The 70,635-nt window shown below is 39.1% G+C and overlaps 8 protein-coding genes across 10 annotated transcripts in view; 3 read left to right on the plus strand and 5 right to left on the minus strand.

Annotated features, from left to right (window-relative positions):
- Positions 1–845, minus strand: part of SFR6 (sensitive to freezing 6) — a 9,214-nt gene extending 8,369 nt beyond the window's left edge. For both annotated transcript variants that reach the window (XR_013580656.1, XM_078571312.1), the window contains exon 1: positions 244–845. Coding sequence is in view for 1 of the 2 variants with exons in the window: in XM_078571312.1 (XP_078427438.1) it covers positions 244–557 (314 nt within the window). In the remaining variant the exon portion in view is untranslated. The remainder of the gene's footprint in view (positions 1–243) is intronic.
- Positions 846–30,048: 29,203 nt separating this feature from the next.
- On the minus strand, positions 30,049–32,927 carry LOC144699964 (defensin-like protein). The gene is made up of 5 exons (XM_078571315.1): positions 32,618–32,927; positions 31,983–32,036; positions 31,544–31,647; positions 30,705–30,743; positions 30,049–30,356 (listed from the first exon to the last, which is right to left on the minus strand). Exons 1-5 carry the CDS (start codon positions 32,691–32,693, stop codon positions 30,219–30,221), a joined length of 411 nt encoding a protein of 136 aa, XP_078427441.1. The 5' UTR covers positions 32,694–32,927; the 3' UTR covers positions 30,049–30,218.
- A 407-nt stretch (positions 32,928–33,334) lies between these two features.
- Positions 33,335–44,878, plus strand: LOC144699963 (MLO-like protein 14). Its single transcript, XM_078571313.1, has 15 exons — positions 33,335–34,140; positions 34,613–34,670; positions 34,770–35,014; positions 35,643–35,759; positions 37,102–37,162; positions 37,368–37,462; positions 37,749–37,823; positions 38,068–38,153; positions 42,657–42,706; positions 42,920–42,960; positions 43,076–43,240; positions 43,327–43,362; positions 43,588–43,655; positions 43,741–43,801; positions 44,320–44,878. The coding sequence occupies exons 1-15, from the start codon at positions 34,015–34,017 to the stop codon at positions 44,800–44,802; spliced, it is 1,767 nt and encodes a 588-aa protein (XP_078427439.1). The 5' UTR covers positions 33,335–34,014; the 3' UTR covers positions 44,803–44,878.
- A 4,997-nt stretch (positions 44,879–49,875) lies between these two features.
- Positions 49,876–57,958, plus strand: SDE5 (silencing defective 5). Its single transcript, XM_078571316.1, has 11 exons — positions 49,876–50,541; positions 51,148–51,173; positions 54,506–54,577; positions 55,424–55,494; positions 55,684–55,907; positions 56,903–56,985; positions 57,086–57,142; positions 57,221–57,288; positions 57,369–57,469; positions 57,558–57,628; positions 57,754–57,958. Exons 1-11 carry the CDS (start codon positions 49,995–49,997, stop codon positions 57,868–57,870), a joined length of 1,437 nt encoding a protein of 478 aa, XP_078427442.1. The 5' UTR covers positions 49,876–49,994; the 3' UTR covers positions 57,871–57,958.
- Positions 57,959–58,464: 506 nt separating this feature from the next.
- On the minus strand, positions 58,465–62,987 carry LOC144699966 (Plasma-membrane choline transporter family protein). Its single transcript, XM_078571317.1, has 10 exons — positions 62,751–62,987; positions 62,225–62,583; positions 61,741–61,886; positions 60,990–61,173; positions 60,809–60,882; positions 60,605–60,718; positions 60,177–60,533; positions 59,259–59,516; positions 58,955–59,182; positions 58,465–58,843 (listed from the first exon to the last, which is right to left on the minus strand). The coding sequence occupies exons 1-10, from the start codon at positions 62,939–62,941 to the stop codon at positions 58,652–58,654; spliced, it is 2,103 nt and encodes a 700-aa protein (XP_078427443.1). The 5' UTR covers positions 62,942–62,987; the 3' UTR covers positions 58,465–58,651.
- A 223-nt stretch (positions 62,988–63,210) lies between these two features.
- Positions 63,211–64,803, plus strand: LOC144699967 (Thioredoxin superfamily protein). The gene is made up of 3 exons (XM_078571318.1): positions 63,211–63,486; positions 63,882–63,956; positions 64,275–64,803. Exons 1-3 carry the CDS (start codon positions 63,226–63,228, stop codon positions 64,506–64,508), a joined length of 570 nt encoding a protein of 189 aa, XP_078427444.1. The 5' UTR covers positions 63,211–63,225; the 3' UTR covers positions 64,509–64,803.
- A 3,277-nt stretch (positions 64,804–68,080) lies between these two features.
- Positions 68,081–70,364, minus strand: LOC144699969 (E3 ubiquitin-protein ligase RMA3-like). 2 transcript variants are annotated; one of them, XM_078571321.1, is made up of 2 exons: positions 70,247–70,364; positions 68,081–68,861 (listed from the first exon to the last, which is right to left on the minus strand). In XM_078571321.1, the coding sequence occupies exon 2, from the start codon at positions 68,803–68,805 to the stop codon at positions 68,248–68,250; it is 558 nt and encodes a 185-aa protein (XP_078427447.1). In that variant the 5' UTR covers positions 68,806–68,861; positions 70,247–70,364; the 3' UTR covers positions 68,081–68,247. The 2 variants fall into 2 exon arrangements, with proteins under 2 accessions (XP_078427447.1, XP_078427446.1); XM_078571320.1 differs by lacking the exon at positions 70,247–70,364 and adding an exon at positions 69,320–70,211.
- Positions 70,358–70,635, minus strand: part of TRX-M4 (thioredoxin M-type 4) — a 2,027-nt gene continuing 1,749 nt past the window's right edge. The window contains exon 2 of the mRNA XM_078571319.1: positions 70,358–70,635. This exon is cut by the window's right edge and continues 249 nt beyond it. Within this exon, the coding sequence (XP_078427445.1) occupies positions 70,571–70,635 (65 nt within the window). The 3' untranslated portion in view covers positions 70,358–70,570.

The following is a 70,635-nucleotide window of genomic DNA, read 5'->3' on the forward strand; positions in this document are numbered from 1 at the left end:
AATAGTAGGGAATACGAAAGCATAAATATTCAGACATCACGTTCCCCTTACGACCAAACTTCGGTATAATTGGAGTGAGCTTCAGCACAGAAACAGGAGACGCCATAAAACTTCAACCCGTCAGTTCACGACGAGAATTCCACCAGCGATGGAAAATACTTCCGGAATTGGGCGACTATAGCGTAAGGATCATGCGCAGGAACGATTAAAACGCCGACGCAAGAAAGTGGAAGAGCAGCACACCTGAATTTCCCACAGAGCTCGGGAACCCTCATCCTATGCCGAACATTAGATGGAGGTTGCATGAGTCGGATCTGGAAAACAGTGGCCGGAGGGACGGAAGAACACGAAGACCCATCTCCATCCTCCATCGATTGATCAAGCGGCTCCTGCTTCAGAGCATCTCTGCCAGCTCCCGCGCTTGCCCCATCGACGGAACCATCAGAAGACTTTACGTGTTCTTCTTCGGCAACGATGGTCGTTCGGTCCAAGTCAGCATCTTGTGGGGGCACAGGAGCGTCGGTGGTGGAGGCCACCGCGCCCTGGGCGCTGCTCATTAGCCGACGAGGGCGGTGACGGGAACCCTCAAATCATTTAGAGGCGGCGTAGCGCAAGGATGCTGTTGCTGTACAGTGATTACGACGGGAACCTTGAAGAGGACACTAGGGTTTGAGGATCAAGACTTGTTGGATCACTGAATGCACTCCGCGTGGAGATCAAAGATCGAAGATCGCAGGAAATGATAAAAGATTGACGGAGCAGACGAAGCTCGAGCTTTTCACCTTCGATTGGGCGCCTCCCGTCGCTGTCCAACCAAACCCCTCTCCGAAGAAAATCGCTCGCAAATGGGTAGAAACGGAAGCTTTTACCGTTCTTTAAATCGAGTTATCTGCTTCTCTTCTCTGGTAAAAAATATAGTCCTTGTTTCTATTCCATCTCTTCAACGATTTAGAAGATAATTTCCATCATCCGTTATTTCGAAAATTTCCAAAGTAAATGTTTCAATTTCTTATTTCACTATGTTCAACCCGAGTAAATTGGAGAGTTTCAATTTGGGGGAGTTATCCAGTATTTTTCACCTCGAGTGTAGTTCCAGAAAAAAATAATTAAGAAAGAAAGTGTTGACCTATTGCCTAAACCAAATCATATCAACCACCATCACATCATAGTAATATAATATATATTTATGTCCACCAAGGTCCAAATCTAAAAAAAATAAAAGAACTCTAGTTTGAAGTCTTTGAAGAGTTTCCCTAGTCCATTGCGCGATCTTTGACAGTAGTACATGAACTAGATTTGTGGTGGTTAAGTATTTTTACCTCCTTTATCATGGAAAATAAAAGAGAAAAGTTTCAGACGCTCTCTCGCACTATGTGGTAAATAACAATAAAGGAGTTATTATCTCCTTGCATGGAATTATTCCACAGCTTTGGAAATTTTCCATCTAAATTGTTTTAAATCTTCTGTACCCTCTTTGTAAGACTGATTGTCCCGTCATTTGCTGAATCAAAAGATTAAGAGGAATTATGACCACCTCCCCATCTCAATCTTGGAAAACTCTAAATGTATTATGAAATAAATGGAATAAACTACTTGTTGCACGTTCCTTCACACATCTACACCATGTTTTGTTGAATTTAACTAGCATACTGCACCAAGTATATATACTGAAGAATAACGTGTTATTTATCGTGTAGTTCTAGTATATGACCTGTATTTCAAAAACCCATTATGTGATATAAAAAGTGTCACATATATATCTTTGGTTACAATAGTATTTCAGTGAGGAAAAATCCCATTAAGTGTAGTGAGTTATTCACTCATTGATTCAGGTCCTTTTTACAAAGACCTGCCCCCAGTAAAAGGGGCATTGAGACGCCATGGTGGTATGTACATATATATATACATATATATATATATATATCATAGTTGCATGGATTTTGCATGGACTTTGATTTCCCCTTATTGGGTATACTGCCTATGTATCCATTTATTTTAGATTTTCTTAACTCACAGGAAAAAATCTAGAATAATAAATTCAAATATAAGTGGATTAAATAATACTCGATTAATAGGTGACAAAAGTTTGAGAAAGCTGACTAGATTGAAATTATAAAAGATTAATATGCATATGTTACATAATCCAACGTTTAAGTATGATGATCTATATTCAAGCACTTAATCAAATGTTTTTGTATTTATACACATATTAAAAAAATCAAGTAATGAAAATTAGATTCTTAAAGATATTATTTTAGTGGTTGTGGTGTTAATTAGACAAACACTCCAACGTAAAATTTTCTGTGTGTCAAATCACTGAAGTTCGTAAAGAATGCAGATGCATAGACATTATATTGAGATTCATTTCAATATAAAATTACAGTTTTGTTTTATTTTATTTCTATAATCATATGTAACATGATTTTCTTGATCACTAGTTGTATGATTTGCTGTGTTACTAATCAATGACATCCACATTAATTTTAGTGCGCCTTATGGATAATAAATCTAAATAAACTACATTTAAATTGTATTAATAAATAATATAAATGGCCATAAAATATAATGGTATTCATGCAGAATGGAAGATATCCAAATGAATAGACAAGCATGCATATTATGACTATAAACCAAAATCATACACTAACTGGGTGGTGATTCTTGATAAGGTCTTAATCTTTTAGAGTATATCAGCGAGAAATGATAGGGAGGGAAGAATGTTCTCTTCATCTGAAAGCTCTTATAATATCAGACAACACAGATTATTGATGTTTTTGTGAAGGTGTGTCTCTCATGGTCTTCTTAATGCATGCACATGACACACTCTCATTAAAATAAAGTCAAACTGTCTATGCTTTGTAAGCATAATTCCAAGCTGAATCTCATTCAAAGAATAATGATTCCAAGTTGAATTAGGCCCAACTCAGACATGTCAACTCTTGTACACTGTTGTATGACTATTAATCCGAATCCCACAATATGATAGTCTGCTTTCTTGATGTGCAATTGGCTAACCTAACTTGTCAGCCTAATTCAACAATATGATAATCACACAATTTATTAAAATACCTTTAAAAATTACTAATTTTTATACATGAAATATCTAATTAAAATTCTTGAAAATTTACAAAAAATTAATAATCATGATTCAGAAACATTAAAAATAAATTTGAACTTTATTTCATGGACAATTATCATTATTATTATACCTATATAAATAATGTAATTATATGATAAATATATTTATGCATGAGTAAATAATTGAGGATAAAACAGATGATAATATGCACAGTTTATGTTAATTATAATCGTAAATGTATAATATCAATGCATGTTATCATAACCAGTAACTAAACAATTTATTCTCCCTCAAAAGGGGAATAAGTTATAGCAAGTATAAAATCTAAATTTGCCTCAATGATGGTCATCAACTGAGCGTCTATGAAAAGTCACATGAATATCCATAATGAGTTATTTTAGGATCTATTTTGGGTAATGACTAGCATATTTGAAATTCCGGGCATAGCGACATTGCCCAAAATATGTAATTCAGTTCATTTCATGAATCTAAACATTCGTTGTCATGTTCTACATAACAGTCAGCACAATAATAGGAAGTAGTGATATCTTACCCGAACAAAGATACACATGAATAAGAACTTTCCAATATAAAGAGTGTCGCAATTTTAGACTTTTTTAGTTTTAAATTTGTTCCCTTCACACATTTAAAATAAACTATATTGCATTAAACTTAGTGTATCCCTCATGGTCTTCCGTTTTGAATCATTCTATGTATTTCGTCCAGATGAGGTCTCTAGAACCCAACATTTCCAACATAATAAAATTTTTTCAAAAATATAACTTTTATTTCTTCCCAAGAATGAAAAATCATAGATAGGGAAGTAAACCGTCCACAAGCTTACCTTGAAGACTAAACGGAAATAACCTCATTTTATTAACTTGTTTAGTAACATTAGAAAAAATGAAAGGATTGAGAAATAAGAGTGAATTCTTCTATATGTTTATAAGGTTCTTCTCGAGATAAACCATGAAAATTTTGAAGGGATTGATTCATAACATGATATCTCTTAAAATTTGACCCTTCCACGATCAGAGCATTTACTTTAGTGATTCATAACCTTGAGGAGCCAAGTATTCATTTAATTTTTATCTTAAATTTATCGGCCTGGTATTTTTGTGTATCTTATAATCTTCAACATCATTGTTAGTTTCTCGATCATTAGAGAAACAAACGATGACATCATTAGATGATGTCATCAGCCCTATATGTTCCTCCCATTCAGCCTCATTTCATAATTCATGATGTCTAAATGGCCTTTCACCGTTCATTTTTCTAAGAATATGAACAATGATAATTCTATGTAAAAAATAATATTAATGGGAAATAAAAACATATCTGCTCATAGAGTGTCCCTAAGATTTCATTAGCTGATAACCTCTCAAAATATGTAAGTTAAATAAAAGAAAATCATCAAATAAAGACAGTAAAAATCCCTAATGGCAACTTCTCCGTGACAACAACGCAAATTGATAAAGTCAATTTTGGGTAACAATTATAAAGTTGTTTATCAGAGTTTAATCAATAAAATTTACAACCAATATTATTAAAGATTCTTGCTAGTGAATGAGTACGTGTCATCTCTACATGGAACATAAATTATGTATTTAACTATCTTTTGATAGTGATTCGGATAGGATGAGAAGGGCTACGTAGACGGTGAGAGGTAGTGATTGGATGGAAATAGTGAGATGAGTTGAGAAATGATATGTGTTGAATGAAGATGTGGATGTCTATGGGAGAGTACTCAGGGTAGTATAAATAGAGTAGATGGAAATGAGGGAGTAAGATGGGAGAACACATAAGGTGAAGATGGTGGATGTAGGAGATGAGTGAGGAATGAGGTGGAGGAAGATATTGGTTTAGAGTTAAGGAGGTAGAGGAAAGTATGGGATGAGATCATGATAATGTGGGTGATATATAAAGTAGGTAGTAAATAGTGATGGATGGTGATGGATCATGGTGGATGGTGATGGATTATCTAGCTTATGTATGTGTTGGAGAAAAACAAATGGAAGGCAAAAGGCTAAACTTAGATCCATATGTTCTGCTTGGATTAGGGCAATTTCCTAATGCATATCAACCTCTCCTCTTCTCTATTGAGCTTGTCCATGCACTCTAGATACCAAGAAAACCTTTGACGGACCTTCAAAACCTCACTCTCTTTCAATCTATCTCCATAGGAGGAAGTGATTTTAAAGATGTTTTTTTCCAAATGTTGAGGTCTCAATTATAGAATCAAATGTATGTATGGATAGAGGAGGGAAATATGAAGATGGTCTCAAAAGTTAAACTTGATCAGCATTCTAAATTGTCTGATATCAAGCCTTGAAGTTAGATGATTTCTAGTCTTTCATATAATCCAATGATTTCTCGCTCTACGTCTTCATCTGCATTGTCACTTTACTTTTAGGGTTTTCTCTTGATCATTGTATTAAATCCAATGTTTGGCTTATATTCACCCGCATCATCCTTGATCGACATTTACCATCGTGCCACTTGTCACTTCTTGAGAATACCAAATAAAGGAATAAGTATATAATAATATAATATTATTATTAAAAAAGGGGGTGTGTGAAACGGCGGCACGGTAATGTCTGCCACATCAACACACATTTTAAATTGGTCCAATGATTTTCAAACACACCAGCACCACGTGTATATGTGGCGGCATGTGTCCCGTGACACATCATCAACAACACAATGTTTCGCCGTTCAAATTATATTTAAAAAACACAACTCTGCTGGCCTTATTCCATGCACACATTTATCCAAAAAATATTTTTTTTTATTGGGCCACTTCGTCATTTATAGTAAAATAAAAAATACTGATAGTAGTTAATGCCATAAAGGTTTCCTTTTAATGATTGGCTGAAAACCAATCATTAATAAGGTTTAATGATTTGTTGTTGCCAAACATTAGTTGTAATCATCTATTGGTCATCATTTGACAAATCAAATAATGTCGCTTGGTATGAAAAAAATAAAACCCAGAATTATATTAATAATCATATAAGATAAAAAATAAATCCCAAAAAGACAAATATATTTTGACTTAGAAAATTCATATTTTTATAAATATAATGCTGAAAATTTCAGGAAAATTCATATTTTGACTCAAGAAGTTATTTTCTTTCAGAGTATGACATTCGGAAAATATCTATATTACTTAAAATTTTACCAAATTCAGAACATTGTTCTAAAAAAATTAAAATCATTTAAAGCTTCATAGCACGTGCATATAGCTACTTTAATGCAAAAAATTAAACAATTTCATAGTAATCTATTAATAATGTGTGTTATCCGCATCCATCCAATTCATTCCTTATTTTTTCATTGTGTCTCTCTATCTCTTAATTCCTCCTAGCTTTTCTCTCGTCAAATCTTAAACCTTTAATAATAGACTATACGTAGTTCTAACTACCTTTGTGACCATTGCTGATATTTTTTTGATATTATCCAAAAAGAATATAGTTGTATTGTCCCATTCGTATGATAAGTGTGGTTGCTCTCATAGCCATTAGACTGGAGAGATTAAAGATAGATAGTAGGTGATTTTTGAAGAAAGAGTTAAATAATTAATCCATATGAATCCCTAAAGGATATGATACCTAGTGTGAATCAAGTTGATTCATGAAACACCAAATATGCCTTGTGGATGGACAAAAGTGATTTCAAAGTGATCTACGAGACTTAACTCAAGGGATTCCAAACCGTCCTAGTTCAGATGTAGCTACAAGTCCATGAAGGTGATTGGGTGGTCAAGATCGGGTGGTCAAGATCGGATCGTCCGCCCTTAATATCAAAAGATATTTTGTTGAGATCTGGGGCATGATTGGATTCTTGGAAAACCATTTTCCGTGTTGTGGAAGATCAAATGAATTCAACATATATCTATGAAATGTAGGAAACACATAGTACCTTGTGGGGAGCGTGTTCCACCCTTGACTTAATCCATGGGAGAGTATTCTCAAGCCATTCACATACCCAGTCTCTTGACGTATTTGATAAACTCAAAATTAGGGTTTTAATTTGTTGTTGGTGCTTTTGATTTTTATCAACTAAAATATAAACCTAGAATCACACAATAATGCTAGTCAGCGATGAGTATGGATCGTCTTCCCAAGAAATGGTAAGTAATAATTTAATATTCTTTAAATAGTGATTACTATGATGAGGGGAGAAACATATATAAATAGGGGGCTTAGAGTTGAGGACATGTAAGGCATGAAGATTATAGATACTAATAATATTAAGATAAGAGCAAGTGAGGATAAGGGAGTGACAATAATGAGATGAGAAACTACGTAGATAATAAACATGTGATAAAAAGAGTGATTTGTGTAAGGAGGATGACGACTGCATGGTGAGATGATGACGGCATGGTGACGAGAAAGGTGCTACACATGATTGGTAGGTGTAGAGATGTGATATAATGGAATAAAAGAATGATCAATTAAATATAAGTTAACACTGATGACGAAAATAGCCAATGTAAGGCATTGATGCTTACTGTAAATCCTCATGTTCATTAGGATCATGGAAATTCTCTAGTGCATGTAAACTCCACCTATTCTATTTTGCCTATTCTCACACCCTAAACACCGAGGAAGAATTTGAATGGATCTTAGAAAACTCATTATCTTTCAATCAACCCACCCATGTAGGGAGCAAGTTTAAAGATATTTTTATAATGATATGCGCCTCAATTTACATATCAGAGGGCATGGATGGAGAGAGGGGCTCAAGATAAAGCTACCCTCAAAATTTAAGCTCAATTGGCCTTTTGGATCATCAATCATTAAGCTCTGAAGTTGGACAAATTCTTGTTGTACATTATTTTCTCTCCTTGTAAACATCATTGTCACTTCCTCATTTTCTATTGGCACTTTAAAATCCCAAAATGTTCCTCAATGATTGGTGTGATCTCCTCGGCTTCCACGATGGGAAAATCTAAAGAACATCATTTTTCCTACACAAAAGACAAAGACAGAAGATATACTTTTAATCAATTAATCCTTATGAGTCTGGGTAGCGTGTCGCTATGTGCCACATCAACATAGATTTATTTTATTTAATGACACAATGATGCATGTCATTGATAACAAACATTTTTAGTAACTTAATCTGGCCATATTTATATGTTTATGTTTATTAAATTGATTATATATGTTTTTTAACAAGCTTAAAATGATTAAATTTATTTTTATAATGACAGTTTGAGATTTATGTATTTTTACGTATTTTTCTGACTACATACTCTTAAAAAAGTAATTTTTTGAGTCAAAATAAGACTTTTCCTGAGTTGTTATATATAGGGCCTTTATTTAACTTAATGTGAAATTGTAGAGATTGTTTTAAGTTTTTGCGTAATGCCACACGTTGCCGTTTGATTTGTCAAACGGTGACCAACCATGGTTAAGGATAAGGATTGGCGATATCCAAACATTTAACCTTTGCAATGATTGGCGTCAGCCAATAATTAACATATACCATTATGGCATTAAATTTTTAATCATTTTCTTTTAGCATTTTCAATGTAAAGCGACGTGGCCCAATAAGAAAATAACAATTTTTTTCTATAAATGACACAGGGTGCCCACGTGTACACATGGCGTGCATGTGCCATTTTTTTAGTTGATGTTAAAGGAAGCATGCTGATGTGCCGCCACGTCACCCGCACTTTCAATTGTTTACTTATTTTATCCTCTTTTGTCATTTTCTTTAGGGACATGTGGCATGACGACAACCATGGATAGAGAAGACATGGAACAATCTGGGACACTCATCATCTTCAATTGTCAGCATCGAATGCCAACAACCCGAGACACAACGAGGATGAGGAGAGAGAATATTTAGATTAACTCGACAGTTGAGAATCATCCAACTTCTAGGCTTGATATATATCGATCTAGAACTCTGATTGAACAGAAATTTTCAGGGTAAATTTGTATTTATGTCTTCTATCCATCCATATGTTGAATCTATAAATTGAGCCCCCTATCTTTGTAAAAAACATCGTTAAGCTCGCTTCCTCCTAGAGAGGCAGATTGAAAGAAAGTTTTGAAGGTCCAACAAGATTGTTCTTGGTGTCTCTCGTGCTTGGAGGGGATCAACAAAGAAGTGGGGAGGTTGATCTGCATCAAAAATATGCCTTGATCTTGGTAGGGCATAGGAATCTAAGGTTTGCCTCTCGCATTACACTGATTACTCTTCAACACATTTAGGTAGCGTGTCCATCATCAACATCCATCACTTCAATCCATCATCATCCATCAATATCATCCTCTATCATCCATTTCATGTCTCACCTATTCCACCATGATCCCATAATGTGTATCCTCCCTTGTTGTCTAAGAAAACCTAAATCACAATTCTCCCATTTCACTCCTCATTGTACCTTATTCTCACTACTCCTATCACCACGTGTCACGTGGTCAAATCTCAAGCTATGACTCTTGCTCAAATCTGACGTGTGCCGGCCTCAGTGCTTGGAGCAGAACACTGAGCAGCTTTGATCTCTTATAGCGGAAGTCTTTGCAATAGCTTATGTTTGCATAGAAGGGGTTAGAGGAAAGGGAGGGGACGCAGCCCCGTCAAGGAATAGGGTCATTGCATTAATATCATAAGAGGTTACATCGTGGCTGGGACAATTACATGGGGGAAGATGAGGGGTGATACAAACAAACGAGACGAGGCGCATTGCACCAGGGTAGTGTCACCTCTCCGCCTTGAGGCCGCCGCTTCGCGCACACGCGCCCGCTCTGCCGCTACACATGTTCCCTAGGGCCAGGTGTTGTGTGCCCGTGGGCGTGGCGATCACACATGCCACCCCTGCCTTGATGATCACACATGCCACCAGCACCCGCGTTGACACCTAACGCGCGTAGTCTGCACAACGCTGTTGCATTCGGTGCCTTGAGCTGCGCAATGCGCACTTGACACTACCCGCGGGGACGCCGCGCGCCCCCATACTGCCTCGGCGCTTTCTGTGCGCCACTAGCCTTAGTCTCCTGGTGGGATGTCTTCCGGCCCCACGCCTCACACATTCAATGCGCGCGCTGCCCGCGCGGCCGCTGCGCAGCACCCTACACAACTCCGCGCACTGCACCCGCGGCATGCTGCCCGGCTTGTGCATCCCGCGCCCACGCGTAGTACTTCCCGCTCCCCCTCGGCGCTTCGCGCTCGCGCAAACCATTGGCGCCCGCGCGTGGCACTGGGCGCTGGCGCGCGGCACTTGGCGCGTGCACTCTCACACCTGTCGTCCCGCGCACCCAACACGCGTGGACTTTACCTGATCCATTCCGCCTAGGTGCAAATGGGCACACGCACCGTCCGGAGTGTATCACCACATACAGGGACGATGGCCTGAAAGATCAGGTTGGGCATCCCTACTCTTAATGCATGTAGCACCAAATATGACTTGGTCCTTAAATGTCATGAGTCTCACGCGAACATGCCCTCCAATAAGCTCGCAAGCCTCTGGGCAGGGAATGCCGCCTAGTTAGGGGCCTAACACTGCGTCTTAGACCATTATCTTTTTCCCTTCTCATCTTCACATCCTCTTATATTCTCTTAACCACAAATTATTAAACCCTAAAGTAGCTACTTATTATCGTTAATTCTAATCTCGTCTCTCTGCGACCAGTCATGTCTTCCTTCACCCTAAGCTCTAATTCTACTTGCTTGATAATGATCCATTACTAGTATGATACTCGACCATCTTTTTAAATTAAAACTACTTCTATCATTTTTACTATCTTCACCCATTCACTATCATTACGTTACATGTATTCCTTCTCCTCTTTTGCGAGTTCACCCTATCAAGGGGAGATCTTTCCCAAATATTCATTCTATGTGGACACAACTCTTACTCATCACTAAATAATATAATTATTTTATGATTAGAGGTTTATAAATATCATTACTTAAACTCAAGTTCAGAATGATGTAAACTTTGCCTAAATTTTGACTTTATCAGTCATTTTTGTCAAAAAATATAAAAAATCAAAATGATTGTGTTATGTTGCAGCACGGACTGTGACGACACATCTACACCACATCAATATTTTCTTTTTTTCACCAATCATATGATGCACGTTGCCATGTCGTTTTCTTCGGTTTGAACTTCAAAAAACACATCAAAAGTAATTATTGCTTTTCTCTATCTCAGAATGAATTTATTGAAAATTTTAATGCTATTTTTTCCTATCGATCCACATCACCCCTACAGATTTAAAAATAAAAAAAAAGTAAGTCAATAATTGACCATTATGGCATCATGCTTTGTGATGCCATAATGACACCTTTTCACAATGATTAGCTACACTAATCATTGCCGAAAGTCATGAGTGGTCACCATTCAATCAAATCGAACGGTGCACAGGTGATTGGTTTGATGTTTTTTTGATGTCGTAACGACTCCACTATAAGTCTTCAAGTGCATGGAATCCTTATGTTTATCCAGATCAAGGCATGTAGAATCCAACATGTTACTCAATAGGAAAAGTTATGGGGAATAATGGTGGAGGAAATAATTGAGTTGGGGAACAATATGAGTAAGGAGGGGCTATAGGTGGAGAAGGCCAAAATCAAAATGATCAAGAGCTTGCCACTCTCTAACACCATTAAACAACTTAAATGATTCCTAGGACATGTTGGTTTCTAATGCATATATTCCTTAAAGATTTTCCCATAATATCAAAACCTTTGAGACATTAACTTTGCAAAGACCCTATCCGCATATCCTAAAAACCCTATGCGCATATCAAGGAAGCTCTTAATTAGAGCCTTCCTTTGAACTAACGTGTGGTTCTTTTGGTTTTTTTATCTTAATGGAAGATGTTTTAGATCAAAGTGATGACTATAAGCTAGTTCCCAAACACACGGCTAGGAAAACCTTAGGATAAGCTTATGTTAATTATTCCAATACCAAAAAGAAAATTCTAGATATCATTTTTTCTTTGGAAAATTTTTCTTATTTTTAGGTAGTAAAGTAGAAGCGTCTTATGATCATTATGCTTGACAATTTTTTCTTCCAAAAAAAACCAGACTATGGCACATGAAGTTGACTTTATTGGTGTAATAGTTTGATATGAAAATCAAGCATTGCATGGGCTAGACAATGAATATTTGTTTCTAGATTTGAGATAGGGCAGTTAGAAACCATAGTTATACACTCTTAGAGCATAGCAAAAAACACGATTATCAATCAACTAGGTGTGTTTGGCGCCTCAAATTTAAAGATTGGTTACACAATCATGATATGAATCATCTTGAGTGATGATGCGTATAATTCCAAGAAGGGGATCATAAAAATCAACATATTAAATCCACATGTATAATAAAGCTCAATTCATGATTAACGATATGTATAATTCTAATACACAAAATTGATTTCACAGGTGTAATACATATCATCAATTGCTCTGTATCATACATATGGATTTGATCTATATGAAGGAGTTCGTACAGATCTTTTATTTGAATCGTACGTATTTACATACTATAATTTGGTGCTAGTATTTTGGGGCCTTGATTGATAGAATATCAAAGTGAAGACAGATTTGAAAACCAAAACCATATTAAACCATAAACAACACTTTCGCACAGATCAAATCCATGATTTATTGGTTCATTGAGTGAGTGTCTTCAAGCCATTCAGATATCAAACTATTAATAATACTGGATCTCCTCTTCTTTTCCCTCAAACTAGGCTTCAAGAAATCCAATTTTCTCTCCATCTAGTCTCCACTAGAAGTAACACTCACGGAAGAGGAAGAGAAGAAAGAGGGAGGGCACACATGGGTATTGAGGGTGCCCCCTATTTATAATGTTTCGAGAAATTTTCATAAAAGTTATTGGAATTTTTTTATAAAAGTTCCCATCTCCGGGAACATCTACTTAAATTCCCCCAATGTAATATATATATATATATACTACACTCCAAAATTCGTATTTGTGTGACTCTCTAATCCCATATATTGGTCTAGATGAAAACTTCAATGACCCAAATGTTTTTATTGCACTGCCCTTATTAATTAAATATATCACACATAGATTAATAATGATTGATTTAACCCAATCATTTTATTAAGTTGTTGGCCAGTGGGGGGCTAGGGTATACCTCATGTCCTAGAAGATACCAAGGATTATGTCAACTCTTTCATGTAACATTTTTCAATCATCGATTAATGTATATATATAATCCTTCATCCATACGAGACTCGGGAATGAATGAGTATCCTATTAAACATCAAACCGTAATCATACATTTTGGTTAGTACTAATACATGACAAAATCACTAGAGAACACCTTGTTAAATATTTACACGACTAGGGCCAGGGATTTAACAATATCATCTTCCTTAAGTAAATTATGTGACCGCCCAGCCAATCACACTTCCATGATTTATTTAAATCCATTAAAATAAATATTTATTCATGTAATGATGTCCCTAAATGCATGCAATGACTTCGTGAATTATGATGAGATCATAATACAGTGATGACTAGTCTTCAAGCATCTAAAGATTATTATTCATTAGATACTCAAGACAAACATTGAGCCATCAAGATATGATAGTACCATCTGGTCCTACTTATATGATAAGTATTGCTGATCATGTGGCCATAAGTGTGGAGACCTAACGGTTGAAATTAAACAGTTAATAAACTTCTAAAATTAGTTTGAATAAAATGTATGACATCAGAAGTGCCTCTTCCTTACTCGCAAGATGTTGTTGGGATGATCTCCCAAGGCTAGGAAGATGGAGAAATAAAATTACCTTTAATAGTGAGGGATTTCTATGTTTAAATCAACCTTTTTTTCTTCCTTAAATTTCAAAGAAAGCCCTTGGGCCTATCTTCCAGCTTAATTATCATCCGGGAGGCCACCTTCATGCTCTCTCCATCTCTCTCTAGGCCCTCTAGTCCATCTGGAAGCTACTTTCCCACTTTTGTGGGTGTTCTCCCTTGGATCTACTTTTTGGCCCTTGGATCATTTTTTTGTCTCAAGATGGAGGGATAAGACGAAGCACTCCTAGGGACATTTTTTCAGGTTTGGAAAATGTGATTTCTTGTGTATTGGTCTTCCACATGTCTAAACTTGCCTCATTTACCCCTACCCATTTGGTCCATGAGCTTGAACCCAACGGCTGGCATTCAACCCAGCAACAAACACCCAATTTGAGTCATGATAACTGGCCCTCCTCCTGCCTGAAACCCCTGATAAATTTAAATTTGAGGTGTTTTTTCTATTTATTTTAATTTATAAATAATAAAAAATAGATCACATGCCTCACACATACATTCATTTAGTGATTATACTCCTTTCTCTTCTACCCAAAAAATTGGTTGGTACTGATTTTTATCACTGGAATTGGCACTGTTCATATTCCAAATGTTGGGTCCTTTAAAAGAAACCTCTATGTACTGTGTTTATCAGCGAATCTTGTTTCCCCAAGTTGGCTCAGAATGTCCATCATGCATGACTTGATTATTACTAAAAATGTTGTGTTCTTCTAAATAAGGCTATTGCACAGAGGATTAGACTCTCTAAAGAATGTCACAACCTATGTAGTATCTTGAGGAGCAGCCTGAACCACACAAATTAATTATGTCTCAAAGGCCTTTTGAAGTACAATGTAAATGGATGCATTATTGCTTCAAAAAAAACTGGGACATCCATTCATTATGTAAGGGGATGCATTTATTATTTCCCCAAGTCTTTACTCTTTTAAATCTTAGGAATTTTATTTATGAAACTTGCCAGCTGGCTAAGCACACACATTCTCACTATCCTCTTTCTCCTCTTATTAATTTAAAATTGTTTGAATTACTCCACATTGATATATGGGGACCCTCTCTCGGTGTGAAATTATCATTTTATCACCTTTCATAGATGACTGTGCTAGAATGACGTATATTAGTAATGCCTCAAAATTTTTGTTACGCTCAAACAATCATTATATACTTTGAAATGGTAGGATTAAAATTTGAAAAGAGAATTAAAGGATTATGTAAACTGTGAGTTACATGGTTTCTCATATGAATAAGGTGTAGTGCATGATATGTCTTGTGTCAATATTTCTTAGTAGAATAGAGTTGCTGAGCAAAAGAATATGCACCTCTTAGATGTCACCAGGGTTCTCCTTGCCTCTAATTGTTGAATATATGGGCTTAAATAGTTATGGTTGTATACCGTCTGTAAACCCATTACCTGATCTATTTAAATGGCAGATTGGGTGCGTAATGGCTAGTCAAACTAGCCATTACCACTAGCCATTAGAAGCGGCCCCATATATGTACATATGTTTGTTGATGAAATTAGCCTTTCCATTCTATTATCTTGCGCACTTATATTCTCTCTCTCTTTCTCCAAGGATCGACATAGATCCACATGGTATCAGAGAAGGAGTGATTTATGATTGGCATGGAGTTCCTTTGAAGCTAAAAATATCCTCTAGGAGGATTCTTATTCATCCTACGGGATTCCTGTTCATCACTTGAGCTGAAGGTCATCCTACGGGAGGATATCCTTTGTATTTTGCTACATGGCTATCGCAGAAGATTTGGCAAAACTTCCCAGAGAATTCTCTAAGCATGTGGGTCCATCATCATCAGGAAATCAAGTAATTTTTGCCGACATATGGCTTACCCATCTTCCAATAATCGCCAGATGCAATATCTTCAATGGAAATAATCTTCTATTGTTGGGAGAGAAATATCCAAGCAGCGTTGAAGCCTCGAAACATCATCTTACAGAAGACTCTCCAAGTGAAGCTCATCCAAATTACCATAAATGGATAATGGAGGAAGAGTTTGTGTTTGCATGGCTACTAGACTCCATTACACCAGAGCAAATAGCCAGATATTCATCTTATGAAACATCAAGGGCATTGTGGGAGGCAATCCATCGGAGTCATTCTAAAAACAATGATAAAACAAATTCATCGATCTTATTGATAAATCCTACACTCCCAAAAAAGGTGATATGGATGTCCTAACCTACTCAAACAAATTGAGGGACATCCACAATGACTTGGATCATTGCCGACCACCATCTACAGATCCTGTTCCTAGAGCCCATGAAGCCACTAACAAACTATGTCGATTCCTACAAGGGCTCCGACCTGAATTTGAGATGATCAAGAGCCTGCTATACAACTGGGAGGAAGAACCAACCTTTTATCAAGCAGTGACCAAAGTGATGCAAGAATAAACCCGTTTAAATGTTGCTCGAGGAATGATTGAAAGCACGACCTATGTTACTAAAGGTCAGAATCAACAGAGAACCGATTCTGAAAAGGTGAGCAAAGAAGAAGTAGTTTGCAACTATCGTAAGAAAAAAGGGGCATATCAAGAATAAATGTTGGAAACTCCATGAAAAGCCTCATCATATTTTTCGAGCACACCTAGCCCAACAAGGATCATCTAATACTGGTAACCATCTTCCCTCCGATGGAAATATATGCGGCCAACAAGCCAATCACACATTCCACATCTTGTTCCATGTTCATTAATACAACATATTCATTATAGTGCATGTGTGATGCTTATAATGAATTCCATGAATACATGTTCGAACTTAGTGAATTATGATGATATCGTAATACGGAGATCACTAGTCTTTAAGCATGTGTTCTAAACATTCCTATTCGAAGGATACGCGAGAAGAATAACACTATCTAGCCTCACTCATATGATGAGTATGGCCAGTCCCCTAGCCATTAGTGTGGAGACACTAAGGATAGATAGTGGGTGTTCTTTAGTGGAGAGAGTTCACTGAATTGATCCGTACGAATTCATGAATGGTATTATACCGAACTGTCAATCAGGCCAATTCACGTCATAATTGTGTAAGTGATCCTTAGACCTGAGACACCAAAGACGTCTTGTGGAGGGATGGTTGTACTTTGGCAATGGCCTATGAGTCTCTAATCATGGGATTCTAAATGGTCTTAGTTCAAGTACATCAACAAGTTCACGAAGACGATTGAGTGGTGAAGATGGGATCGTCCACTCTTGGTATACGAGGTGATAGCTCAAGGAAGATGATGCGATGAAGTATCAGTACTAACTCGGATGACCGATTAGGATTTGACAGTTGGCCATACCCTAAGTCGTCCAAGAAGTGTCCAATGGATGGGGGATTATACATGCACAATAATAAATGATGAACATTTTTCATGAGTGAGTTGATACACACTACTTTGTATCTTCTAGAATACGAGGCATAGCTTGGCACCCACGTGTTGGAAACTCGACCTATCGATTGGGTTAAATCGATCCGACATTAATTAATCTATATGATGATATAGTTAATTAATTTATAAGGCCAATAAGGTTATTGGGCCACTAGAGTCGTTAACTAGGCTGATACATGGGCCTACAGGGTCAAACGCAAATGTTCTTTTGGACGTTGGAAGATATATAGGTAATTTTTGGGGGTTTTTATGAAAAATACCCACTTAGTATAAATAGGGAAATGCCTTGAACGAAATTCACCCAGGCTAGAAATGTTCAGGGACCTTTCCCCTTCTTCTCCCTTCTCCCCATACACCCTGTCCATGCTCGATGCGATCACGATGGCGTAATGACAACAATGGAGGTAGAACGATGCTTGTCAACGAGAAGGAGGAGATCCAATGAGCCGAGGATCGCGTGGATACATCTAGAGGCTTCACATTTAAGTAGCTCGACTCAACTCGTTCTAGGATCCAAGAATCACAGATGTGATCGGTGTAAAGGCACTTCATTTCATGATTTCAATGATGTCGTTATGATTCCGTTCAAGTCTTCCACTACGAAATGTTTTGATTTTTTCATCCATGTCAAGGCCTCTAGAACCCAACAATGGTATCAGATCCAGGTTGTGTCTTTATTTACATGAAGAACAACATCAAAATTGTTCAAAACGGAGTGCAAAAGATAGCTTTTGCACTATTTTTCTTCATTCGCATTTGGATGCCCATCCTATTCTGTTCTGGGCTCTCTAGAGCTTGAATGGACCCCATTCAATGGTTGAACGGGGTCTATTAAGATCAGAACAGGCCTCTTCGTTCATCCTGAACGAGGCCTGTGATTTCCTAAGGGCGGAAAGGGCCCCGTTCAGCAGAATGAGGCCTCCACAGGTCAGAACAGGGCCTGTTCAATCTGAACAAGGCTTGTTCAATGGCAGCGGCCTCTGGTGGCTCATCGGCGACCCAAACTGTCATGACCTGGGTGGAGGGCTCACGATTTGTGGATCGGGTTTTGACCCCTTCCATGAACGACAAGGCCCGCCCGGGGCGCCACCTACTGCAGACGAGATCAAACCCGATTCGCAACAAGCTGGCCCGCTCGCGTGGCGGGTGCCACCTAGGCAGGCCGCCCACGTGCCAAGCACAAGCTAGGCTGGCTGCTCGCGGTGCTCGTGCTTTGTGGGAATTAAATAAATAAATAAATATATATATATATTAAAGATTGTTCCCATGGAGATTCAAACTCAGGTCTCTCCTCTCACAAAGGAAGCCCATAACCACTAGGACAATCCTGATTTCTTAAAATGGAGTATAGTTAAAATATATGTGTTGCATAAAAATCGGAACATTTATTTGACCATAAATAATTTAGAAATAAATTATTTTAGGTTTGAAATAAATTCTGAAAAGTTATGAGAAAATCATAAAAATTATATTATATATTTCTTGATACGAAAAAATTTAAATGTTAAATTTTAATGTAAAATAAATCATAGATATGAATTGGGAAGGTTGATTTCCCTTTATTTGAGTTGAATAATTTAAAAGTTAAATTATTTAATGTCAAATAAATTCTATAAAAATCAGGAATAATATGTATTTGATTTTATTCATCAAAATAAATTAAGAGTTAATTTATTTGATGTCAATAAAATTCCTTAACTTAGGGAATACATATATATTTGAATAATTGAATGGAATAATTTAAGAGTTGAATGGAATTATTGGCACACTACTCTTTGTAGTTGGCATTGGCAGTATGAACATTCAACCCATTGGGGAATTGATAAATGTGTTATATGTTCCCAAGTTATTCATAAGTTTAATTTAAGTACAACAACTTGCAAACCTAAATGAATACAGTGTTCTGTTTGATAACCCTGATGCTTATTTATGTCATAAGGGGTTCGGGTGAAGGGCTGGACTAGCTAAGGTTCAACAGGGTCTTTACTACCTACCTTGGTAGAACTCAAGACATACAATAAACAATGAACCCAAGGTGCCAGCTGTAAAGATATCACCCCGAGAGTCTATTATGGGGATCCTTAAAAAAATGGGTCATCCATCCTATCATCTCCTAAAACATATGTACCCACATCTGTTTAAGGACATTTTAGTGGAAAACTTAATGTGTAAGGCTTGCCGATTAGGAAAATTTAAACATGTTACTTACTCACCTAGCCACACCAGAATGACTAAACCATTTCAAATGAGGACCATCTCCCCAATCAGACATACTAGGACACTGATATTTCCTAGTATGTACAGAAGATTATAGTAGGTATAGTTGGATATTTTTACAAAAAAAAAACACGTGGTTACCAATAATATAACAGGGTTATGTAACTTGATTAAGAGACAGTTATGTGGTCAAGTCCAAGGACTAAGAACAGACAATGCCAAGGATTTCCTTAACAATGAGTTAATGGAATTCCTTATAACTGAGGGAATAAGGCATGAGATTTCATGTCCTTACACCACAACAAAATGGAGTGGATGAAAGAAAACTAGGTGATATTGTAATAAGGGGGAGAACTCTCTTGATACATGGAAATGTATCAACAAATCTATGGGGTTTTACAGTAATGACAGCCACACACCTTATTAATAGACTCCCGTCAAAGGTTTTAGATTTTAAGAGCCCCCTCGAATTAATTGAGACCTATTATCCGAATGTAAGACTAAAAACTGGTTTACCTGTCAAAGTATTTGGTTGTGTTGGATATGTATATAATCACGCATATAAACAGAATAATTGGTCTACAAAGGGACTAAAATGTGTCTTTGTTGGCTATTTTGTTACTCAAAAAAATACAAGTTATATCACCCTATCACTCGTAAATATATGGTATCCAAGGATGTAGTATTTGATGAAAAATTATTTTACTATAAGCCAAAAGGTATTGTGACCCATAGAGAGATATCTCACTTACTAGTGAGAATACAAATATGGAACCCCACGAAACTCTCTCTGAGAAGTATAAAGTGTCTGACCATGGAACAGATATAATACCTATTATTCAAGTCACACCACATACAGTTGAACAGATAATAGAGCATGGAATATCAGGGAAAGATCCATGTCAATTAAGTGTAATGGGAGATGAGACAGAAAAACCAGAAGAATCCCATCAAATAGCCTCATACCCAAAATATTACTAGAGAAGAAAAAGGAGAAAATAACATAAATTACAGATTTGGCTTAAGGGGGAGTAACTTCTAATAAGGGGGAGCGATATCTGGTGATGATGAAACATGCTCTAGAGGTGGAAGAGATGATTGGCCAATTGCTTTAAGGAAGGGAACTAGAGCATGTGTGAAATATGTACCTTACCCTATGGTAAATTATCTAAATTACCAAAATGTATCACCTAGTTACCAGGCATTTCTTACTAAGATCCAAGAAATCGCTATTCCAAAATCTCCCCAAGAAGCTATGAAGAATATCAGGTGGAAGGAAGCAATGGATGAAGAGATGAGGGCTTTACTAGAAAATAACATCTGGGAGATAGTTGAACAGCCTACGGAAAAAAAATCCAAAGGTTGTAGATGGGTATACTATAAAATGCAAATCAAATGGCGGTCTAGATAGATACAAGGCACGACTTGTAGCCCGAGGATATACTTATACAAATGGAATTGACTATCAGGAGACGTTTGGCCCAGTGGCAAAGATCAATACTATTAGAATCTTAATTTTCTTAGCAGTAAATTTAGATTTACCACTAAATCAATATGATATTAAAAATACTTTTGATGTTGGACGTTTTCTAGGACGTCATCCAGTCGACACCGAGTATGATGGTTCGGTGTTGATAAAGGATGATGGTATCGAACATCGACAGTGTCGTCGTCCGATCGGTAACCCTAACGGGTTGATGTAACTACGATGCGCAAAATGAGTACCCTACGTGCCGTATGTGGAGGCTAAGAATCGAGGGAGGCGCCGAGCTATGAGCTGGGACGTGGTCACTAGGTGACGGTGATGGTGGCCTCTCAAACCTCGTCAAAGTGACATAGGCTTCTACGGCCGAACGAAATTTATCCATTGGGCTCGCACATAACAGACGTACTCGTCCGTACCAGTAAGACACTCAAAGAGTTGTAGTTTTCTCTCAATTTGCCTCTCTCACCTACCTAGCCCGAGGGCGGTGGAGTCGAGACGAAAGTATATTGCAAAAGGTAATTAAACAAGCTTCGGGAGAGGATGGCGTACCTCGTTGGCATGGCTCGCAGTGCAAAATTTTGTCGACGTCGGCGGTGATTCAGAGCGGGTGGAGCGGAGAGACACTGGAGAGCAGACGACGGCTCAACGAGCAAGATGATGCTGGAGCTATACGTAAAGGTCAGAGGAAAGGGAGATGAAAAAGAGAGAGCAATGCACAGGCAAGGTGGCTCGAGCGTTGACCGAGTCATGTGTGGTGACCTTAAGGCAGGTCGATAATTCGGGTAGAGTAGGTGGACGCGAGCTACACACTAGAGGAACTTCGGCCGGTGAATGGTGCAAGGTACGAGTTAGTATGACTTTGTAGTAGAGCACGATGTCGCTTGCATCAGCATTTGCGACGGCGAGGGCTCGATGGCGATCCAGTTCATGGGTCAGCGTGACCAGGGGGAGTCGGGGACGTCTCCTATAACTGGGCACTGAGTCCCGCCGTGAACCGTATGTTGCTGCAACCGTGGCACCCATGATGGAGGGGGGGGGGGTAGGGCTGCACTGTTCAGTTTGCCGGCCAATGTGCTGAGGGCGCTCACACTACGGGAGTGACTGAAGGCTTCCAAGGGGTAGTGGTGGACAATTGGAGATGAGCTGAGCACTATTGACGGTCAGGCAGCTCCGTTGAGGTGAGACGGGTAATCAGAGTGAACACCACCTCTGAAAATTCAGGAGTCCTGGCGGGGACCAAACATCCATGGAGACCCCGTCAGAGGCGCGTCGAACAGGAGATCAGAACAGCTATGCTTCCGCGTTGGTGATCGGAGTTGGCCGACATTCACTGTGGGATTGGTTCTGATCGACGGTATTCCCATTGGCTTGTTGGAAGGTGGGAGTTCCACGCTGGGGAAGAGCCCCCACGATCACACAACCAGGCGGAACCCAAGGCCCACGGAGATCTCGTTGTAGTAACGGGCGGGAACTAATGAGGTGGAGAGTTCCACGTAGGTGATTTGATCGGCGAGCATTCCCCGTCAAACCAATTTTGATCAACAAGTTTGCTGCACCCTCACTGGGAGCGAGGATTTCACGCTGGTGCACAGTCTCCCCTGTCCGAACGAACCTTGGTATCTTGGGAGGGCGTCAGTAAGCCAGAGCCGCTCCTGATCGACCCCTTCGTTGGTGTATGATCTTGCAACTAGGGGAAAGGGGCGTGCAATCAGGATGATTGCAGCCTGAATGCATCAAATGGATGCCCAATTCAGGATTACGAATCCGTTCTTCCCTGGATTTCACTCTCTTCTTCTTCTCCCTTCTCCTCCTCCCTCTCTTTTCTTCTCTAATCGAGGGAGGGAGACCAGAAAAAAAACACAATTCCCTTTTCCTTTGTTCTTCCTGGTCTGCCTGTTTAGGGCGCCCCCTCTTCCCTTATAAAGGGGAGAGGTCAAATGGGCCCCCTAAATGGGACAACAAGGGGGGAAATAGGTCCATTAGGGGGCCCTTATAAAAATGGGCTCCCCCATTACAAAGTCAAAAGAAAAGGGAAAACATAAAAGAAACAAGGGGGAGGCGAAGACTAGGGGCCCCTCCCCGTGACAACGATGACGGATGTACGTGATATGTCGCCAACGCGACAAAAACACAACGACGAGATGGGAAAAACACAAAAACACGAGGAAGAACGACGAAAATGAAAACATGATAATCGAGCATTTATCACCCAATCTTCGGCGATAGTGGCGGGCAGCGCGGATGATGTCGTCGATGATCCTTGATGGCGTGCACCATCAACTTTTCTTCATGGAGATCTAAAGGAAGAGATCTACATGGATATCCCTCCAGGATATGAAGATAAAGTAAATCAGGGTAGGGTATGTAGTCTTCGAAAGGATTAAAGCAATCAACCAGAGCATGGTTTGGGAGATTTACCCAAGCTATGAAAAGTCTCGAGTAAAATCAACGCAATGGGAAACATACTATGTTCTTTAAACATCAGCCCCAAAAGCTGATTACTATTTTGATAGTATATGCGGATGATATTATAATCACTAGAAACAATCTAGGAGAAATACTACTTCTTGAAGAGCACTCGAATAAAAATTTTCGAGTCAAGTAGGGCCACTAAAGTATTGTTTAGGTATAGAGTTTGCACGATCAAGTGAGGGGATCTTAACGACCCAGAAACAGTATATACTGACCTTCTTGATGAAATGAAACACATGAATTATCATGTAAATGAGACATCAATTGAAGTTAATCATAAGTTAACTATCAATGATGATGAACCTAGGGTAGAAATTAGCTGATATCAAAGCATTGTAGGAAAATTGGTATATCTTTCACATACTCGACCGGAGCATATGCAGTAAATGTCTTAAGTCAGTTTATGCATTCACCTAGAAACTCTCATTTTAAAGCTGTGAACAAGATCCTCAGGTACTTAAAAAGGAACATCAGGACTGGGCATCGTGTATAGTAAAATAGTTAAACTTGATGTTAGTCTCTATACGGATTCTGACTTTGCTGGTTCTCATCTTGACTATAAGTCAACTACTGGATACATCACAATACTTGGAGGAAATTTAGTAACTTGGATAAGCAAGAAACAGAGTGTTGTCTCAAAATCAAGTACTGAAGTTGAATTTCGAGCTATGTCAAAGGGAATTGATGAAGTAATGTGGATAAAAAAATTATTGGACGACTTAAGGATTACATATCTAAAACCAATTATCATCCGCTGCGATAATAAATCTGCTATCAGCATAGCCCACGATCCAGTTGAACATGACAGGATGAAGCATGTGAATATTGAAAGATTTTATGCGCAAGATCACTTGGAGCAAGGAGTCTTGAAGACTGAGTATGTAAACTCTGAAGAGCAATGTGCAGACATTTTCACTAAGGGTTTACCTGCGAAGAGCATGCAATATCTACTGTTCAAGCTTGGAATGACTAATATACATTCCTGCATTTCAGCGGGAGTGTTGAATATATGGGCTTAAATAAAAATGTAAAGCCTGTTATTAACATGCTTAAATAGTTATGTTTGTATCCTGCCCATAAACCCATTCATGGATATTATGTGGCCGTCAAGCCAATCACACTACCATGATTATTTAAGTTCATTGAATAAATTATTTGCATTCATTATTATTCTGTGTGATGTTTATAATGAAGTCCATGAATACGTGCAATGACAAAGTGAATTATGATGGGATCATAATACAGTGATTACTAGTCTTTAAACATGTATTCTAAATATTCCTATTCGAGGATAGTCGAGACGGACATCGAATTATCCGGGTAGAATAGCACTAGATGATCCTACTTATTCGATAAGTATAGCTGATCCTACGGCTATTAGTGTGGAGACACTAAGGACAGATAGTGGGTGCTCTTTAGAGAAAGAGCTCACTGAATTGATCCGTATGAATCCCTGAATGGTATTATACCTAAACGTCAATCAGGTTGATTCAAGTCACGGTTGTATAAGTGATCCACTAACTTGAGACACCAAGGACATCTCGTAAGCGGACGACTACATTTTGACTGTGATATATGAGTCTCTAATCATGGGATTCAAATAAGTTATAGATTGGATGTAGTAAGAAGCTTACGGAGATAATTGAGTGGTCAAGACGGGATCATCCGCCCTCGGTATAAGAGGAGATTGACTCGAGGAAGACGATGCAAGAAAAATCCCTGGCCAGGGTAGTGAGGATATTGGAGAAGGCGTTCTCCAATGATCCCCGTTACGCATCAGTACTAATCGAATGACGGATTAGAGTTTGACGATAAACCATGCTCTAAGTCGTTCGAGAGTCTCGCGCGGATGATAGATTATACATATACGGAAACCAATGACGGTAAAGGCTCCATGAGAGAGTTCGAGACTACTCGGTATCTTCTAGAGCACGAGGTGTAGCTTGGCACCCCACGGGCTGGAAACTTAACCTATCGATTGGGTTAAATCGATCCTTATTTAGTTAATCTATATGTTGATATAGTTAATTAATAAGGTTGGTCAATAAATGTTATTGGGCCATTTAAGTTATTAACTAGAACGATACATGGGCCTAGAGGGTCACATGCACAAGGTCATAAGGGCATTGGTGGATATATTTTTCTTTGGAGGGTTTTTGAGAAAAACCTTAAGTGAAATATAAAGGGGGAAAGGGGTCTCATTTTAGAGACCCATGCAAGTTTAATTTGAGAGCCCCTCCCCTCTCCACTCTCTTCTGCACTTCCAAGGAAGAGTGTCTTCATGGTGAGGAGATCTTCAAGGTTCTCAAGAAGAACTAAAGAAGAAGAGGTGGAGATCCAAGCTCCGAGTGATCGCGTGGATACTTCTAGAGGCCGGACGCGTGAACGGCTTCAGAACGATCTCTGAACGACAAAGTCAAGGGTGGAACGTGTTCCCCAAAAGGTACTACAATGTTTTGTTTTATAGATCGATTGAGAATCGATCGACCATGCTTCCGCATCCATGGAATGTGTTTTTCATGGATGAACCAAACTACATAACCCAACAGTTATGTGTTCAAGCTTGGAATGACTAATATACATTCCTGCATTTGAGCGGGAGTGTTGAATATATGGGCTTAAATAAAAATGTAAAGCCTGTTATTAACATGCTTAAATAGTTATGTTTGTATCCTGCCCATAAACCCATTACCCAATCTGTTTAAATGACAGATCGGGTACGTAACGGCTAGTCAAACTAGCTGTTACAACTAGACGTTAGAAGCGGCCCTATATATGTACATATGTTTGTTAATGAAATTAGCATTTCCATTCTATTCTCTTGCGCACTTATATTCTCTCTCTCTCTCTCTCTCTCTCTCTCTTTTTCCAAGGATAAACATAGATCCACACTAATCATTAACCTACATTCCTCTGTTATGATGCCTTGCTGACTGCCATGCATTTTTTGAATATGTGACCTACAATAGTACTAAGGGAAAATTCCCAATAACAAACATTATAACACCTACTCGGTGTTTGATTGTGATATCAACCTCAATTAAGTGTTTGGATGCTTAGCATATGCACATTGCTATACCATTAGTAAATTAGACCCTCACACACTCTGATATCTCCTTATTTGTTAGTTCATGATCCAAAAGGGGTAACGGTTTTATGAACCCAAAGATAAAAAATAATATGTTACGTTCAACGTTAACTTTCACGAGCATGTTCCATTCAATGCCGGTGTGTCATAAAAATTATGACTTATATATATAACACTAATGTCAGCTGAAGAGGACACTGATTCAGAGTTTTGTGAAATTCATCATCAGAGTGATACTGACATAGTGCCATAAAAATGGCACATAAACTGCAACCCCATACAAATTATCCCAGTTGAGGAACGCACAAGTGAAAAAGTTCCTACAAACATCATTGAATCTAGTGAGCACATGATTCCCCCAATACAAAGGTTTGGTAAGTATATATCTTGTCATAATTCTCATACAGTTCCGTTCACTTTACTCACCTAAATGGGTGGTGAGAAAGAGGACAGCGAATACCCTATTCAGGTATTAATCTCCCCCATATTACTTACATAAACATAAAATCCTTATCTTCAAAGTTGGATCCATAGTATCTTAACAGGAGCCTTGTGAGGTCGCAATTGGAAGACAACCATGGAAGAAATGCAAGCATTACACAAGAGTAAAACTTGGTCCTTCATTCCGTTACCACGAGGAAAAAAGAATGGTACAATGAAAATGGGTCTTTATCAATAAATATCTTCTAAACGGTGACATTGACATGTATAAATCCTGAAATGTAGCCAAAGGCTGCACACACCTTCGACATTGACAATCTGGAGATGTTTTTCCTAGTGGAAAAATGAACATATGAACGAGTATTCCTCCAAGATTCAATATGTATGGAAATCTCAATATGGTACCCATACTGAATAAAACTCCGTATGCTCTCAAGCAATCACACGAGCATGGTTTGGGAGATCAACCAAATCAATGAATTGCAGGGGCTACATAAAAAATTAATGTTGATTATATGTATTTCATAAATCATACATTAAATGGCATAGTTATTTTACTTGTATACCTAGAGGGCATGATTCTCAAAGGAGATGATCAAACAGAAATGGAGAGGCTAAATGATCAATTAGCAAAAAGACTTGGAGATAAAGGTCTTATGTAAGCTTCAATATTTTTTGGGTATAGAATTAACACAGAGAGAAATATCGTAATATCACAGTTTAGATATACTTTGGATCTGTTATTTGAGACAAATATGATTGGGTGAAAACATGTGCCTACACTTGTGGATCTTGACCATAAGTTGGTATAAGGAAAAAATAACTCACAAACTGACATGGGAAGGTATAAACAGCTAGTAGGAAAACTCATTTACATTTCACACAACTGGCCTGACATTTCATATGTTGTTGCCTTGTCAGCCAATTCATGAAAGATCCTAGAGAAGTACATGAAAAGGCAAGCCTCCAGATTCTTAGATGCTTGTAGGAGACACCCGGTTATAGGATTACGTCTCAGAAAAATAATCATTTACTAATCTCAAAGTTTTTACTAATGCCGATTAACAGGGAACCACATGTCTTGGCGGAGTAAAAAAACAGTGGGTTGTGTCGCATTCCATTGCAGAGATAGAATTTCGTGCTATGACACATGCCATTTATAAAGCACTCTAGCTCAAATCCATCATGGAAGATCTCAATATCCCATTTAAGACTCCTATCCATCTCTTATGCAAAAAAGATCTGAAATCAAGATTTATTGAAACCTAGTTCAACATGATCGAACCAAGCATATGATTGGATCAACACTTAATCAAAGAGAAATTAGAGAGTGGTTTAATTGGTACTCCATATGTAAAGTCATAAGATCAATGTGGTGATGTGTTCAGAAAAGGTCTTCACAACCATGTACTACAATGCCTCATCAGTCAGCTGGGATGCAATAACATATACTATCCAGCTTGAGGGAGAGAGTTGGTGGAGATAATTTTTTAATATTATTTTACCTTAGAAGCTAGTACAATTATTTATGTCATTTTTTACCATTGTGCCATCTAGGGTCTCACTCACGTTTTGGACCCTATCTAGTACACAATTCTTCGCCTCCTGCTATGTGATCTTCTCGAAGCTATTCTCACATGGCAGTTTTAAGCTTATTGGTGCCCCACTTGCTTCATGAAACATCTCTCTCTCTTCTATGTGAGCTATACACTCACTAAAAAAATATTTTTAGTTCTCATCTTTTTCGAAGCACCCTATCTGAGAGCGAATATGCAAGCAGATATTTGATGCTCCACAAAGTGATGTGTGAAAGTGATAAGATTGTATGGTTTGAAGAATATGAGAGGCGTGGTACAGTGTCAGGGTACATCCTAATTTAGAGCTAAAATTACAACACTCAGCATTCCAATTCACCAGTCATAGATAGGCAAATAGGCTTACAGAATTACACAAGCGTCCTACTTCTAATTATTATAATATGATTTTTTTAATCGAAGACATCAAACCTCCTTGTAACGATAAAACTATGATTTCTATATTCCAATACTATTCCAGTGCTCTCCTTAAAGAGCATGCTTACTACAGTTTGATTATTTCCCTCTCTTTTCTTTTTGTTGTCACTAAGATTCTGTTTTCTACAAGTTTTCATGATTTAAATTAAACATTTCTTCACTAGACAAACACTGTACATTTCACTGACTTTGAAGACTTTAAGCTGAGAACTTCTGTATGAAATCTAGGCTTTAGGCCATCCTTCTTTCGAGTTGACTCGTTTCCTTCCATAATTTCCCCCAATTCTTCCTAATCACGTGAATTTTTTCCAGACTTTCAATGTTAACAGATGAGTGTTTGAAAGAAATACAAAGCACACGGAATAATCGTTTCACAGAAAATGCTCAGATCGATTGGAACAAAAAAATGATAATTGGAACGTGGAAGGCATACAAATGCCTGTTCTCTCAATTCATCGCACTCTGGCTAACTTGTATGTAAAGAAGAAAAAAAATGATGTTTACTTGAAAAATGAGGAAAAAAGAATGATTCCATAGAGAAATAATAAAGGCACTCTATTTAATGGATGTTTTTTTTTTTGAGGAAATCTATTTAATGGATGTTGTCGCAACTTTGAAAAGAGGATAGATTACAGGACTACTTTAATAACAGCAAAACACTGTTTTATCTTGCTGCCATCTATTTCCTGTACAGTGAATGATAACTATCCTTTCCCCACGCAAAACGTGAAAGAACTTGACGAAGATTCAACGGCAAATTGATGCAAAATTATCCCAACATATTCACAAGAAAATTTATGTGAAGCGAGACAAGAAAAACCATGGGGTTCTACTCTCTAGGGATTTTTTAATCTAATCAATCAATTTGTCCACAAGAAGATTAGGTTCCCTCACGGAAACTCTTTCTACCCGTTTTTCTCAAACTTTTAATGGGTTATGATCAAACTTCACAAAAAATTTGACTATACCTTAAGAGTATCATGCGTGTTTGGAGGGAAAAAAGACACAAGACGGCAACAGGAAACCCCTTTTTTTGTTAGAGAAAATTATCAGACATGGATCATGCATTCAAATCAAGCTGTGACAATATGGCATACCAATCGAATAGTGGCAGTGGCGGTGGCCAGATAAGAAAAAACAAAAGCCACATCGGGGATGAAATAATGATGTAACAAATCCACCCCCCAATTGCCAGAGAAAGGATTCTCTAGGAAGCCTAAGCAGATGTAGAAGGCATGTCATCTACTACCAGTTTCGGATCAACTGGCGGTGAAGCTGCTGAAGATTTCTCATTAGCAGCCTTGGAAGGTCTGTTTGGCTTAACCTGATCAGCTTTCTCGGGAGGAATATCAAACTGCGCCAACGTAAAATTAAGCAAGTAAATTTCATTTGGCACATTGGAAAAAACAAAACGAAATGTGCTCCAACTGCAACGATTTTCTTAGCTTTGCAAGCTCACGACAGGTAGTCTCAGAGAAAACTTCAAGGAAAAGACCTAAAGGACTTGATGATGCATAAATTGCAAGGTTTATTTTTTTTTTAGGAAATAACATCACATGTTTTCTGCCTCCTAAAAAGGCAAAGGTCTCTAGAACTATGTCATTGGTAGAGTTTCGACGGAGGGAGTGTTGAATATTGTGGAAATACTGGGCAAACTACAGAATGAACCAGAACAAAATTATTAAACAGAGCATCCAAGTACCTTAAACCCACAGCCAGAAACGCATGCTTGAAAACATTGCTGCATTAAGATGAGAGATACAAATTAAAAATAGTCTCATAAGATAAATAAGAATTTACCGGTATTCCAATTTCCGTACATTCAGTTACCGAATCTTTTTTCAGAGTTCCTACCACCTACAAATCATTGAGCAGCTAAAATAATCGCAATCTAATCGATCATCTTTCCGAAATTTTTTCCTGTGGAGGATGAAAGGAGGGAGCATATTCAGGCTGTTTGTCCAGGGAATGCAAAAATCATGCCATCATTCTAATTAACTCTACAAATTCTCTCTTTTTTCAACACCAAATTTAGTAGTCCTAATAATGTCATCCTAATTCAGTTAAGAGAAAAAGTCCAATCAAGTATAAAACTCCCCGACGTTTAGCTTTCCCCAATTGATAGAAAACCATATGGAGCACTGCCTCTAACAGAGAAGCGGAGACGTCCATATAAGCCCCTCCCCCCTTTGCCAGAATAAATACCCTGGACTCTGTCAAAAGTTTATACAGAGCTGCAGAAAATACGAAGTAGAGGATAGAGATAAGACCATAATGGGGAATCGACGTTTTTCTTCAGAATCCAACTCTGAATAAAATTAACTTGCCTAATTTTCCTGCACTTGTCAACAAGCCAAACTGACAGGTATTTGCTTATGTATGTTACCATGATTGCACATGTACTATCCGGCCCAAGTATAATTCATGAAAATGTGATGTATGGCATGAAAACGCGAAGTTATTGCCATTTCACCCATTCATTCTTAAGATTAACGGATGAACACTATACTGGAAGAAAATCACGAGGGATTGTTCACTAACAATTGAGTAGCTCTCTGCTCCAGGAGAGCGGTCAAAGTAAGCACTCCACTGATAATCCTTCAAAACCGGATCTTTGTAGCATAGCTCATTGCAGTCAGAAACGCCTAAATTAAGCAAAGGACATTAGAAAAGAAAAAAGAAACTTAAACGTACCATTCAATAATTGGTTTTTATGTGTACCTGAAACTGGAATGTGTAAAATCAAGCGGGGCCATAAACGTTTTTCATAGACATTTTTTGGGCCAGAAACTTTATATACTAGTAAAGTAATCCAAGAAAGAAAAAAGAACGCGTTCTCAAATTAAACTTCTAGCAAAACTTCGAATTTACGAATGAATGTTCAAACGTAATCTATAGATAGACTTAGAGACAGAATATAATTTCACATCATTTATGAAGAGACAAGAGAACGAGAGCACTTTAAGTGGCTGGACCTTACATTCTTCCCATGTTTCTCCATCACTATCACAACCTTTCTTACAGAAAACTCTCCCTGAAACGGCATGAGAGGGGAAAGTTAATAGTGCCAAAAATTCATCAAAATTATGAACTAGCTTTAAAGGGAATTACAGGAATCTCAAACCAAAACACATCTCAAATTTAGAGAAATTTCATAAATTCGGATTAGGAAACACGCCTCTCGTTTCGAGAACCCCAAACCGTTAGATGCTCGTGACGACTATTTTGATGCCGCCGAATGATAACGGACTTGCTTGTTACTACAGCCGATTCTTAACTCCTACGAAGAAGTTCAAATACAAAAAAATAAAGAATGATTCTTAAACGCGGTCACACAAACTTTCTCCTTTAATAGTCACTAATGTGCTCGGTATCCCAACATACGAGTCCAACGAAAACTGAGATTTGAGCCAAAAATGCGTTCTTTCAAGATCAGCCCCAAGTAACGGAAAATTAACGTGTGACAAATTAAATCAAGAACAATTTCCCATGTGCGCAGGCCGACTCTAATGGACCTCTTGCCGGTCTTTCTTAAAGAACGTTTAACGGTCGGCATCTTCTTCGAAAAGAAGTTCAAAGCTAAACGGAAACGTAAGAAAGAACATCAAAGCGTACACGGAATCTGCGTGAGAGCGGCGTATTTCTTGGTGCAGAGATTCCCGCAGCGCGGGCTCCACTCCCCCGGCAACATTCTCTTCCGCGTCTTCCTCTCCCTTGATCAATTCTTCCAGAGATCCTCCTCAGTCCTCAAGAACACGACCGCGAAATTCCAAACAAGTATATTCTACCTTCTATCGAACTTTTCAATTCCCAATATATAAACATTTACTTTCTGACCCCTGTAAAATTTCCAACTTTTCCATGCTCAACGATTTACCACGCAGAGGGTGGCGAACCATGGTTATCCTCACCATTACAGTCGGAAATAATCCATTCCTGCAATACAAAAGTTTAACTTGGATTTATCTGTAAATTCACCCTATGATAATAAATTTGCAGTTCTTTTATAATTCATAATATTAGTCTTAAAACTGGGCCGAAATGGGTCAACGTCGAGGACTCTGGCCCGCCTTAAAAGCCCATAAACCATTTAATGCTACATTCGACGGCTGACGGCTATTCGGTGGGCCCGATAATGTTGACTGCTCAAAGACTTCGAGAAGATTCTACAGCGGTTTTTGTGGAGAAAGAACTTAGAAAGCGAAACCGCTGATTGATGAACGCGGATTGGAAGAATTTCTCTTTGCCAGATGTTTGATTGCTGAATTCGACGTGAGGTAACGTCCATCGCTTTCAGATCTTTGTTCCGATCGGAAAACCAGCTATGCATGCGAGTTTTTCCCGGTGAACGAGTTCATCTATGAACTCTACGTCTCTCGCGGTTTCTTTTTTTGTCGTGGCATTATCTCGGAAGATCCCAAGGCTGCGGAGAACATGGCTGGACTTCAGTATTGCCAAGCATGACAGTGACATTCCGCGGACGGCGACCGAAAGGAATCGACGTTATTGTTCTTTGAGGAAACGTAAATTAAATGGCGAGCTGTAATGCAATTAATTACTACGGCGCAGAGGAACGTACAAACAGAGGAGATAAGATCGACTCAAGAGACAGAAAGATGGAGATTAGATTTAATACCGGCTTGCTCCCGAGCTCAATGTGACTTAGCGCAGTCAGAAGAAGAAACGGGCAACCTGACCTTCGTCGGTTGCCTTTGAGTGTGGGAGGCTGCTAACATTCGAAGCGGATCTCTTCTCCGTGTGACGCGGATTTGAATGGGGGTGTTTAATAATCGAATGCCAGCTGTTTCAGACAAGAAGAAGGTTAACTCACTTGTTTCTATGTTTTGATCGCTTGATAATCAGCTAGGGCAGCTCTACTGGTTGAATGCTCGTTGTGCTGAGAAGATGGGATTGTTCATCATCCACTGAAGCTGGAAGAGAGAAGAATGGTCTTGTTCTGCTGATGAATGCGGTCTCAAAGCTAAGTTCTTCGTGAAGGTATAGTGGACGATATGACGGAAGGTTCTAGAGAACCGCGGTCTTTAGCTAGCACACCAACATGGTCTGTGGCCACTGTGCTTACAATACTGGTGGCTGTCGGCCTTTTGGTGGAGCGCTCTATTTTCCGCCTGAGCTCTGTAAGCTCTTCCCCCTGTCTCTGCCATCATCGCCTACCTCCGTTATTCTTTTCTCTGCCGACATTGAATGCGTTTGTTCCGTCCTTTGAGTGTATTAATTTTTTTTTAATTAGTTTTTGATTCTCTTTCGGAAAGTGGTATGCTCAATAAGAAGCCGCTTTGATATCGCCTGAGTTCGTTAATGCCGTATTCAGCCGCAATGCCTATTTGCGTGTTTCTAGTACCGGAAGTCAATTTTTGACGACTCTTCGATCATTTCCACAATGCACTAAATAATCTGAATTTTTCTTTTTTCCGAGTTAGTATCTAAACATGAATATAACAAGTTATCCAAACATTGGGTTCTTGAATCGCGGAGAAAATGGATATTTTCGCTAAGAACGGGCATCTTGGCCTTGAACTTTTGGTCGCACAGCTGTCATTTTTTCTTTGACTATGTAATATGCCCCTGATTCTTTGTAAATTTTCTCAGTGGTTGCGGAGAACTCATCGGAATCCCTTATTTGAAGCCCTGGATAAAATGAAAGAAGGTTGGGAAAACTTTCTGGGGATATCTCTATTGACACATTGAAGCATCGGGAACATTTTTGACATTCTAATCGGAGAGTAATGTGATTTCTGTGCTGCAGAACTAATGGTTTTAGGATTCATATCCCTTCTTCTGACGGCCACCTCCCGAGCAATTTCAAGTATTTGCATTGATTCGAAGTTCTACGATAGCAACTTCTCCCCATGCACCAGATCTGAAGCTTCTGAGACCAAAGAAACGGAGGGTTCTTCATCCCATGATCGCAAGAATTTGATGGCTGTACTTCACAATCTTTCTCTTGAGAGGAGAAACCTTAATGTTATGACTGGCAGAACTTGTGGGGAGGTATATACTTCGTAAAATCACCTTTTTTAGTTTCTTTGTCTGTAGATTTGCCGAATTCCAAAGATGTCAATTGTCCATTGCTCTATTAGTGGTCACATTCATGTTATGGGTGCAAATGGGTGAATCAAGTAGAAGATTCTCGAACTTCGATGGAATTTACTCAACTTAAATTCACTTTTTTCTTCCCGAAATATTTTCCATAAACCTGATCGCAAGATTATTTTCAAAATATGAAAAATATGATCCCTTTTTGCTCATTAATTTTTCTTATACCAAATCATCTACTTATCTCGACTCAAGTATAGTTGACTAATCTACTCTTAAGAAGATGTAGTTTGGTCTTGGTTTTACTACTATTCACGTTGAGTTCTACAGATCCGTTAAAGTAATTAAAAGTTAAATTTGTTGCTCTCAAAAAAAAAATTTCGGGCACACATTAGAATTCAAATAGGGAGGGAAGGGCAACTTATGGTATAAACTTTGAATCGTTTCATGCTTTGCATTATGTGATATGTCGTTTTGTTAATAGTAGACTTGCTAGTTGTAGCTAATGTCTCCATCACATTACTTTTCTCATAATTCATACGCAAAATAATGTTAATTGGAGCTAAAACTTTGATTCTTACAGGGACACGAGCCATTTGTCTCATATGAAGGTTTGGAGCAACTTCACCGGTTTATTTTTGTCATGGCTGTGACCCATGTGACTTACAGTTGTTTGACAATGGTGCTGGCAACAGTAAAGGTCAGGCGTAAGATCATGTCTTTATAGCACCAGCATCATCACTATGGTTCCTTGGTGCTAGTTCTCAGTTCCTGTTCAGCGCATGGATACGGATTTCCTTTACAATCTATTATTGTATCCATTTTTGACATGACGTTCACATCGCTAAATGCAAAACGTCAACATATTAAGCATATGTTTTCGGAAGTATGAGTAATTTTTGAAGGATTGATCTACCGAAATTTTATTTCTGAAACATGAATGAAAAGAAAACTAAATTATTAGAATATTTTTTGTTAACTTTTTAGAGATCTAACGAGAGAGAAAGGAGGCAGGTTGGCAGGAGTAGGCCGCTGCCCTGGAAGGGAGGGAATAAACCCTAGAAAGTCAACAGAAATTGTTCATCCTTTACTTCAATCTAGCTGCCTTAAATTGACAGGTCGACAGATAAGCTTTTATATATAAGGCCGCCTAGTAATGTTGGGAGTGACATTTTACCCCGTATTCTAAAAGTTTTCATTGGTCATTGTGTTTGGGACAGTAGAAACTGAACCTCATTCAATTTTTAGTATTTACATATGGAGCACTAAATAGAAGGGATGAAAAATCTTTTGTTTCAATTTTCCCTTCATGCAAAGAGGAGAAAAGAATATCGTTTCTACTTCGAATTCTGGCAATTGAGGGTATCTTCTCTGTCAATAAGGTTTTGTTACGACTCCCACTCCTCAATGAAAATCAACACAAACAACAATGCAAGAATCCTTATGTACCAGTATTTATCGTCTACTCGATGCCTCTTCTCCCCCTTGGATGTGGAATCCTTCCCTGGAATGGATCAATGCCGGAGAGGTCCCTCCCGCACGCCTCTGACTGAATGCAGTCGTAACTCTCAGAAGATACCTCCCACCGATCTGATCCATGCCAGTAGATGTCTCCTGCTCTCTCAAGAAGTAGAATAACCACCCCCCCTTCAGATCTCTCCCTTCTTATTTATACACTTTATTCAGAACTCACTTTCCCGCCAAATTACTTGGCGGTTATTCCCGCTGCCAGCCCATGTCATCGATCAAGCTGGATGGCTCCTTTGTTAATTGTTCCTTTTCCCCTATTCTTACCTTCCACTTTACTCTTCTTCATATACTTCAATGCCGGTATCGTAACAGGTTTCTGCAATGTAGCAAATGGCGACTGGTCTAGCTTTATTCTGCATTAGGTACTTAGCTGTTGATATCACTTTACTGTTCTAAATTCATCCCTTAATCATCCCACTGCTTTTTGTGGATTTTGGTTGTCATCAACTCTATTATTTTCTTCCTATAAAAGGCAACTTTCTCGTCATCCATTTTTTGTGTGACATTCTCAGATACATACTTGGAGAAAATGGGAAGATGAAGCTCATGGAACTTCAGACGGTTCATTGACAGGTAACTCAATATACGTCTCGATTTTTTATAACATTTTTTTTCTACAAGTGATCCAGCTGTTTTGTTTTCTATTTGTCGTTGTTTCTTCATTTTCTATCAAAAAGCATAGATTGAAACGGTTATGCTTATCTATTCGTCCAAACAAGTTCTCATTTAAACATGCAAGTCTCACTGATACCATCTTCTATGCATTTACGGACTTTAGTGGTCACCAAAGCTCTGACTGAAAGAAGACAGTCTTCGTTTGTGAAGTCACGTTTATCAAGCCCTTGGAGTAAAAATGGTTGCATCGTTTGGCTGGTATGTCAATAAACTTTCAAATCAAGCATAATCATCCACCGTTCTCCATTTCCTAGGGTTTCAGTTTGTCCTGAAGACCTTTTGTTTATCTGGCTATTACCTATCAATGGCTTCTTCGCGTTTTTATTTTATGGAAGTGTATTACCTGGGCTCTTTATTTCATCATTTTTCTTCCCTTTCTTTCTGGTACACCAAATGTTTTTAAATTGGGTTATCATAATGGACTGAATTTCTTATGCACATCTTGTCACATGTTTTAACCTAGATAAGAATTTTTCTTCTACAGACGTGCTTCTTCCGTCAGTTTGGACGCTCTGTTGCACGTGCTGATTATCTTGCTCTCCGAATGGGTTTCATTATGGTGAGGAAATTATCCACCTTAAAATTTTCCTTCTATTTTAGCTAAATTTCTATGTGACACCCATAAATCCTACTGAAGTTTCATCTGATTAAACAGAAGTCTCCTGGTTTGTGTCCATTTTTTAGTTTTGAAATATCAGCTGCAGTTTTTAATTATCAACGTATTTAATTTTTACGTTTATGGTTTGTTTATTTTCATCAAATCGTACCCGGTATTAACAATTGAAATTATCTGATCTTTGCAGAATCACAATCTCACGCAGGGATATGATTTTCACAACTATATGATTCGGTCTATGGAGGAGGAGTTTAAATCGATTGTGGGTGTGAGGTTAGTTCCAAGATTGGATGCTATGTTAGCAAATGACATTGCAGTGTGCATGTGCTCTTTTGACATAAAATCTTTGTAGTTCTCCTTTAACTCTCCTAATTTCCTTTTTAGTAATTCATATATTCTAGGTCCACTTTCTTTGTCTTTCTTCTTTTTTCCCTCCTTTTTTAGTTTCTATTTTGCCAACTTAGATGAGAAGGACTTGCCCTTAGCCATCATTGTCAAGTGTCAGGAGAGATGTGTAGACTGAATGTGAAAGCGGCTTATCGTATTACTCAGGAAATAAAGAATATATTCTGTCAGGGGCACAATGGTTATCCATAATGTCTATATCTACCTAGATCGATGCAGAAGCACATATAACAGATAATCCCTCCCCTGAGGTTGGGGAATGACTATCCTTCATTCATAGCTTGGACCTGCCATGCTAACAGGATCATCTGTGAGATAGAGTTGTCGCAAAGGGGGATTTATTATTGCAACAGAGTTGGCTGAGCCCAGTGAGGGGGATGCCTAATTCTTGCAGATGACTTCTCAGATCCCTAGTGCGAGAGCTGAATTCATTCCCTGAAATGGATCAGGAAACGACATTTTGCTTCTTGCTGCACCAAGCGGCAATGCTGCCACACATAAGTGAGCAATAGCCATTTAGTGGACCTGAAGTCAACCTGTGATCCAGCATAATTCTCAAGGTAATGGTTGATGCATAAGTTAGCTATGAATACTGACAGAGTAGTAGTTGTCTGGCTGGGTATGAGCAAGGTAGATAGGATTACCAATCAAGCATTGATACGACAACAAATCATTATCTGTCAGTTGTATCACTTTTAAATTTACTATTTACCTCTATAATATATGGAGGTTGGCATGGGAGGTGGCCAGTTTCATCCAATAAATCATATATATTTCTATTGGCAGTGAATGGGGCACTTAATTGCCCAGCAAAAAATTAAAGGACCCCTAAGCCTTTAATATCAAACAGGGAATCTTAAGTAATAGGACACCGTTAAGATACCGCAGTTATCTTCTCTATTACGACGTGCAGTATCGGTGATGATCCGAAGGCTTAACCAAGTTGTATATCTTCGACTCTAACAATTAAATGGAATATAGATCTGAATGTCCAACAGTGCTAGAAATCACATACAATAGATGGGAGGAAGGAAATGTAGATACTAGAACAAACGAACTAAGGTGCTCTTGCAGATTGTAGGGACTGGCGGCCGGATCGGACAAAGTCAGCTCCGCTGGGACGAGAGGGAGAATCTCCTGTCTTGGCCCTTCTTCAAGAAATGACTTTTCTGGTCCCCTTCCAGATCGCAGCCCTTCTATTTATACCCTTCACGAGATGACTCCTTCCCGGCCTTATTCAAATCTTCCTACGTGCCTGTTCAGCTCAATCCGCACGTGTGGTATTATTCACACGCTTCCTCTTCATTTGGTAAGTTCTGGTCAGGTCCTTATCAGATACTTAGAGACCTAATTTGACTCCAGAGGAGTCATTTCCAGTGACTATAATGTCATCTACATAGACAATTCAGATGACTACATTCTCTGGCGAGGTATGTTGATGGAATAGAGTATGATCACCATTTCATTGGAGATAGTGGAGTGCTTGCACAGCTTGAGTAAATTTCACAAATAAGGCTCAAAGATATTGTTTCCGGTCATATAGTGCCATTCTCAAATAGCAAGCTTGTCTTTTTGAAAATATCATATCCCAGAGACGGTTTCATATTAACTTCCTTGCTTACGTCACCATGTAAAAATGCATTTTTGCCATCAAACTGATAGAGTTCTTATCTGATCCAATAAAGATCTATCTTGAAATTGTGAAATGTTGGGTGATCCGTATGGATCTGTCGTGTCAAGAGATAAATCGTCTGTAGATCCGTTCCTCAAGAATGTTGTTCATACAGAAAGAATGCAGCATCAATCAACACCAAGATCGCGATCAAGTTTCTCGAGAATGAAAGTGTAATGGCAGAAGACGGAAAAAAGTAGGATAACATGGACGAACACTGAATTGGGTATCCCTCTCCTCCTGATGGGGAATGATCCCCCCACGTCCAGCCCACTCCAGCTACTACAGAATTCTTGATTCCTCCTTTAACTCAAACGTCTCCTTTTTATATGGGACTAGATTTCTGCCATTCAAAGTTGTTTGATCATGCTTCTGGTCTCTTGGGTCTCTTTAGCACGTTTCTTCTGATAGGACCTAAGGAGGTTCCTATCAAGTTCCCAATGTTGATTTGTCTCTAAGGAAATGAGAGTTCGACAAAGTTCACCCTGGTTTCTGTAGTAAAAGATTTTGAATAGTGAACGCCATACTTTTGGGTGTATGTTGAGCAATCAGTCCAGTTTTGTACCTTTCAACTTGACCATTTACTGTATACTTCATTGTATGGAACCATCAATATACAATAGGCTGCTTCCCCGCAGGGAGGGACACTATGTCCCAAATGGCATGAAGGGCGGCCATTTCGGCATCAATTGCATACTTCCAATGTGGTTGAGTAAGGGCCTCCTCAACAGTACGTGGGATTGTCACCTGTTGAAGATTCATAGGAAATTTTCTATGGGAGAATGATAACAGATATACTTGTTCTGGGTGTTAGACTATGTGAGAAACTCTCAAATGAGCTCCGAGGAGTTAAGATGTTAGTTTGATGTGTATGTAGATGAACGTTGCACTCACAGCCAAAGAGACAAAGTTTCAAACTTTTATGAAGCTTAGCATGTGGACAAAAGGTCTGAAGAAGTTCTTAAGGAGTTTTCCCACCATGTGCTCAGGCCAGGCAATCACAGATCTTCCAATAAGTTTCCTTGTTGTGTCTGCGATGAGTGAAGTGACTATACCACAGTTGGCCCTTCTCATCACTGGGCCTTAGGATGGTGAGGCTTTTATTGCTTGGATTTCCAGATGTGGAATTAAGTTGGTGCCATTAGACGAGTGGGGGCTTTTAAATGATTACAATGTTCTGACTCTGGCTGTTGACTCTCCTCTTCGGGTATGTCGATGACTATAACTTCAAATCCAAATTTGTGTTCTCAGTAAAAAAGCTGGGCACAAACATTTTCAAATTCAGGACACAGACCAGTGAGTTAGCTATGGACACAGTCGTGGAGTGCACACTCCTGACCAATAGAGTGTGCGGTGAGTGGGCAATAAAAAATGATCTCTTTTCATAAGGCATGAAGCTCGTAAGCATACTCCAATGCAGTGCAATGTTCCTGAAGAAGGTCCATAGATCAATGCACCGAGACTGCGATGGTGGATTCATCATCCTGTGTAGAATATAGTTCCCGAATGCCATCCTATATTTCATTTATGTGGTCATAATATTTATGTGACCGACTCAGTGGGGAATCTGAATGCCATCCCATATTTCATTTATGTGGTCATAATATTTATTTGACCGACTCAGTGGGGAATCTGAATGCCATCCCATATTTCATTTATGTGGTCATAATATTTATTTGACCGACTCAGTGGGGAATCATTGAATATATTGGCTAAGTGAAAAGAACATCTTTGCTTCACCACTTGGTATATCTCTTATCCGCACGCAGAGATGGTTTGTCGGTCAGATGGTTGGCTTGGAGCCATTCGGGGAAGATGGGTGTACCAATTGTCCCTAAGTGAGCAAGGGAAGAAACGCTCCTGAGCATTCCTGCTGCCTTGGTCTCGAGTTTAACCAAATAAGAAACAATAAATAATCCTTAGCAATAATGAGAAGTGATAAAGGTCACACCTGGCGGTCAGATCATTGCATAAGGGATATAATTCGAGACGTATTCTTTCAAAAAAAATAATAATTAGAGACGTATTTTGGGGGTAACAGGCAGCAGCACAACCAGCAAGGAGTAGGCCAGTATTCAGCATCACCTCCCAAGGTAGCACTCGAAGTCCGTCCAGAATGACGTGTCATTGTTTCGTGGGATTCATATGTCACCGTCAGGCCAAGATCAGGGTGTCAGCAACAAGTCTTGGCAGCATTTAGGGCAGACAGGATGGTCTGGTAAAGCTAAGATGCAGTGTTGTGGCGGAGAAAATGGGTGCAAGGCAACGGCAGTGTTTAGGGCAGACCGGATATTCTGGTAAAGCCAAACTGAAGAGGATGTCATCATTGTCCTTAGGGCAGACCAGAGATACGGACAAAACCTTAGGGTGGTAGCAGAACGACTGTGACATCATCACCATCAACCTCAGAATTCCAGCACGCATCTTCATTAGGGCTTGGCAGTCTCCGATATTATGTGAAGTGTCAGAAGAGACGAAGAGGGATGGCGAAACAGAGGGGGACATGTAGACGGATTATGAAAGTGGCTTATGTTATTACTCGTGAAAGAAATAATATATACAGTCGTGGATAGAATGGTTAGCCATAATGGCAATATTTGCCTATTTTCCTAGAACGACGCATAGCCAAACATAACTAATGAAAATTTTTAAATAAACAATTTTTCTGTTAATTAAGGATTGTATTTTGTATATTGCAGTGCGCCGTTGTGGGGTTTTGTTGTTGCATTCATGCTGTTCAATATAAATGGTGAGTCAGTTATAAATTTACCCCAATGTCGTTGATCCATATCCTCATTTTTTTGAGGAGCTATTCAAGTTATCCGAGATTCTGATTAACTAGCTGTCTGATTATATTGCAGATAGACTCGTTCAATTTATTTTTATCTTCGGTGGAAAATCTGTTCCGCTGCTTTTTCATTTGTAAACTATACGAAATGAAAATAATTTTCCTATAATGCAGGGTCAAATCTTTATTTTTGGATAGCCCTCATTCCCATCACTGTGAGTAACCTGAGATCAATTAGTGTTCTAAAAATCAGAATCGTTTTTCACACTGAAGTTCGTTGGCCTTCTTTATTTTTTATTGTTTATTGTTTTTTGCTGGCCTCCTCTTCAGCTCATTAGTCTAGTCGGTACAAAACTTCAGCACATCATCGCCACCTTGGCTCTCGAAAGTGCCGAAAGGACATCTGGATCGAAGATTCTAAACCCGCGTGATGAGCTTTTCTGGTTCAATAAACCAGAACTCTTATTGGTGTTGATCCACTTTATACTATTTCAGGTTAATCTTCTCTCCTAGACGTCTGATATTAAGTTAGACTCGGTCGTTCTTACCTATAGCTCACTTTTTCCTATTTTTGTCTGCAGAACTCGTTTGAAATTGCATCTTTCATTTGGTTCTGGGTACATCTCTTTTCCTACAGTTTAATATCATTTATTTTAAAACCATATGTATTTTATGTGCGTACTGCTCCGAATTGATGACTACGATTAGTATTTGGCTTAGTTAACCGCCTAGATATGTAAACCTAGACACGCTGTTCTTATGAGCTTCATAGTTCAACAACTTGATGTCGATGTCTTATATCATAGTGAAATCGGGATAATTATATTTTTTATCCAACGCAGTGGCAATTCGGTTACGATTCATGCTTCCTACGGAACCACTGGATTCTATATGCTCGCCTGTTTCTGGGGTTTGTCAATCCTCACAAAAGACCTTTTTCCCCTGTAAATTCACTACTTTTTTCAATACATTATATTGAATTTTAATCTCAATAGGTTCGCTGGCCAGTTTCTCTGCAGCTACAGCACCCTGCCTTTGTATGCGCTGGTCACCCAGGTCCATTATTTTCCATCCCCCAAACACTTGAGCAATCTTATCTAATGTCTCACGTCACACATAAATAGAGTATGACAATGAATCTGTCATCATCAGCATCTTTCATCCTCATTGCGATGACGATTATGTTGACTCAACAAAATCATCGTCTGTAAGGCATGGGGGAACGTCATCTCATTCCGTCATCTGTCATCCTTCACAGAATCCGCAGTTTTGTTCTGTTTCCTTGCAAAGGCCCGGACAGAACGGGTGACTCGAAGCACGGAGGAGAATTATAAACCCACAGTCACCAACACCCGACATCGGAACGGGACAGAACGGAAGGCACAACGGCTTTCATTTCTGTCTCCATTCCAATGTCAAGATGGACGACTGATGATGGTAAAGGATGGAATGGATTACAGATCATCATCTATTTTCAAGCCATGATTAGATGACAAGTGAAAGTAACGGTTTTCGGATGCCAATTACGATTTTTTCAATATTTCCTCTTTAAAACTGAATTCCTTGTTTTTTAGATGGGCTCCCAATACAAAGCCGCTTTAATTCCCCAGAGGATTAGAGAAAGCATCCATAGCTGGGGGAAGGAGGCAAGGAGGAGAAGACGGAAGCGGAGGCACGGCTACGATGACACGACCACCGCTCCAACGGAGACGAGCACTGTGTGCTCGATTGAAGACGAAGACATTGACGAGTCTGCTGAAAGAGATTACATTGCAATCAGGCTGCAATCATTGGCTGGCCCCATCAATGCTTCAGACTTTGTAGAAACTGCTGCTGCCAGCATGGAGGACGATCCCTTGCTTCACGCCGCCTCGGTTCCGTCATCGCCGGCTGTTTCCAGGATGACGGCTCATCGCGAAATCTTCAGGTCTTCCTCTTTGCCCCCACCCGTAGGTAGGCACAGAAAACCCGGCCTAAGTAGATTCGGGGATAGAAAATCACCATTGAAATGGAGCTCAGACCATAGTCATGATGATGATATGGAGCTATCACCATGATGAATCTCTAACCAATGGTTCTCTAACCATGATGATTTTATATATATTCATGCTTTCCGGGCCTTTTTCATCGTCACATTGCCTTGACAGTTTTTACAGGTAACCAAAGCAAATTGATTGAAAGTGACGATTTGATTAATGAACCTTCCCAGAGAGATCTTAATATGGCCTTCCAAATGAAATGAACTCAAAATTTTGGAGGATGGGTTTTTGGGGATGCTGATACATGATTTGAAATAACAATATCTTAGATCTACAAGTGACGTATGTCTAAGACTACAGCACTTGGAAACTGATAAGACTACATATTTGAATTAATATGTCGTTGATTTGATGTTTAGACTTATACAATAAAATTTATAAATACCCTTAATTACTAAATATAGGATATAGAGCAAGCAAGGAGTCGAACCACAGGGAGTCAATAAGTAAGAATTTTTATCCAAATTTAACATATTAATTCAAAGATAAATTAATTTTGCAATTAATTAACCTTAATTATGCTTAATAATGTTTTTAGTCAATCTAAATCAAGTAAAAACTTAATTTTGATTTTAAATAATTCAGAAAAAAAGCTCAATATAGAATTATTTTAATTATAAGATCAGATTAATTCGGATTATTAATTTCCCAATTATTATAAAATTTTAGAACAATTTTATGAATTAAAATTGGGAATTTAATAATCAAGAAAGGGAATTTTAAATTGGACTTCAAGAAGAATGATTTTTTGAATCAAATTTTGTTTTTAGGTTTTTTATATATTAAATTAAATTTCTAAACAATAAAAATCGAAATCTAGAGAGAGAAACTAGACAAATTAACCTAGAGAGAGAAAGTAAAGAATTTGAGGAAAAGATGAAATCCGGCCCTAAATTAAAAATCTAATGATGCAAAAATGTTCAAAATTGATGTAGAATTAAAGATCAAAACCAGATCTTGAATCAGAATCAAAATGCAGTGCTAATTTCATTCAAAAACACTTCGAGGGCATGTACATTTCGCCCATGCCTTGGCGTTTTAGAATTGTTCAAGAAGAATATTGAAATACAAATCAGAAACTTACAAATTTGAGCACAGAATCAAGAACTGTCGACTTCTAAAGCAACTCTTATGTCCTTCCTGGCCAAATCCTTGGTGAGAGCTTCAAAAAGTACATTTTGCCCTTTTCCAAACCTCTATTTAAAGATCCAACCATAGGGAATGTAGAGGGTAAAAAGACAAACATGCCCTCAAAATTTCAGCCCAATCGGACAGCCAGATCTCAAGATATCGCCGTTTTACTGAGGGTTAATCCTAGTCGTTAGATTTAATTTATCTCTCCTCCAATAAGTTTAGAAATGTCGCTTCCTGATTGGCTGCCGCATTATTTCCTCGTTTTCCCATGTCTTGGATCGCGATCTGACACATGGTTGTCGGCGTCCGCTGCCCACAATCATTGGAGAATATTTGTTCTTTTTAAACGGCCACGAAAAAAACATGTCGCCCTTCTCTTTTTTCTAAAAAAAAGTACAAAAGGACAACATTAACCGCAATACTGGACTATTTCAACCCACGTGTGTCGGTTAGCGCATACATTAAATGCATGCGGCTAACTGATTCACATGCAAAGAAAAAGCACGTGTGTTAGTTGCCGTGTGCATTTAATGCACGCGGCTGACCAACGAGGTAATTATTATAAAAAAAAAAGTATGAAAAGGTATCTTTCCTGTCGCCCATGCCACGTTAGCTTCAAATCATTCACTCATTATGGCACCCGATTCGGGATGCCACAATGAGCTAATCATTGATAAACTCTAGCGCTTCCAATCATTCACCCGATTTTTCGGGCGAATGACGTGGACGCCACCTATTTAATAGAAAATTCATTTTTAAATATTAAATAAATTAATAAATATCAATTCTTTTAATTCTAAAATCATTTCTTGACTAAATAATGGTCAGAAAATTATTAAAAAATGTGGAAAAATTAGAAAACCCTTACCAACCTTTAGCCACGTATTTAGAGCCCTGTAAAAAAATATTTCTTCACTGAAATTAGGTTAAATTCTATGTAAAAAAAATGATAAAAATTAGAAATAATAGTAAAATCAAAGTGTGAGTCATTTATCTTTGTTTTAATATGATAACATGAAAATATGGTCATTAAAACACATAAATATAATGTAAAATTCATCAATTAACTATGTTAATTTGCAAGTTATCAGAAACCAGAACACTTATAGGGCATCTTGTTCCCTGAGATCAAAGATAAGGTTAAACAGACACTTTTTTCTTCCGTTCCTCCCTCATTTCTACCTGTCTCCTTTTTTCCTTCTATCTTATCATTTGTTCTTTAGTTTTCTCTCATTTTATCTTTTTATATTCTTCATTTTATTCTTCATCCTATTGGACTTCCCTTTTTATATGTATTTTGCTTCTCCTTTCTCTCTTCTACCAACCTTGTTTTGAGCCCAGGTAGACAAAATCAGTCCAGTTACAGAGGTTGCAGCTTTAAGCCAGACAAAGACGAACGATATTTAAAGAAATGGTTACACTTTCAGTCATAATGCATTTATTACCTTGATTTATTTGGTCAACCTAAGTTATTGATATGTGTATCATGAAATGAATTTATTTTAATGAAATAAATGTTTATTTTAAAGATCACGATCCTAGATATAGCCGGAATCATTTCCTCCATGACGGATACTTTAACTTCTCATATACCTGAAATCATCAACATTTATTTGGAAATCTTTATGAAATCAGAACTCTAATCACACCCATCCTTACAATCCAAACCATTCCCATACTTCAGAAAATTTTCATTTTAATCAATACTCATCATCAGGAATAAACGAAAATTTCAACTCGTACTCTTTTGAGAATGATATTTTAAAAACAATATTTCAAGGACTGGCGACGAGTATTTAAAGAATAAATCTCTTGAAAATGTTGTCACTGATGAGAAGTCAGTGATATTAGGCTAATATTATATTATTAATAGTCTCATAAAACATAAATGTGAGAAAGAAGATTTTGGTAGAGGTATGAGGGGTAAGCAAATACAAGTCAAAGACTCCTGACGATGATTATATCATTATTCTAGTGTTTGTGAGGGAGCATGCTTTCAGATGAAAATATATATGATAGAATACAGAAATTGCATTTTGATTTTCTAACTCCTGGCACAATTGGAAATAAAAAAGATAGGATTGAAACTGATAAAATGCTATTGTAATCTAACGAACTAACATATCTGAGGTGACTGATGATGGCATATTCATGAAATTTTTTATTGAATATGGTAAGTAATGAGGATAAACATGATGACATTTTTAAGAATATTCTGCAGACAATAATGAGGATCACGAAGTCATGTTAGGTTAACGATCAATGACAGTGTTACAATCTATTCAAGGACACAGAGATTGAATCAATCATATTGAGAAGTTTAAAATTATAATTTTTTTACTCATTAAAATTACCATGTTAGAGGAGTGGTGGTCTTTATACTTTCTAGTCCTGGTCTGTTCCCAATTTTTAGCGAAGACTTAAATCTTGCCAAAAGTTTGGGTCATTTCTGGCCCAGTCTTTTTTGTCTCAGTCCAGTCTGGGTCCAGTCCTATTCCGGATAGGTTGACTAGTCTATGTTGAAGTCAAAGTAGAAAAAAAACATGTTGATGACTATGTTGACCAATAAGATAACTAGCTTTAGAACCAATGTAAATGAGTGTGCCTTCCATTCAAATTCCTTCTTTCTCCTCTTCGGGTCTTTCCCCCTCCATACCTGTCTTGCTTGATGGAGAACCGTTTGGATGAACTGATAAGGAAGAAACATCCGATAAAGGACTCACGATGGGTTCTTGCAGCCCATCTCTAAAGAGAAACTCTTCTTCATCAAGTGGACACCTGTTAATGGTCAAATTTTCTCCAGCTACAATGCACTCAATGCAATTTCCAAGGCCAACTACACCGTCCTCATGTCGCCCACCCCGGCAACCAGCCGAGACGGGTGGGTGGCCAAGTGGGGATAGAAAGCAGGAGTGGGAGGGGGAGTGGGAATGGGAGTGGGAAGCATAGACACAAGTGACTTTTAAAATATTACTAAAAAATATAAAATAAATGTTTAATAATTTACTTTTTCGGTCCTGGACCAGTCTAATCCAGCCTGACTGCCCGGTCAGCCCTAAAAATTCTGGCCCACAGTCCGGGCCTGGTCCGGTAGAACCGGTCCCAGTTCTAGATGTCCAAATAGTGCAGGGACAAAAATTCGTCCCTGGGACGATCGGGCGGGACAGTTTTTGTCCCGTGGGACGAAAAAACCGCCCGTCTGGAGGTCTCAGATGGTGGACGGACGAATACTGGATGTAAAACCGCCAGATTCACATCTGACCGTTGAGATGTAGCCACGTGGCCTCGCTATGACAATTTGCATCGAAGCCCCTGTATTTTTACGCGTGCGCAAACTGATGCCGCTCAGAAATAATTGTACATATGTCCTGCCGCATTCTCTCCCCTCCTTATTTCCCTAAAAAAATTGAAAAATCCCTTTTAATTCAATGATACCTTGGAATTATTTTTATTGGATATTTATGCCTGCTACACACGACCAAGAGCTGTTTTGCGGGTATATGCAACAAAATTTGGGAAATAGTCCATCCAAGTTTCAAAATTATTTTGTAGTATCATTTTTATTACAATTGTGTCCTTTTGCGATTTTAAAAAAATAAAACAGGTTTTTTCCATCTGGGAAAAGGGACGGGACGGTTTTTTCCCGGACAGGACAAATTCGTCCGGGGAGGACTGGACGGGACGGTTTTTGTACCGTGGGACGAAAAAATTGTCCCGTCCTTCGTCCCTGCACTGAATTTGGACGTCAGACGGACGAAACTCGTCCCGTCCATCGTCCACGTCCGGGACGATCCGGGACTATTAAAACGAAATATTAAAAAACGAAATTAAAATGTCCGTTACACTCTGTTCCGTTACTCTTAACCGTTCCGTTTCTCCAGCCCTGTCGCGAGTTTAAGGCTGGGGTTTTTGGCGGGTTTTGTGGGCAATTTCCGTCTTCCAAAGACCCCTGTAGTATATTCATGTAGAAACACAACTGTGTGACACGAGAGTTTCAAATTCGTTCGCCCGAGGGGAACAAGCGATTCTTCTCTCGATCGAGGGAGGGGTTTGAACTCTGTGGAGCGGTGCAAAATATGGACGAGGAGGCGGCGCTGAAGAGTTTGTTCGAAGTTTTCGGCTCTAGTTTCTCGCTCGAAGACATAGCCTCTGCGTTTGTCAGTGCCGGCGGCGATGTGAATGCGGCGGGCGAATTCTTGTCCCAGGATCAGGCTGTCGTCAGGCCTATCGATGAATTTCCGTCAGGAAATTATGCAAGAATCAGTGAGTCGGATCCTATACAACAGCCGAATGATGAGGATGTTGATAAATCTTCGACACTTGGCAAGGATTTACCAGGGTTGAAGTCTCAGAAGCCTAGTGCTTCAATGGGAACTGTTTCTTCGTGGATTGGGACTGAATATTATTCCTCGAAGTCGTCCCAAACTGAACGACCGAAGCCGTCGAAGCCCTTGAGAATAGAGCTGAAGGGGCCTGTGTTGGACCACGAAACACTGGAAATGCCTTCATCTTTGTCTAGTCTAGAAACGGGTCCTCAGGGTAGTGAGAAAACGGTAGATTTTTTGTTCTCCATGCTTGGTGATGGCTTTAAGCTCGACAGGGGAGCAATTGGGGATGTTCTCGGTGAGTCCGATCCAGATATTTCTTCCGATCATCTTTTATGTCTTTTCAGTATTCTGATTCTCGAGAAGAATTTGGTTCTCTTTTGCAATATGTGAGGAACACTAAGAACACCAAAAATGTAAACTTATGATGAATTATGGCAAATATAGTCAAACTTTCGTTCATTTTAGTAAAACCATTAATCGAAGAAAAATGTAAGAAAAATGTGCTGGCAAAGCTGAACGCTCCTGCTTCATTTCCATTGGCAGAAAACTATATACACGGGACTGGAATGGTCGAGTTCTAGAATTTGAATATCGACTATTTTTTTAATCGTGGGATGTAAGGGGAAAATGACCTATTTTGTAAACTTCACGGAATATGCATGTGTCATTCATGCATTTTCGGCTTCCGAAAATCCAGCTCTGTGGGAAATGGTCAACTCTGTTGGATATAAAGAGCAATAAATATCTTCTTTCCTTGAACGTATGGTTTATCCTAAAGACTAATGTTGATTGTATCAGAAGAAGGTTAAGACGATCGCAATTCTTCACTTTTCAATATTCCAGTCTCATGTCCATTAACTAGTTAATGACGTGTAGCTTTTGAACGATCTTCTGTTTCCAGGTTCATGTGGATATGACGTGAAAAAGGTAAATGATAATTTCCGCTTGTTGTTTATACTGTTTATTCTTAAATTTGAGCTTATAAAATCTCTAAGAAAGGTTGTACAAATAACCCATCTTCATTGTGTTTGAAAGTTTTTATGGCTTCATTTACAAGAATCTGGTACTATTCTTTGAAACGAAAAAAATCGAATTAAAAGAGGATATGTTCGTTGAATCGTTTCTGGGATTTGTATGTCCCATTTGTATCTCAACTGGGTAGTAGGCAGTAACTGAAATTTCCCGCTGTCATACCTCGTGCTTGCCCTCACTCTTGCTTCATTATCTTGATAGAAACCTCTTTAATGGTGGTTATTATCAGGCTTTATTTTGAATCGTACATAGGAATCTAAAAGTAGCGTTAGAAGTAAGTTAGAAAAAATATGTGGAGTGGCAGTAAAACTAGTGCGCTAATAAGTCCTTGATACCTTTTCCATATGGCAAGGATCTTCTCAGGCAGTTTAGTGTTTGTTTTTAGCTGGGGATTATCAGTGGTCTCAACCCTCGATGGCATTAAGTTCTTGCGAAACTCCACCTCCAGCCAAACCCTAAATGACGGGTGGAAGGAGGTGGAGGAGAACGATCTCCCGTAAGGGAAAGAAAAGCTTTATTGAAAAAAACAACCAACAACTCAGCCCAAGGTCCCTGCATACCCTTATATATATGGGTATACAGGTGATTCACGATAGGCCTTGTATTGGGCCAAATATAGAAAGAAAAGAAAAGGAAACAAATAAAAGGGCACATGGTGTGTCCGCTGACAGTCCTCAAGCTGAATCTGTCTGGGATACATCAAGGAAATGTTGATAATCTGTCTGTCACGTTGGTCATAGTTTCCCGAGTTCCATAAAATTTTAGTTCATGCCACCAGTTGATGAGAAGCATCTGGCTGGTACAAAAAGTGACAGTATATTTAAAAGTCTGACAACAGGCAGATCAGACAAAATATTTTAGCACATGCCTAGATATCTACTAGCGTGCAGCATTGGGTTTCATGCGTAGGGGCACCAAGCAGGAGAGGAAGTCGCTTCATCAGCTGAAATGTCATCGTTGCCATAACATCTTCTTCTCCTTCATCTTCTATTGGACCTGTCTCTGATACCATGTAAATGATTGTAGGAACCTAGTGATATGGTGGGATTTTGTAAGGAACCTACTGTCTGATATTTGATTGAATATCTGATGTGAAAAGTATCTAGTTGAAATAATGCATCCTCTAGATGCCCCTAGTACATCAAAGAGATTAAAGAGGGAACAATTTGATGTGGACGTGATTTGATAGATGAAATCCTTCAGGCTCTTGACTGACGAATCATTTGATAGATGAAGAAAGGGATGGTGCTTAGCATGGCGACCTGCTGGGAAAATCTTGATCGCAAATCCAGTGCCAAGTTCCAAATAGAGCTGGCTTCCTTGGTTTAGCCTCTCCTGCGTCAGGTAAGGAAACATCAGGAACAACGTCTTGGACTCTGGATTAGATCTCACTGGAAAACATGGAATTGTGAGGATCTTACTGAGATTGAAAAGTCTAGTCCTTATTTCTCGCGCCAAATTTTTTACCTGCTGGGCCACCTGGTCTTATTTCACGAATGCCTACTTTAAGTGACATTGGTGAATACTGGTAACACCTCAGAATCATGGTTTCTATCCCAGCTGGAGCAGGGGTTGCATCCCAGATCGACAATTGTTGGACTGATGGTGGAATGAAAACGGGGCTGCCTAGCTGGTTCATGGTAGTCTGGGTCACAGCTGACCTGGAGTAACGTGATACGCTCCCAGGAGGATATCGATGTAAAGAAAGACCAATGCAAGTTTTGACTCAAAATATCCAAGAAAATACCAGAGATTTCCAAGAATAGCACTGCTGTTCCAGAAATGCCGCGGAAGAGGACAACCCAAGGACAATGTGCAGGAAGAACGGAGGTGGAGAGGGGAATCAATGGAAAAATGCACTAGGCTCTATAGACGAGGCGAATCACTCTCAGCCAGTCTGCTGCAACCATTTTCAAAGATCGCGAGTCATTCTTTGTTTTCTTTACTACTAGGGGGGGCTCTCCCCTATTCTTCTTCTCATGTCCCCTTTGATGTGGCATGTGTGAGATGATGACTTCGCTTCTTCTTCCTTTTCTTGTGGTAAGTACTAGTGATGCTCGTTCATAAGGTCCCATGAGGTGGGCTCAACTTTGAATGGTCGTTAGGGGCTTCCTCATGACATCCACGGTTCTTACGCTTGATCTAATCAGGCAACCTGTTCTAAGAGAGAGGGGTTTCTAACCCAGTGTTCGCCACTCCCTGCTCCCTTTGCAGGTGCACCACCAGCAGTCATTACGGGAATCACAAGGGCTACAGCGTTAGGAGTGGGGGACACTGCCATGACAGTGTTGGTTTCTGCAGATGGCAAAGTGACAACCAGTGCAGGGGTTGGTCAGTGGGTAGGGATGGGAATGTTCATTTCATTCGATCTTGAGCATGCAGACAAACACCATATTTTAACACTGAAATGTTTTTGAAACAGGTGAGACAGTTCTTTGGTGAATTTCTTGACCAACAGTTTAATGTTTGCGAATGAAGATGAACAAATCAATCATGAGCAGGATTGTTAGTTCGTCGACCAACTCTGAACTTCCTATTCAAGTCAGTGGACGTAGTGTGTCCTGAGGTTTTTGAACGTTGGTTCTTCTCTTGTCGTTCTTTTTTTGAATGAAAAGAGGGAAGATCACCCTAAATAAATAATAATAATAATCTGTGATCAACCCAAAATTAATAATAATATATATGACCATGAAAACTGCATGCCCAGCCAGCCTGGGGCTGTTCTCTTGTCGATAATAACCTACTGCCTAGATTGTGCCTTCCACAAGCTCCTGATTTTATCCAGTTTTGCTAATGGTGTGTTTGCATCATCCACATCAATTGTCTTTGAATTCATTTGTAGTCTTCCGTTATATTAGCTTTTATCGTAGGCATACAAGACTCCGGTTCTTTGAGCATCATGGTTTCTGTGTCATGTCATCATAATCTTGGCTCTGACACCATTTATATGATCCCCCAAAGGAGATCTATCAAACGGGTCAATAACTCAAGAGGGGGTATAGAAGGGAAATGATTGATTGCTCCGCACATATAGGTTATTACTCTTTTTTGCCTTAAAAGGATTGTTTGTTTTCAGACTTGCCAAGTCATGCACAGACTCCTTTATTATCATATGTTGGGCACATAATCCCCTTAAGATCTTGAGGTTTATTTGTTTATTCAAACGATTCACAGTTTTTTGAATTTTTATATTTTCTGAGACAGACTTTGTTTTTCTTCTATGCCAGACAATGGACCATTTCTTGTCAAAGGCATCACCTAACTTGGACAAGGACGATTCCTCTCATGATGTTCAAAATGTATGATTATTACACTATTGAAATCATGGTCATGAAGGCAAATGCAAGACTTTTATTCAACTTGAATCACAGTTACTATATGGTCTAATGTCCTTGCCATTTGCCATTATTCCTATTTAACTCCGCATGAACTTGATATTGTAATATCATTTATTAGCGTTGGGGAAATTCTTATGTTGACTAAATTTTGGTGATGATGAAAAATTATCGTTTCCACGCTTATTTTGAAATTTTTAGTGCCCTCGGGTTCCTCACTCACCGTATGTAGAAATGAGTCTCATATTCTTGATCTCTTAAAATGAACCTCTCTAATGTTTCTCCAATATAGTGATTATCCTTTCGTATATAACCGCTTGTGATGAAACTCAAATAACTTTCAGAAAGAAATGAACTTATCATAATTTACAGTTATAAATGATAGGCTAGCTCGCCGTTCGCATTACTTAAGTATTTTCTGGTGCAGATACATGGCGTATTCAAATTATGAATCTCTTTGTTTTGAGTTATATATCCTTCAATTTATTTTTTTGCCTAGGTATATTAGGAATAACTTTGTTAATATTGTCAAAGTTAACCAGCTGTTTGTTATGTATCTATATCTAGTAGTTGAAGACTTTGATGGATCTACTAAGTCTGTATAGTTGTTTTCAAAAAAAAAAAAGAAAAAAAAACTAAGTCTGTATAGTTTTTTTTCATCGATACGATCCTAAACAAGGAAGCTTTTCTAGCATTTTTTTGGGTCTCTTGTAGCTGTTGAAAAGTATTTAATATCATTTAACTCGAAAAATAATTCTCTTTTTCTTTATTACCGCCTTTCTTTGTTTCTCTATGTTTCCCTGAACTCAGGATATAAGTAACATCTCAGCTCAACGCTCTCAAACTTCGGAAAGAAATCCTCTCCCGTCTCGAGCTGACAGGTATTTTCTCCCCTGGTTCTTGACGATTTTACACTTCCGTTTTTAACCTGGGTGGCTCTGTTTCACCGCAATCAATTAGGGGATCCGAAACAATAGATGCCTTTTTTAATTACTAAGATGGTTTCCAAAGTTATTATTTGACCAGGATCTTGCGCAATCGAGTTATTCTTTTATTGCCTTTTTCTGTAGAAAGTCGGCCCGGAAAGGTAGCTTAAGAAGCAAGAAATCTGCTCTTCAGACGGAGATATTGGAATCATTGTTTTGCGCCCCAAAAATACCTGAAGAGCTGCCTAAAAGAACAAGGCTTCCTATGGGTCTTAACAGAACGAGAACTCTTGGACAGAGAGCCGTCTCCGGACCCCTGGACGATGTTGAGTTGGCATCTCCCGTCCAACAGCCGGAAGTTAAAGATGGTATCATTCGTTCAGTTTGTGCCAAGTTTCAGCAGCTTTGCCCGTTTTTTTCTGTGATGTGAGCATGTATTATTGAAGTAGCTTCTGTCCTCGTCAGGATACTTTCTAATTGCATACATTTAGTATTTATGATCCTTAGGTAGCAGAAAACGTAGCTGAATATACTTGGAGTACTTATGTTCTGTTTTCACAGAATATACCACCCTTTAGAGTTTCATGATATGTTACCTGGATTTTGATGCTGCACTTTTCAAGAAAAGTTAGCGTTGAGACAAATTGTAGGATGTTGGTATGTTCTTTTCACGAACTGCAAGAGGCCCAAGAGGAATGCTGTGACTTGGACACGTGCAGATAAACTTGCACGTATGGGGAACCTACAAATAAAGCTCGAGCGGGAGAATTTATGAGCAAGTCGTCAGAGCCGGTCCAGCATGACCGAAAGACCAGAGCAGCCGGGAGGGAGACCTCTTGAGAGAGATCTCAAGCTACATTTTCAATTCTACTTGATATTCCAAGATTGCATTACCCAATTAGGAAGGTTTTCCCAAGATGTAAATTTCAAATGATTCTTGATACGATGTAGTCGTATCAGGTTTCTTTCTTTCATGACAGGAAAACCTAAGAGTGCGTGCTCAAATTTTTTTGCTATTTCTACCATTCTATGGGAATTACCTAAATAGTTCAGGAAAGTCCATGTTTCATGCTTGAGGTAAGTTTAAGTTAAAACAGCTTCATACTCAATTCTCATGGTTACCCCTTTACTCCTCTGAAAATGATAGGATTATTCGTGATGCTTTAGGTTCCTCGCTAAGAAAGACTTTGGGAGCAAAATTCATCTAGAATGGTCTCTGTCGTTGTAAATTTCTGCTCTGCATTTGCTTTAGATATCGATTTATCTATTACATGTGTTCATCTGTTTTGACTCATTTAGGAGTGCTTATTCTGGCACGCCTGTTTTTTATATTTCACGGTTTTCTAAATGCATTTCTTCACAGTTGATTTTAAAGAGGATGAGTACCTGATACATAGAAAAGCTGCAAAGCAGAATTGGGAAATCATGAGAGCATACTACGAAGCTGTACGTTCTGATTTTGTCAATTCTCTCCTATCACGAAGATTATTGAGTTTAATTACGAAGTGTGCCGTTACAATTACTGATGCACATGTTTTATTGGCAGGCTATGGATGCTTTTTTAAAGGGAGATCGGGCCAAAGCCAGCTACCTTCAAGAACAAGTATCTCTTCATCTTTTTCTCCTTCCTCAAAGTCACTACAAATAAATAGTTTGATAAATTTTATTGCGTCTCATGCAGGGACTTTTCTATTTAAACATGGCTCAAGAGGCAGACAAGAAGTCTGCTGAATTAATCCTCTGCAAGGGGTCAGTTATTCAGTCCACGTTTACTGCTGTTTTTGTTGAATTAGATTTTTTTTTGTGACCAATCAATTGCCGTAAAGCAGGCGAAGAGAAGATGAATTTCTTCTTGATTTGCACGGGCATCGTCCAAAGGAAGCAGTAAAACTTCTTAAATATCATTTGCAATATCTCGCCGGAATTCAATGTAAATTATCTTCAAAATAGGAAAATGGCCTTATACTTTGATGCCTCCAACACTTCTTTAATGTCAAGTTGTTTTCGCTTGTTGTCAGGTTATCAAGTTATGAAAGTTATCGTGGAAGCAGGGAACAGAGATCTTAAGACAGAGAAAAGGAGAAAAATGGTATTCCGACTTATCCGAGTCAATTTTTTAACATCAATGCTCAAATATAGATTCATATTACCATTTCTTCGTTGTTGTCCAGTTTCTACAGTTGAACTATTTAAGAGGCTTTCCGCCCTATGCAGGTTGTGCAGTTTCTAGAGAAAGAATCTATTCAATGGACTGAGGACGGCGGAACAATTTTCATTCAAATCAGCACCATTGATCTAGGAAAACTCAGTGTCGATGAGGAAACTGTGTAATGCTGAGATCGGTTAGTTTTCATTAACCTTTACAATCTATGTGACACATTCCGAAGTAGCTTAAAATGGTAAATTAAGATGCGCTTTATGAACTGCTTAAATTTAAAATTCCAAATATTAAAACTAGTTTTTTGATACGTTCTTTACAAAACGAATTAGCCAACCAGAACAAATGTGCGAGTTCTCGCACGTGTGAACCAGTTTAAAGTAAGAGATAACCTGCGCGGAATATCTTGGATTTACCTATTGAAGTATAGGTTCTGGATACATGATCGTATCAGCTGTGTAATGCTACGATCGGTTAGTTTTCATTACCCTTTACAATCTATGTGGCACATTCCGAAGTAGCTTAAAATGGTTAAGTAAGATGCGCTTTATGAACTACTTATATTTAAGATTCCACATATTAAAAAGGTGGATTGTAATCTCACGCGCTAACCTTGAAGCATGCTATCACATTTTTCAGTTTTATTTCAAAAAAACATTTTTTTTCAGTTTTTTGAACATTAATCGCCCAACAGTTAGCTTTGGTTTTGGCAACCTAAATTATCCTCGTATTCAGCATTATTGGACCACAAGTTTTAGGAAACCATGAGAACAGAAAAAAAGGATGCGTGCGGGCTTGAGAAAAGCCATCAGTGTTTTAAACTGGTCTTGCTGATATGTCAGCAATTAACCTAAATTAAGACACACTAAATTACAACTAGAAGAAAGAGTAAACCTCAGCAAGAAAAGGAATTCTTTATCTTGACTTGAATCGGCCGAGGGAGTAGAGAAAGAATTAGGGACCTTGAGTCAGTCTCTGCATATCGCCGTGTTCTTCAAGAGTCTCCATGAGAAGAGGCGGTGCATATTGTGCAGTCCCTTGATGTTCTTCTGCATCTTGGCAAAAGGACAGGATGATAGTATCTATAGACATCTCCACCACAGCGAAGAATAACTTCGCCACAGTATAACCAAGGGCCCAGCACACCTACGCAAAAAGACGAGATTACCCATGTGTTGTTTCAAAAAATGGCATAAGATTTGCCAATAATTTATCGTTCGAATGAGATTTCGCAGGGAGAAGAGGAAAGATTCTTACCAATACAGGAAACAATGGAGAAGAAACTTTGTTGTGGGCAGATTTAAACTTGTGAGTATCCAGCATTAGGAATGCAAACACCGTGCAGAGTAGGCTGATGCATAGCTTGCCGAGAAAGAGTATGACATCGCCAATCACATTCACTTTTCCGATCCGTAGAATGTTGTTCATGATTAAACCAGTTGCAACGGACGACGCCTTGAAGAATCCTTCGCCGGTTATAGCAATCTGCCCCAACCAGAACAGAATGACTTAAAATGACATCTGATATTCCAAAGGTAAGTGCATTTTATTGAATGCTTACCATGATATATGCATTCCGATTAACCGATTTGATTGTCCAATCGATGCATCCGAGGCAACAATGTGAAGAAAACGATGTTGCTCTCCCCATCCAGCTTTCAGAAACTGTGTCACTAAATTTGAGCCTTCTACGGATCGACTCAAGAATAAAGCGGACTGACTCAACTACAGATACTATCAGAGAGCCAAGAGCGACCGAGCCGATGCTATAACGCAGAAACCGCTTAAGAGAAGAGAACACCGGAAGAAATGGAATCTCCTACAATAAAGGCAGATGTACATAAAATATTCAGCCATAGAAAGAGCGCGCCATAGTTCCCATTAGATTTCTTGTTTCCTAAGAAACCTGATTGCTCCAAAATTGAGAAAGTTAGGTATAGAACATTCTGTCAATTCCCTAATCGCATAACAGATAATAGGTTTCTAGGTAGAGAGGGAGAAGTACGTGATTTCAGAGGAGAGACTTATATTTGTTTGTGTTTGTCATCTGTGTGAGCATGCTCTTGTCCATATCCCTCTACATTCATCTATCTCTACATACATCCTACCAACTTTGGATATTCAGAAAGAAGAGAAGGCCAGGCAGGGCAAAAGGAGGAGCCTGCGCCCTTGGGAGCGAAGGAATAAACCCGAAAATCAGTAGAATAGTGTGCTTTCATTAATGTTCTATCTCCCTTTAACAGGCAGATGGACTTTTAACATTGTACATTAAACCCCCTTCTAAAGTAGGGAGTGACATTTTAACCCTGCAGTCTAACACATCCATCTTTCTCTCGACATTCATCTATTTTTGTTAGTGTCTGTTCCGCAGCAGATGAAGGGATCCCCCAACAGGTTCTCTTAGTTGACGAGTTCTCTTATTTTGCTTTGATTTTTCACGGTTTTCAGAGATATCGGATTAGGGTTAAGGACAACTCACCGAAACTTCACCGCGGTTCCAATAGTAAGAAGCCACTGATCCTGCTATCACAGTTGAAGAGGACGCGACAATGAACTGTGTAACCCAGAAGCAGCCAAAGAGGTGGAAAAAGATAGCCACCGGGATATGAGGCGTGTAGTGTATGCTGTATCCGCAACAGTTATCACAATTGACTTTGTTGGATTTGAGGTCGAATGAACAGCAATTGGCGTCACATTCATTTCTGAGGATCTGCCCAGAGCTGAACAAGTGTAACGCAGCAGATGCCCAGAACATCAGAAATATCATTAGAGCAACGTATGGCAGAGTTGGAAAGATTATAAGAGCCTGGACTTCACCTATAACCTTTGCGGCAACCTGCATGAAATTTTAAGAATGAAAAAAGACTCAATTTGAATGCAAGAGTGTAAATTTTTTGGCCCACTTGCCTTTAAAACAGATGTTGCCATGAGAATGCGACGAATTATGGCTATCGAGGAAAGAACAGAGACGGCCATTACAAGGGTCATGAGAACAGCAACTAGACGCATGTGATTCAGCTCCTGTATTTGTGTAAAAAAGTTGGTCATCCAAGTTTTGCAAAACCCAAAGGAAAAGGAAAAAGAAAGTTTAAACCGAGAAATCAGTCTCACCCGTCCAGTTGCTGTGTAATACGGATCACTTTCCCCAATAACAGCAGATACGGCATCGTTCCCTATCCATCCAGCTGAAAACAGAAGAAAGAGAAAATATCAATGGCGAATTAACTTTAGAGGATACTGTAATATTTGGAAAAAAAATGTATGATAGAAATCATGTGTGATGGGAATCTACCTTTCAGGTAGAATAACATCGTCACAGATATTATGAGGATGTTGAAAAGCACCACAGTTATCCACGTCATGCCGGATACAAAGTGTCGAATCAATAAGAGCCAAATAATGGATAAAAACAGTGGCAAAAGGGCTCCGCAGACTACCAAGACGGGCCATGCTTTTCCAACATCTGCCACATACCTCTGCAATTATCATTTGAAGATGTTAAGCTGAACAATATATGCAGCTAAAATTGTATGCAACTTAATGATTCAGCTTAAAACTAGACAATGTAGGCCATTATTGTAAGTGCAATATCTCAAGTGCATCGTCCTTGAGAACAGGGGATACGGGAATATCTTCTTCTTTTCTTAAGGAATGAGAATATCTTCTATTCATTCGATTCAATTCAAAAAAAAATCTTCTATGCAATCGATAATAATCAAAAAGGATGTTCTTGACGTGTCTTTCCATGGACTTGTGCCAGATTTGAATGCTAAATAATATGCACTTGTGCCATGGATATAAAACAAAACGTTTAAATCAGACGGAAAATATGGCCATCCCCAAATCTGTCACGATGAAAAGGATTAACTAATCAAAGCATAAACCAAACTAAACAAACTAATGAAAGACCACAAAATAATAAACTAGAAACAAGAACCTCGAGCATGCGATGAACTGAATAACAAAACCACGGGTCATTATCCCAACTAAAATAACATATAAACGAGAAATATTACTTCCGAGCACAAGAATGGAATTCTAACCTTTAACACAGAAGAACGCGAATTTATGGCCTTGTGAATTGTTCTATCAATTAAAATATTGTCCTGGATCTCAACACCACCCATCTGTTCCCAATGTTTTAAAGAGGAATTTGATACGCGGGCAATGAGCTGGCAACTCCAGAAAACTGTACGAGAAGAAATCACTAATGTTAAATTCATAATTATGGTCCAAATCAAAGGACAGACCCAGCATCCCCTACAGACATAAGAATTATTTTTATCCACAGCAAATGCAATCTGGTAAGCTATTTCATACTGTCATCATCTCTAAAAAAACCAACATTTATATAAGAGCAAAAAAGAAGACTTCCTGTTGAAAGATAATCAGCATGAAGTTTTTCTTGGGGTCGAGAAATCAAGAATTTCATATACAGTAATGTAAGATAGTACAACCAAAAAACAATGAGACAATGCTCGTAACTTAAATATTCAAATAAAAAATGCGAGATGAGTTGTGCCCGACCATTTACAGAAGGAAATAGGACAGGGAAGCAGGGACCCTGGAGCTGAAGAGAACTGTTCCTCATTTCGGGCGTGAGAAACTCATAATAATCGTAGTCCCTATCAATCCAATCGTCCACTGAAATTTTGATATCTCCCTCCGGATAATCACACACCCAGTTGATTCCATCCTCGGAAGGCATCGGGCATTCCATCAAACAGATACTACGAGCATCTCGGAGCTTAAACTGGCTGTCCTTGACACCGCTCTGAAAGATCTGGTTAGGGTTCATCCAGTACCTAACTTCTAATTCTCGCAGATCAGGATCGCCATGCTTATCCCCGCAGACATTTCCTTTATAGTCCAGCCCATAATTCAGCCTGAAATCAAGCTTTAAATCAGGCAAATAAACCTAGAAGAACATAAAAATGCTACAAAGAGTTAACATCTACTTCTTTGTAATCGAAGCAAACCAAAGAAAACGAAGAGCTAAACTTTTTTAAAAAAAAGATGTTCAAGTTCAGCGTTCAGATCACGTCGTAAACACCTGAGAGGATTGCCCTTGTCGAAACCGAGACTGGAGTTGACGATCATGGCGATCCAGAAGGCAATGAAGATGACGAGGAAGACCAGGTCCCTGCATTTGCGATCGTGCCGGACGATTCCATCGCTCCGCCGCTCTCCTCCGCTTCCCCCCGCCGGATATCTTCCGATGATCGCTCCCAACGGCCCCCCCATCGCTACAGAGCTCCGCGAACTGGCTTCCACTACTACTCTACAAGAGCACAGACAGCTTTCTTTTATACTTGCAGAAGAGCGAGAGAGAGAGAGAAAGAGAGAGAGGAGTGAGAAAAGTGTGAGACCAATCTTCCAGTGTACCGTCACTGTCACGTCGATTGGGCGGGGCGCACGTTAACAAAAAACACAAAGCGGGGCAGCAGAAGTCCAACCAAAGGAGTACGAGAAAGAACAACTTTAATGGGCCGGGCCCAGAAAGAATCTCTTTAGTGGGCCCCCATTAAATGGACTCGTATAAATTGAAATTTCAGTTCACTGGTTTGTTTGATCGTCGGCGGCCAGCGATCGACGTGATCTTTGGGAGGATGAGCGGTGGCGGTTCTGTTCAGGATGTTAATTCGAAAGAGGAATTGGATGAAATGCTGATACGTGATCAGCGGTCTTCGATCTTGTTCTTTTGGTCGCCTTCGTCCGTTGCGTCTGAGCAGATGAATCGAGTCTTCTTCCAGCTCAGTGCGGCCTTTCCATACGCCGATTTCTTCAGAGTTTGGATCTTTCACGTTATTCTAAATTTAGAAGGATTTTAACGCTTTCGAAGATAATTCTAGTCGTAATTGGCTCTTATGCGACCTCGGTTACGTGGTCGCCAACCTCTGTCCGCTCTTGTCATGCGCCATTGTCTTTTAGTGTTCTTGGCTCTTAACGTTCTCCGGAATGATCTGGATTAGTTTCGTAGAACGCCTCTTGTCATCTGGTTTATGATCTGGTGTCATTAAACGCTTATTAAAACTGTACTTTAGGGAAGTTAGACTCGGCCATACGAAATGGTTTGATAAAAAAGTTTTTTGAACTGATGTATGGTTTAAAATTCTCTTTTCACCGAAATTTTATTTAGATTCGTGTGACAATGTCTCATCATTGCCTTTTGATTTATTTTTAGATTGATGCCAAAGAGAAGCTAGAGATTTCCGAAGCTTTTTCAGTTTCTTCGGTGCCGTGCTTTCTCTTCTTCAAGGTAAATAATTCCAAACTTTTTAACGCATCTGTCATCGTAACAATGATTCAATGGAAAGAAGGAACCAGGAATCAGCCTAAAGAATAAAGGAATTAATTACTTCGAGCTAAAGTTTCTTCAGACTCCAGACTCGTAGTAAGCAAGAAGAATAAACTCGTAGGAAGTGTTTGTTTTATCTCAAAAATGATGTCTCCGCAGAAATCATCGATTCGTCAAAGAAATCATGATTTTAGCTTGCATTTCCGGTCATCATTCAAGATACATTTTTTTCGTTCTGATCAATTAAAGACATTGGCTTCTACTTAAATTTCGTTTTAGGGTTCAAATGTTGTGGACAAACTAGAGGGCGCGGATCCTGCAAGCTTAGCAAACAAAGTTGCCAAACTCGCTGGATCTGTCAATGAGGCAGAATCGGCTGCTCCTGCTAGCCTTGGTCTGGCTGCTGGGCCGGCTATTATTGAAGCTGTCAAAGAACTCTCAAAAGAAAACGTAGCCCCTTTTTCTGAAAATTGTCCCTCTGTTTTCTCCGAATCCCTGACAAAACTCAATTAAACAAGTGAAGAGAAAGTTTTCTCTTCCCTTTTCCCTGCCTCCCTCGTTCATCACTCTATATTCTTTCATTTGAATATCAAAAATGAATATTTTGTCAGGCACTTTCTTTCTCAGTCATTCCATAGATCACTATTAGATCCCACGGCTTCTGGTTGGAGCTTCATCCAAGTGGGCCATTCAAGTTTTTTTCTTTTCTGAGTCTGCTAGAATGGTTAATTTGGCTGTGATTTTTCCTGTGTTTTGATAAACTCAAAATTAGGGTTTTAATTTGTCGTTGGTATTTTTTAGTTGAATACATACTCAAGTAAATCTAGCTAGTGACAAGTATGGATCGTCTCCATGGGGGATGGTAATTAAGGACTTTAAATTCTTTTAATAATTATTAGCTAGATGAGATGAGATCAAGACAAGCAAATGTAAGTTGTGATTGTCGTAATTAAAAATTAACATTATTATAGCTGAGAGAATATGGTGATCACGATGATATTAGAAGAATGAGAGAGAGCAAAAATGAGTGACAGTACCGAGATAAGAAAGTTAATCAATTGCCGCAACATGAAGAAAAGAATGAGTCATGTAAGGGGGAGATGAGAAATACGGTGACGTGAAAAGGGTAATACATTATCAAATGATGTAAAGACTTAATGAGATGATATAATGGGACTCTGAAATGGTTGAAACTTGTCGGTGATGTCAAGAAAAACAATGTGAGGCAATGATGCTGATCGTAAATCCTTACTTTCTGCCAATATCATAGAGATCTGTGAGTTCATGCAAGGTCCCCCTCTTATTTGTTGCCTCTTCTTGCACACCCGAGATACCAAGAACAAGCTTGATTTTTTCTATTTGTCACTCATATTAAAAACATGTGAAAGGTCATTCTGAATACTGCTGATAGTTAAATACATATTTGTATTTAAATTTAGGTTTCAATGTTATCTTACCTTTTACCAAAATGAAAAATATAATATTTAATATTCATAATCTCATATACAGTGTTTAACGCTGGGTGTATTAAACACCAGACGAATTGAAACCAGAGTAACCTTTAATTATTTATTAATTAAAGCTATAAAAATTATAAAAGCATTCTACAATTCGGAAAGTAACCTTAAAACGTTATTGAATTTTACTCAAAAATTCCTAAATATTAATCTTTGAAATAGACAGGCTTCATTCAAGATTATTGAAATGTTTATGTTCTTTATTATGGGCCCCTGTAGAAAAGTGTTAATTGGTCGCTGAGTGCACTAAGTCATATGCATGAACATTGACCGTGTCATTCAACTGGTATAATAAATTGGTTTTGATTAAAATATTCAATATCTGATGTATGTTTTATTAACATTCATAGTCTCTACGTTGAATATATAAAATAAAATGTTTTACATGTTAACCATAGTTTCTGATACTAACTGCCCTAAAAATGAAGATACTTCACATAACGCATTTTCAGTCCACAATTGATTATTGTCTCCACGTTTTTTAAACTCCTGATCACATGGCTTTTTTACTTGGTTTAACTAAATTAAATATGAAGCGACCAATGTTTCACTACTCTATACAGAATTTTAGGAAATAAAGATCAGGAAACAATAAATAATTTTCATTAAAATACATTTGCCATCAACTTTTAGGATTAAATATAATATATTTTGTGACTTTATAAATTAAATTTAAAAATATTAGACAATGAAGAAATCAAATTTTGTGATTTTAAAAATAAAATAAAAGCATATCTCTCCCAAAACTTGGACAGTAATGATTCGAAGACAAGTGCACACTAATCTCATGGGAAAGTAAATTGCATGCAAACTAAACTTAGAGCCACATTTTTTAATTCAATTGATGTCATTTGATGAAGGGAAAGGAGACGAAGCTTAAGTGCCATCATATTATTATTTTGGTGTTGAGTATGATTAGGCTAATGCATATGATTTCTAGCCATTTTCAGTGAGTGTTCAAATAATGTAAAGCATGAAACTCTTTTGCAATGACAAATGGGAATTAGATGAACAAATGTTTATATACAAACTTAACCGGGCTCATGTGATCATGTACAAAACATTTTTTCACATTAATCTATTTAAATCTCAGCCATCTCTAGAGGGCCAAAAGTGATTCAAGAGACAAGACAGACATGATCCGCATTTATTTGATTTTTTATTTCTTTATGGAGTAACCCCGTTCATAAAACTAGGGTCATTTTTTTTTTCCCTTCTCTAAGTAGATAACGATAATTAGTGCATCACACACACCCCTACCATTGTCAGAGAAGTTAAAATTTTCTTCTCACTTTGTTACCCAATAGAAACCAATCAATTAATAGCTTTGGTGGAGCCATCTGGACATAAATTACCATCATCCTTTTTAACCCAACCTGCTTTACATTTGGATGGCAAGCCAAGCGATTAATAGTCCATAAATTCTTACATTTGGATGGTTTGAAGACAAGTCATCATAAGCACACATGTTTTAAACCCAAATCTATGAGACATCCATTTCAACCCACTTCTATTCCTGGGAAGCAAGTCATCAAAATGTCAAAGTCCTTCTGGTCGGGTTGACAAGTAACTGTTTTTTTTTCCTAAAATGTAACAAATAATTTTTCGGGTATTTTAGCCAAAGAATGGAAGATCGTGAATGTTCAAATGACTGGAGCTACTAATGAAGGTTCTTCCAATGGAAGCCACGAGGTTTTAGATAAAAAAACTTGTTGGAGTAACGTGATGCATAACGAGCTTAAGGATCATTACATCATTTATTTCCCCTGTGCACTGTAAGGAAAACAATTAAAACATTATTGCTTGTTTACGATTAATGGTTTGAGCAAAATTCAAATAATATTCACGATATAATTTATGAAACAACATCGAAGAGGGCTCATGCATGAATCTGATACACACTTTTAGGTTTTGATGGTTTCAGGCCTGCCCAGGTTTTTAGCAAAGACCTAACCCTTACCTAAAGTTCGGTCCAGTTCTGGTCCATTTTTGTTTGGTCATGGTCTGGTTGGGATCGATCCTGATCTGGTCATGTTGACTATTCAATGTCAAAGTCAAAGAATAAAGTTTACGTTGTTGGTTATGTTGAATAACAACATAATGAGCATTAGAGCCACTGGTAATGAATGCCCCTTTGCTTCCCTTACCTTCTTTCCCTGCTTTCTCTCAATCTCCCTCTCTACATCTTTATCCCTCCACACATCCCTTTCTTCATGGAGAACTATCAGGGTGAGCAGAGAAGGAAGAAAAATACAATAGAAGAAGAGGTTTTGATGGGTTCTCGCAGCCCGCCTTTGAAGAACTCCACCACATTAAGTGGGCGACCACAGATGGTTAAATTTATGACAGTTATTCTGAGCTATCTGGCGAGTTGGATTTAATATTTTTTAAAAGTTTACAAAAAATTAAATACACAGTTAATAATTTACTTCTGGTTCACTTTGACCCTTGACCAAAACCTGCCCAACCAACCGGTCCACCCTCAAAAAGGATTGTTTTCTTGATTCAAATTAACTTCCTAAAGTTCCCAAAAGATGGGCTAACAAGCTGAACATATAGACACTAGTAAAAAATGAACAATGGAATCAACTTCCTCAGCATAGATTAGACACTAACAACCCCATGATCCGTGGAGAGGGCAGCGGGCGGGGGCAACCTTGCCTTTCTTCGGTATACTCAGAATGCTAATGTACAATGGTTACACGGACCGGGGGAAGATGAGGGGAGGTCAGAACTCAGAAGAGAAGAAGGCAGAGGAGTACACAGACGAAGAAGAAGAGGGAAACTCGATGAAGAGAAGTCCTGGCGCGCATCTCAGCCCCTCTCAGGCCGTGGCCGTCGCCGAGCAACTGGTGAGGGTAGGCGTGGAACAGCGCGACCCAGTCCTCGCCCAAGACCCAGGGGAGGACCGCCACGGCCGTGCCGCCGAGCAACGGCGGGTGCGCCGCCGGCGCGGCGAGATCGCGGTCGTAGGCGATCCCCGGGCGCGGGCGGGCGGCGGCGTGGGCGGGCGGGCGGCGCGGCACGGCGGGCGAGCGGGCGACGGGCTTGCTGCAGCCGCGGCCGTAGAGGGGGACCAAGGCGGCGGGGGAAAGGGCGGCCTTGCAGACGGGGCACTCCTCGTGGGCCTCCCTCTCGCTCCTCGGCTGCAGCCACTTGTATATGCACGGCCAGCAGTAGAGGTGCCCGCACAGCGTCACCACCGGCTCCACCGCGAACTCCAGGCAGATGTTGCAGTCGAAGCACGCGCTCGCCGTCTGAACCTTGCTCTCCCCCCCCGACTCCCGCTCCATTCACTCCCCGCCCTCTTATCTCTTCTCTCTTCTCTTTTTCTTCTTCTTGGACTCTCCTGAAAGAAGACGGGGTTCAGCCATCACTCTGTAATGTTTTAATTGTTTTCCTTACTGTGCATACAGGACATAAACGATTAAATGATCCTTAGTTTCGTCCGTGGACGAAAAAATCGTCCCGTCCATGACTTCGGATGATTGACGGGACGATTGCTTCGTCCATGGATGAAATAACCGTCACGTCTGGGGTCTTGGACTGAGGACGGGACTTTTATTTCGTCCTCTGGGATTATAGAATGCGCGCCTTCTTTCGTCCCGGGACGTTGGACGGGACGGTTTCGGACGGAACGTTTATGATCTAGGCGAAACTCTTAAAATGGGGCGTGTACGACATCAGTAAGGTTCAGTACGGATGCCGGATGACGACAATACTCAGACGGAACGGAGCGGAGCCATGTACGACATCCTCGACAGAGTCTACTGACAGAATGGGACGGAGTGTAATCCCGGCGTTTACCTTTCTATGGATGACGATGATTATTGTTCGTCATCCTACGGCCGACAGCGTGGGTCGTTGACGGTTTTGTCGTCGTCATCTTGACAAGGAGGAATGACGGCGATGTTAACTAGTCGTCAACGTTGTCAGTTATGGTGAACAATGATTGAGATTGTTTGTTTTGTACCAACTTATGGTTTCACTGCTGGAATTTTTGTAAGCCTCTGCTCATGCGGATGGGAAGAAACTGGTTGGCGTGTGAGTCGGAAGAAAATTTAATGCGACGAGTAAATGCGAAAAAAGAGCAGAAAAGGTGGTAGAGCATTCACATCACTGATTGTTCGCGTCAGTGTTTGACAAGTAAAGGCACTTACGGTGAGGTCAAGAGTAACTGCATTATTGAATGCCGTGGTTCGATCGATTGAAGGATTGATTTCGAATTAAACCGATGGAAAAATTGGTGCAAGATATGATATCGAGACACGAATTTATTGCACAGGGACTGAATCTACAACTGTCATAATGACCGATTCAACGAAATCGAAGCCGAATGTAAGCCCTATTGATAACGATTTAAAACGAGAAATATGTCTTGCGACAGAGAAATTCAGGTGATTGCTTCTGGAAGCAAAGCGAACGAGAGAAAGCTTCAGAGGTTTGCGACAACCGCAGCAAACATCGAGCGATCGACTCTCGAAACATGGATATGCGGCGAGGAACTGCATCAGAAGCTCTATCGAGCAAGATAGCTGAAGAAATGACTCGAGCGCGGCTCAGGCCGTGCCTCCAAGCGAAGAGATTAGGAACCGAGACCAATCCTATCAACAAAAACCGGAAGAACACGCGTCCCGAAGCATCCACATTTCCTCTCCGAATCAAGAACAAGGGGAAATCACCGCCACTTTTGATAAACAAGAAATCAAGCGTACAGAGGAGCCAGAGACGTACTAGATCGAAGATCCCCGCGCCGCTCGAATCCGAAGGCTGAAGACGTCGTCGAGCAGAAATCCGAGCCGAAGATAAATAAACAAACGAATGGTAGGTAGGTATTGAGAGGACTGATAAAACGGCCTTTCTATTTATAGCTGCAGCGGGCCCACGAGATGGGCAAAAACAAGGATAAGATCAGCGGCGAAAACTTATTATGTCCCTATTTTCCTCCCCCCCCCCAAAAAAATTCAAATCCAAGAGAGCAAACGCGGATCCACGGCATGAACGGCCGAGAACATCCCACGAGGACAACCGCCGTCTCTCCACCGTCGGATCGATGGACTACAACAGCTTCGCCAAGCTCGCGACGAGCGTCTTCTTCGGGACGCTTCCGATTATCACGTCCT

This window comes from Wolffia australiana, chromosome 2, assembly GCF_029677425.1.
Source record: "Wolffia australiana isolate 7733 chromosome 2, ASM2967742v1".
Lineage (NCBI taxonomy): Eukaryota > Viridiplantae > Streptophyta > Magnoliopsida > Alismatales > Araceae > Wolffia > Wolffia australiana.

Excerpts from the sequence above, each read along its gene's own strand:
- LOC144699966 (XM_078571317.1), bottom strand. The coding sequence starts at position 62,941 with ATGGGGGGGCCGTTGGGAGCGATCATCGGAAGATATCCGGCGGGGGGA. Across the intron at positions 61,887-62,224 it reads CCTATTTCCTTCTGTAAATG|TTTTCTGGAGTTGCCAGCTC; the intron begins GTCGGGCACAAC and ends CTTCTCGTACAG. Across the intron at positions 60,534-60,604 it reads TGGCAACATCTGTTTTAAAG|GTTGCCGCAAAGGTTATAGG; the intron begins GCAAGTGGGCCA and ends AATTTCATGCAG.
- SDE5 (XM_078571316.1), top strand. The coding sequence starts at position 49,995 with ATGGACGAGGAGGCGGCGCTGAAGAGTTTGTTCGAAGTTTTCGGCTCT. Across the intron at positions 57,470-57,557 it reads ATATCTCGCCGGAATTCAAT|GTTATCAAGTTATGAAAGTT; the intron begins GTAAATTATCTT and ends GCTTGTTGTCAG. Across the intron at positions 57,629-57,753 it reads CAGAGAAAAGGAGAAAAATG|GTTGTGCAGTTTCTAGAGAA; the intron begins GTATTCCGACTT and ends CGCCCTATGCAG.
- LOC144699963 (XM_078571313.1), top strand. The coding sequence starts at position 34,015 with ATGACGGAAGGTTCTAGAGAACCGCGGTCTTTAGCTAGCACACCAACA. Across the intron at positions 34,671-34,769 it reads CCTGGATAAAATGAAAGAAG|AACTAATGGTTTTAGGATTC; the intron begins GTTGGGAAAACT and ends TCTGTGCTGCAG. Across the intron at positions 37,824-38,067 it reads TCCGAATGGGTTTCATTATG|AATCACAATCTCACGCAGGG; the intron begins GTGAGGAAATTA and ends TGATCTTTGCAG.
- LOC144699964 (XM_078571315.1), bottom strand. The coding sequence starts at position 32,693 with ATGTTGCCGGGGGAGTGGAGCCCGCGCTGCGGGAATCTCTGCACCAAG. Across the intron at positions 32,037-32,617 it reads CGCTCTCACGCAGATTCCGT|GGAGAGTTTTCTGTAAGAAA; the intron begins GTACGCTTTGAT and ends ATGCCGTTTCAG. Across the intron at positions 31,648-31,982 it reads TGGAGAAACATGGGAAGAAT|GCGTTTCTGACTGCAATGAG; the intron begins GTAAGGTCCAGC and ends TGCTTAATTTAG.
- LOC144699969 (XM_078571321.1), bottom strand. The coding sequence starts at position 68,805 with ATGGAGCGGGAGTCGGGGGGGGAGAGCAAGGTTCAGACGGCGAGCGCG.
- LOC144699967 (XM_078571318.1), top strand. The coding sequence starts at position 63,226 with ATGGACTCGTATAAATTGAAATTTCAGTTCACTGGTTTGTTTGATCGT. Across the intron at positions 63,487-63,881 it reads CATACGCCGATTTCTTCAGA|ATTGATGCCAAAGAGAAGCT; the intron begins GTTTGGATCTTT and ends ATTTATTTTTAG. Across the intron at positions 63,957-64,274 it reads CGTGCTTTCTCTTCTTCAAG|GGTTCAAATGTTGTGGACAA; the intron begins GTAAATAATTCC and ends ATTTCGTTTTAG.